This window comes from Cucumis sativus, chromosome 2, assembly GCF_000004075.3.
Source record: "Cucumis sativus cultivar 9930 chromosome 2, Cucumber_9930_V3, whole genome shotgun sequence".
NCBI classification, from domain to species: Eukaryota; Viridiplantae; Streptophyta; class Magnoliopsida; order Cucurbitales; family Cucurbitaceae; genus Cucumis; species Cucumis sativus.
Genome location: NC_026656.2, coordinates 8094971 through 8167059, shown reverse-complemented (window position 1 = coordinate 8167059; position 72089 = coordinate 8094971). Strand labels below are relative to the sequence as shown.

The 72089-nt window shown below is 30.9% G+C and overlaps 3 protein-coding genes and 1 long non-coding RNA gene across 4 annotated transcripts; 2 read left to right on the top strand and 2 right to left on the bottom strand.

Annotated features, from left to right (window-relative positions):
* Positions 1 to 8210: 8210 nt before the first annotated feature.
* LOC101206273 lies at positions 8211 to 9311 on the bottom strand. The gene is made up of 2 exons (XR_968667.2): positions 8944 to 9311; positions 8211 to 8808 (listed from the first exon to the last, which is right to left on the bottom strand). It is a non-coding gene; the product is annotated as a hypothetical protein (long non-coding RNA).
* Positions 9312 to 27211: 17900 nt separating this feature from the next.
* On the top strand, positions 27212 to 31095 carry LOC101206032 (HD domain-containing protein 2). The gene is made up of 8 exons (XM_004138879.3): positions 27212 to 27557; positions 27904 to 28028; positions 28124 to 28161; positions 29596 to 29706; positions 29822 to 29901; positions 30121 to 30157; positions 30247 to 30288; positions 30807 to 31095. Exons 1-8 carry the CDS (start codon positions 27279 to 27281, stop codon positions 30890 to 30892), a joined length of 798 nt encoding a protein of 265 aa, XP_004138927.1. The 5' UTR covers positions 27212 to 27278; the 3' UTR covers positions 30893 to 31095.
* Positions 31096 to 33435: 2340 nt separating this feature from the next.
* Positions 33436 to 34295, top strand: LOC105434576. The gene has a single exon (XM_011650758.2). The coding sequence runs from the start codon at positions 33832 to 33834 to the stop codon at positions 34264 to 34266; it is 435 nt and encodes a 144-aa protein (XP_011649060.1). The 5' UTR covers positions 33436 to 33831; the 3' UTR covers positions 34267 to 34295.
* Positions 34296 to 34493: 198 nt separating this feature from the next.
* Positions 34494 to 43985, bottom strand: LOC101205800 (putative phospholipid-transporting ATPase 9). Its single transcript, XM_031880851.1, has 13 exons — positions 43743 to 43985; positions 43519 to 43620; positions 42550 to 43064; positions 38582 to 39939; positions 38222 to 38332; positions 37858 to 38134; positions 37547 to 37635; positions 37358 to 37466; positions 36572 to 36781; positions 36365 to 36490; positions 36159 to 36257; positions 35844 to 36035; positions 34494 to 35402 (listed from the first exon to the last, which is right to left on the bottom strand). The coding sequence occupies exons 3-13, from the start codon at positions 42946 to 42948 to the stop codon at positions 34782 to 34784; spliced, it is 3591 nt and encodes a 1196-aa protein (XP_031736711.1). The 5' UTR covers positions 42949 to 43064; positions 43519 to 43620; positions 43743 to 43985; the 3' UTR covers positions 34494 to 34781.
* Positions 43986 to 72089: the final 28104 nt, after the last annotated feature.

The following is a 72089-nucleotide window of genomic DNA, read 5'->3' as shown; positions in this document are numbered from 1 at the left end:
ATAGTAACGGATACCAAATTTTTCAAATTGAAAGTTACAAAGGCTTTTATGTTGCTATCAATCGACTAGAAAAATGATAGCTTTCAATTGAAGAAATGTGATATTAGTTGCTATAACTTAATGTCTTATATCAACCATGTTGCTATCAATTGGCATTCCTATTATAAGTAATTTTTCTATATTTCTATCAACATAAAATGATATTCACTAACATTATCTATCAATGATTGCATGTAAAGGATATCACTAATCGCAACTATAAACGATATCATTATAAGGATATTTTTTAGAAGTAATATCTCCTTGGTAAACATATCAATTTTGATTTGATAAGATTTAATCAGGCTATCAATTGATATTTTCGATAGCTACTATCAATAATATTATTTTATTGTTATCACTTATAATATCTATCCGTGATAGCAATATAAAAAATTGACATTTAAAAAAAATACCTAGTAAAAAATGTTTAATCAACATTTTTTACAATATTATTTTCTTGTACTATAGATTATATTTATTTTATAATTTGTGTTACGGTAGAATTTTCCATTTTAATATACATTTAATGTGCTACATATTCTAAAATTGAGGAGTATATATAGGGAGAGAGAAAATATTGTTGAAAGTTATACTCCTAATTTATTGTAATTTAACCACATTTTTTTTTCCTATATAAATTCTCACTTATTTGTTGCTTTATTAATATCACCATCATTATTTTCAATAGACTCGCAGGCGGACAACAATTTTGGCATTTATTGTTTTAAAATTAATTAATTTAAATCTTGGATTGTTGTTGTAGTTTTTTCCCTCCCTCTTTCTTTTCTATTTTATATCGATTAAACTATGCTTTCCAGTTTCATTTAATCTATTTTTGTTAACATTAAACAACCATTTGGGATAAGGATTAGGTTATGAAAAAGTTAGTGTTATGATAAAACTAATGTTATGATAGTATGTGTTTGAGCATGAACGAAATTATTAAGGAGTTAAGAGGCACGTGTCCCCTTCACATTCTCGAATTTTATATTTTGATATTAATTTTAAAATGTTACATTGTAAAATATATTAAATAATACTTTATTTTAATTAAGTTCACAATTCAAATTCATTTATAGCCACCACAAGGTTCTATTATTTTTCTTTTTATAAATTTAATCACAATTCTATGAGAACTCAATGCCTAAACTAATTACAATTAATATTTAATTTTATAAATAAAATAAATTAAAAAACAATATTATTTTTAAGATTATTAAATTAATTAATAATTAATAATTAATAATTTTAAAAGTAAATGAAATAATAAAACTATGAAGGAGTTGAAGAGATAGGGAAAGAAAGAGATAATATGAGTTATGATAAACCTAAAACAAGGATTAGGATAACTCTTTTCAAAATGAGAGTTAGGTTATGATAACCTAACCCAACCCTACAATGATAACTCTCGGGCCAAATAGCTCCTAATATTTATTAACCATCCTAATAAAATAATAAAATAAGTAATGATATATGGAGCAATTTTTCATTTTATGAATTACCTATTGAAATTAGTAACATAATTAGGCGGTAAAAAGCATGTAATACTCTCTAGGAGAAGATAAATTATTAGAAAAGGGGTTGCCATAATTTGATTTGTAGTTTTACATTTTAGAATATATATAAAAGAAAATGGAAAACACTGTCATAGCTTCAATCTTCGTTTATAAATAGTTGTAAATTTGAATGTTTATTGTTACGAATGATAAAAATGTTGATTTTGAAAAATAAAGCAAAGTTGACACACTTATTAAAGTAATAATATTGGTTGATTTGACACGAAAGCCTTACTTTACATATCCTAATTGGGCCACTTTATTATATCTACTTGAGCTTTTGGTAAGTCATGGGCCTGACCAGAAAGCCCAGAAAGGAGAGTGAGAAGAAGAAAACAAATTAATAGCTTGGAACTCTTGGTTATGTTATTTTGTAGAGAAAAGAGGATGAATAATTGAGCTTTTTCTTATTTATTGATGTATTTTAAACACCTACATTATTTGGATACCAATGTCTTCCCAATTATATTACATCTTCAACTATGTTAATAAAATAATTATATAACTAAACACAATGTCGTCTGACAGTTTCATAATGTTTTTGTTGTGTTATGTAAATCACTGTTTTGCAAGCAAATTTTGCACGATCATCATGCAAACCATTCTTGCTGGTTACTTTCCAAGGTTAACACGACACCCACTTTCAAATGTGTACTTGTTGAACAATAGGTTCGAATCAAAACAAGAGAAGGGTAGCTCAAAATCATGGGAAAAAAGCATGTGACGAAGAAAGTGAAGGACCAAATTAGGTTTTGAAATTAAATCTAGATTTGGAAAAATGGCTCCACCATTAAAACTTCAAACATTTTTTTATGAAGCAATTGTGTTTCAACATTCAAGATTTTGCAAAAATAATTTAAAACAATAAGAAATAAAACTATATTTCTTTTTGCACGAGTGCAGTTGCTCGTGTCTGAGTCCACTTACTATATGACGCACATGTGGGAAAATGCCCTCTATCCACTTTTATAGGTCCCTAGAAATGGTCTCATATATTTACTCTTTATCCACTTCTTAATTTTTCAATGTGTGGCATATGAAAAACATAAACTGCATGTATCGAGAAAAAGCTACAAAAAGAAGGAAGAGATTTTGAGCAATGAAATGATAGTAAACTTAAGCACCAATATCCTATAATTAGAATTGACGCATATAGAAGTAGGACAACAACTACATTCACAAAAGTGAGTTATCTCTTGAACTTTTGTAAATTCTAGTTAAGACCCCACAACCATGTTTCAATCATTTTGATTTCTCTCTTGATTTCGTGTTAAATTCATGGGTCAAATGCTATTTGGGCTATTCACATGAAACTTTAGAGCATCAAGAAAGCTTTAGAAAGAGACCCTCAAACTCTCTCATAGAAGGTAACTCACACCTTCACTTTCACACATTGGATGCTTCAGCAAGTCTATCGCAATAAACCACTCAACTGAACTATGAAAACTTTATAAGTTATACATCAAGTCTATCACAATAGATCACCCAAAATAAAGAGTTATGGATCACTCACAAATTATTCATCAAGCCTATCACAGTAGACCACCCAAAATAAAGGGTTATGAATCACACTAAGGGTTTGAGTCTCATTCCAGTTAAAGATTCTAGGATTACTCTCCTAGCTACATAGGCCATTAGTGCGAGGATTTGTTAGAGTCCTCTCAGACCTCACATATTTCAAGGAGATAATTTCTTCTTTTAAGAACTATTTTAAAGCTATATGCCTTGGTCGAATATGCTTCCTTTTTTCCATTATACACACTGTTCTTGGTAATACCTATGGCAGCTTGTGAATCATAATATAAGGACATTGGTACAAAGCCCCACACAGCCCCACACACTGTCTCCCTACTCTTTAGCCACTCTACTTGATGTCCAGCTGCTCCAATGCTATAAACTCTAACTCCATGGTAGATCGTGCTCTATAGGTTTGTTTAATTAATTTTCATAAAATAGCTTTTCCCCTAGTATATATAAATATGTATACACTAGTTGAACTTTAGTTTTTCATTATATGTTCCCTAGTTTGCATCACAATATATAATTCTTCTTATATTTTAGGAAAAATGCTGAAATCCTAACAAAAATCCATTGAACCACATCCTACTAGATAGATTCCTCTTTGATATCATTTGCAAAGCCTCAAGCTTAGAATTCAGAATCTAAATTTGACAGCTAATGGTCCACTCGGTACTCTCCTGCGTCATGACAGCACCATCTTTACTTGTTTTGAATGCATCTAAGAGTGAAATTTGTCTCCACAAACCAACATGAGTCCATTCACCCAACATAAAATTGCTCCCAAGCTAAGCATATATCACCATGAAGTGCTTATGATTGAGTCATCGAAAATGAAGATGCACCTTGTTAATATATGTATTGACTTTCAATTTTCTTACGCCTTTATTAACCATACTTCCATATTTTCATGATCTCTCTCATTTGGATGTGATCTTAGTTTTGCAAAGATGAAAGTCTTTAACACGTTGAAAGAAAACAAGACCAAACTCAAAGTTAACTGAGAATTTTGAAATACTAGTACATTGGTTACAATAAATTATTCACAATTTTGATTCTAAAAGTAAACCTACGGTATAAGATTAGGCTAAGCATGAAAATTGTGAGATTTTGATTCTAAAATTCAACCTACTGTATAAAATTAGCCTAAGAATGCTTTAAAAATTGTGGGATTAAAAAATGACAGAGAATCGAAGACAACTCTTAATCTACAAAAGTTTTTTGGAATGGAATTACGAACCCAACCCATTGGCTACCTTTCTATTCTCTACAAAATAAGGTTGCAGTATGAGGAAACTAATATCAATAGGCAATTTAATTTGTTTTATAGAGAACTTTACAAGAGGAAAATGTACTGACATGGAACCATAATGCCCTTTGTGTTTACCTTGGGACTAATCACTTGTTCCAAAGCTAAGCCAAGAAACTACCCGTTAACATTAAATTCTCACATTTAAGAGGAAGTGCACTCAATTGAGGAGATTCGAGTAGCAACAATTTATCATAAGATTTATAATTGAAGTCAGTTGATGTTACCGAATGTTAGCAATTGAGCTTTGTAATTTATTTTATTTTAAAAAAGATGTCTTATTTTTGGGTCTTTATTATTGAACTATATATGTTTTTTTCTTTTTAATTTTAATTCCCTTGTGTCAGGGGTAGAATAGATTTTTTATCTCATTTCTAGTGCATTAGGATGAGTTTTGAAACAGGGAAACTAAATACAACACATGATGCTTTAGGGTTTTTCTATCGATAGAAACTCTCTAGTAGATGACATCACCACTTTTTGTGATTCTTAATTTAGGGTTGCATGCCAAGAACGTTCAGGTAAGTTTGATCATTTTGCTTGTAGAGTGATCAAACTTGGGCTTGTAGAGTGATCAAACTTGGAGAGAGGAACTAGTTCCTCTGTGTTTGAACTTGAAAAGGGGAACTAGTTATCTCTTGATCTAAATCAAAGGGTAATCCAAATCTAATTCAATCATCTAAATCATGATCCATTACTTTGGGTTGTTCTCAAATTGATTGGAGGTCTTAGAATTTGATATTAGGTGTTCACCAATTGGTCGGGTTCTTAATTTTCAAATCGTTTTCATATATCAGAGCATAAGCTCCACATTGGATATATTTTTAATCGTTTTCTTATCAAGTCTAGTTACTAAAAAGGATTTTTTTTTTTTTTTTTTTTGTTCTCTCTAGCAAGGAGAGGAATAACAATACATATATTTTTGCTAAACCGTTTTCTTTATCAACGGTTTTCCTTTGATTTTTGACTTCTACAATTCTATTATATTAATTGTATAATCGTTTTTAATTAATTGGCATAGTCGTGGTCATTAACATATGTGGCCCTTGGTGTTTCTTGCTTGCCTTTTCCTCTCCACCTCTATCTATATAGATCCATTTTCCACCTAAAAAATACATAAGCAAAGTCTCCCGATTTCATATTCGATCACGACTCAGCCATGGTAATTTGTTTCTGTTCTACAGTTTTCGATTAACCGTCACTTGACGATCTTGGGATTTTGTTCCATTCGTGAGATAACCAGTAAGCAGGATGAAGTGCAACAACAAATGCATGTAAAAGGAAGAAGAAGAAGATGTACTGTAATGGTGAAGACAGTAAGGATGGAGGAGTTCGTTGAGAGGAAATAATGGAATTAGGTGATCGAAGACGGAGGAGCTCATTGAGAGAGAGGGGACTACGACCCAAGTTGTTAGGTCGAGGGCAAAAGCCCGTTGAGAGAGCCCCTCCCACACTGACCAACAAAACCCTCTTTACGTAGAATTGGATCTGATTTGTGTATTGGGCTTTATCCAATTTTCTATCACAACTCCAATTCTTTTTTTATTAATTTAACAATATAACAAATGAAAAATAAATTCATATTTTCTCTAATTAACTATTAATTAAAATAATTATTTAACTAACATTTTAAAAGAGTTTTTTTAAGAATAATTAAAAAAGAAACAAACTAAATATATTTTATTATAAAAAAAAGGTTTTTTAAAAAATAAAAAAAAATGGGCAAATTATTCAAAACCACTAAGATAAAATTAATTTAACCGTAAATATTTTGTTAAAAAAAATTCAAATTCTATTAATAATAAAAATGATAACATTAATTGAACGGTAAATATTTAACCGTATGTTACCATTTTTTGTCTTTTGATAGGGTTGTTTGTTAAATAAATTAATTAAGGCCTAAGACTAAACCTAAACGTAGAAATAAAAATGCCCATTGCTTTTGTTCGTTTGAATCACCAAAAAGTGCATGTTCATCATTCACTTCTTTTTTCCTTTTGGAAACAGAAAAACACAAATACAGGACGGAAAGTTGCAAAATAGATCTTCAAGTCATCCGTACGCAATTTTCAAATAATACAGTTCATATGTATTTGTATGATTTTGTTGAACTAACCTAACTGTGAACAAGTTACATGACTTTTTTTAATACAGCTTAAACTCTAATTCTTGAATCAAATACATTAACGATGAATCAAACTCTACATATGTAAAATTTGAAAACAAAATAGATTTTGGATGTATTTTGGAATGAAAACTTAGATCGTTTAAATTTGGACATCTGTAGAGTTTGCATTTGGGTATTGAACTACTAGATTTTGTTTAATTAGAGTAATGTCGATCTATGATGGTAGTGTTAATATTTTTTTAACTTTAATAGTTGATTAAATATGTCGATGCGACTCGAAGATCTAGTTATTGCTTAACTTGGTAATGGTGAGGATAGTGATGTTGATTTAGAAGTTGATATAAATTATTTGGAAATGACGGAAATATAGAACCTGAAAATGAAAAGGTATTATCTGAGATATTTACACAAATAGATTGGGACATTACTGATTTTGTTTGTGAACAAGGGTCAACATTGAGAGATAAGAATGTATACTTTGTAGGAAATTATTGTTTAATACAAAAGAAAATGTTATTTGACTGTAAAGAAGATCTTTTAGTTGGTAATTAAAAAGTATTTTGTGACGGTCAAACACCATGAGATTATTGTAGTAGAATCGAACCAAAATATTTGACATGTCGAGCACATATGAGTATGACAAGCAAAGAGGAAAGCAATGATTGCTACTTTTGGTGATTGGAAGAAATTGTATAATGAGCTTCCATACTAATTGAGTGTGACTGTACATTACAATCACGAAACCTAAGTGGATTAGTATTTTCTTCCATTTGATATACCTGGTACAACTATTTTTGGAAGAGTTTTCTGATCATTCGATCTTACAATAGAAGAATTTAAATATGGTAGGTCGTTAATTCACATTAAAGGAACCTATTTGTATGAAAAGTATAAGAGCAAAATATTGACTGTCTTATCCATTTATGCGAATGATCATATATTTTCTTTTGTTTTTATTATTGTTAAAAGAGAGAACTATTGTTGAAAGGGAAAACGCCTCTGGTTGGTCATAGTTTGTCCAACCATTGCATGAATATATTATTGTTCGAGATAGACATTCTTTCTACGATTAACAATAATGTTGACTGCCTTACCCATTTATGGAATGATCACATATTTTTATGTGATGATAATGTATTTTCTTTTATTTTTGCTATTGTTGAAAAGAAAAACGCATAGTTAGTCATGATTTGGTTTGTTCGACCACTGCCTGAATATATTATTCATCATAATGGTCAGGCATTCTTTCAGCAATTAAAGAATTCACTAAATGAAAAAAAAGAATTCAGTAAAAAACCTAAATGGTTTTAAAATCACCTTTTTTGTTCCATTTAAATTCAAAACCACCCTACTATTTTACCAAAAAATTTCCAGAAAAATATTAGGTAAAAAAAAGAAGATAAATAAGCTATTTTTTTTTTAATATTGTGTTATTTTAAAGAATGTCCCAAAAGTTTTCATAATCCATAAATTCCAATAGCATATCTAAAAAAGTTACAAACAAAAGAAAAACAAAAACAAAAACCAACCCTTAAAAATAAGAATGACTTTCTTGAATTAATTTTTTCATTTTAAATTGAAAAAAAAAAACCCTAAATCAGAGGTCTTCGTGCAGCGAAGCGGCTATCTGATAGTAAATAAATATAACGAAATAAAATGATTATAATTTGGAAAGATGTATTCGGTCAAAAATTATCCCAAATCCTATAATTCGTAATAATTTCAACAGAATTTCCATGGCAGATCATCATTTTCTTTTCCACAGAATTTAGTAAACACAGTAATATGAATATCTCCACAAACCAAAAAGAAAAAAAGAAAAAGTAGGAAGATTGAATTGAAGCAGAACGGAACAGGAACAGTTCTGTATGTATAGTGTGTCTGCCAATCCAATCTTCTTCTTCACATGAAGAGATTTCAAATATTTTCTCAATTCTTCATTCCACTCAATCTCAATCTCAATCTCCATCTCTTTTCCTCTCTCATTTGATTTTATCTTTTCTTACTCTCCCCGAAAATTTCTAGGGTTCCGTTATCACCCTATTTTTTTTTTTTTCCTTTTTCCTCAAAATTCCTTCATCCAACTTTAGGCCACTGCAACTGTATCCGTTCGTACATTCTTCTTATTAGTCGTCGTCGTTTTATCTGCCGAAGACGAGGACGAAGACGATGAGATTCTCCAGCTCTTCTCCTGCGCTTCATCGATCTCAATCTGTTCCTGCCGGCATTCTTTGCTACAGAACGGCGTGTTTCCTCTGAAATTCAATTCAATCCAATCCAATCCGTCAATATCGAAGCCACACAAAAGAAAGAAAGAAAGAAAGAAAGAAAAAAGACCTAGAAACTGAAATCGAAATGAGACTAATCGGATTTGAATCAAAGTCACTCACTTGTACATGAAAATGTCTCGGTTGAATCCGAGCGGCCTCCGGCAGAGAAAACAAGCTTCAAGAAAATGAGACTCCCGCCGGTGATCCTCACCGCCGGCGTGGTACCGCATTCCGGTCCTCATAGAGAAATGAAATTCCAATTCAAAAGTCTATCGATTTGGGGGAAAAATGAGAGCGAGGGCGCGGAGTGTGAGAGAAAGATCGGAAATCTCGGAGAGTTTTATAGTCGCCTGAATCGGTGAGGAAGGATCCAGTGCACCGCAGTCACACGGGAGCTCCGTGAGCAAGATATAAAGACTGAAATATTCTCTGACGTGGTGGTAATTTATTGGTTAGTGAAACCGAAAGCATCGTAAGGTGGGATGTAGTGGAATATATTAATATTGTAATTAAAAAGGTTATTTGTACTTGATTAAAATCCAAGTGGCGTTTATATAGATTCCCTTGAAGTTTAATCTAGTGCCATAGTGCATGTATCTATTTTCTTAAAATGTTCAAGGTCACAACATATTTAATATTTGGTCCTTCCTTTGTCTTCTAATTTCTAATCTACCACACTCTTTTTCTCTTCTTTTTTGGTTATTTTTACCCATTAACAGACCTTTTGAACCAATCTTTGCAACCACCACCACCATCTTAGAATATAAGAATACAAAACCGAATTAGTGTAATAGAGTTATGGTGGTTTATTCAAAAGAAACCAAAAGAAAAAAGAGGGAGGACAGATAAAGATGGAAGTTTAGATAACACAAAGAAGAAGGAAAGTGTAAGTAGTCTTGTTGATGAAGATATGGATAGAGAATAGATAAGAAGTTGCAATCAGATAGTGTATAAATGTGACACTTAATATAATGAATGGAGTTTGAAAAGTATGTTATTAAATTTGTGGATCCTACCAAAAATGGAAAAATGGTTTAAAGAGAGTTAGAAGTGGGAGGTGATATAGAGTAAGTAAAGTATTAAGATTATGAGTTATCGTTGGGAGTGAGATGTGGAAATAGGTGAAAGAAAAAAGGAAATGGGTAAAATGGGAGGGGATGCTGTGGAAAGTAAAAAAAGAAAGAAAAGAAAAGAAGCAGAGGTTGGTGTGTGAGAGTGAGTTGAAAGGGAGGGATGAAGTGGAAGAGAAAGAGGAGGGGTAGATGGGTGATAAATGAAAATGTAGGAGGGCAAAGAGGGGAATTAGGTAAAGGCATCATAATTTCTCTGGAAGATGAAGAAGAAGGGTGGGGCCCAGGGAGGGGGAAGAATTTAATATTCGGAATATTTTTTGATATTTGTTTATAGAAAAAGGAAAGAAATGATTATTCTGGGTGAGTAGACAATGGGCCTCATGGTCCAATCAGAAGGCGACACTAACAACGAAGCATGGAACTCTTTGGCACAATATACGAGGTCCTTGTCTGCTGGGCCCCCACTCATCTGCCCGTCTCTCTCGGGCAGCTTTCTCATGGTTGCCCCTCACACGTGCGCCACTACCATTTTATGAACTTCATTTTAAATATTCCTTTTTGGTTTCTATGCCTACTTCACCTTTTGCTCTATTCTTTTCCCATTTTAACTTTTTATATCTATTCAATTTCTTTTTTCTTCTCTTTCTATACTTTCCTATACATTTTCGCATTTCCAAATTCATCTATTACAATCTCAATTCTTCTCCACCTCAACTATATTTTCATTTTTTGTTTTTTTTTTCTTTTACAAAATTTATATTTTAATCCTTCTAATTTTCAAAATATTTACCTCCATAATTCCAAATACAGTCAACAAAAAGTAAACCCATGATACTCATTCAAAAAAATATTTAAATGAAAATACATTTTTAATTAGAAACCTTTTTAAATTTTATCTTTCAAACTTTAATTTGATATTTAAAATTACTGAAAAAAATTAGAATTGGAAGTGATATTTTTATGGGCTAAATTTTCAAAAACTAAAAATGATATCTATATATTGTGAAAGATAGCTCAATCTGAGAAACACTCATTAGGATTTTAAAATGTTAGATTTAAATTCAATTTTAGATTTTATTTTTAAATATCCAGTTAAATTTTTAATATTTTGCTCATCGTCACATTAACACTTCAAAAGATTTGATTGAAAATAAAATCAAACTCTTGAAAACATTTAGATTTTTCTTACTGCCCACTTTTATTTGCTGATTATATGACTATATAGATTAATTTTGATTATATTTATTATTTATAGGTTTTAATTAAAAAAAATTAATTGAATATCAAAGTATATCTTAAATTGAAAACATAAAAAGTGTGGTTAATTATTGTTAAACTAAACTAATTAATTTATAACTTATAATAATAGACCATTTTTTAATAGTTTTTGTATATACATATATATTTTCTATCTAATTTGTTGTAAAATACGCAGCCATTATGAAGGAACAAAATTGATTCACAACAAATAAAATTATAAAGTTTTTTCGTTATTGAGATAAACAATATTGTTTGAATATGTTTTGGACGTTTTGTCTACCTAGAAAAAATAATATTTTTTAAAATTAAAATTAATTAAGAGGATATATAATCAAATCATCTCCATAAAATAAAATAAATATTTGGTTTAATTTCATGTTTTAAATTAAATATAATCACACCAATCAAATCAATATTATTTAAAATATTTTAAACTACAGTTATATTATCATATCATATCCAAAATGAAAAAGAATTGAAGTTATTAATGATCTTACCTAATTAGTTGAGATCTATGACTCCAATAGATGAATACAATATAAATTAAATTTGTAATGTATAAGAGTATCAGTATCAAAAACATAAAATTTAATTTCTATAAAAAACAACTCACAATTTCAACTATGCAAATTCAATGATTTTATAAACTCTAAAGTCAGTAATCAACGTATAATTAACATAAATATTGTATTTTCTTTCAAATGAATGAACCAATATTAGATTTTTTATATTTTTTTATTTTATTTAGTATTGAATAATATAGGAATAATTGCAAATATATTCATTCGATTCAAAATAACTAAGTATATAACATATTTACAAAATTACAAATATAGCAAAATATATCAACAATGAGAGTTTATGAATAATAGACTTTGCTATATTTACGATTTTTTAAAATATTGTTATATACTTAATTATTATTTTTAAAATCGTTATTCATTATAATTATCTAACAATAATTATAAACGTTATATATAGGTATGTATTTTTATTTTCTTCAAATTCAATTTAAGTACGTGTTTTGTACGTTGTAAAATAAATGCAACATACTTTATTTATTTTCTAAAATAAATAAAGTGATTTGCTATCATTAATGACGTGTTTGGATTATATTTTCAATTTTAATTTAAAAAATAAGTTATTTTGAAAAAAATTAAAGTGTTTGGAAGCCACTTAAAATAGATTTTTAAATGTATTTTAAACAATTTTTAAGAAAATTAGTTAAAACAAAAATAAGTTTCTGGAAAAATAGATTTTTATCAATTCAATCCAAACGAACCTTCTTAATTATTATCAAAATTTCATCCCAATGTAGAGGAAGACAGATAGAAGTTGGATGTAGTTTTCCGGTTGCTCCACCGTTATATCATTGCATTGCTAGTTATCACTTTGAGTATTTATGCTCTATATGCTCATGCATCAGTAAGTTTTCTATATAATGTGGATCAACTAATTCATTTGGATTGATAGGAAAAGTTTGAAGGAGCTTAGTTTGATACAATATTACATAACAGAGTCGATGTGTTTTTAGCATATTCGGATGTAATGTAGATATTTAGCATTCAACTTTTTGAAGGCCAAATGTTGATTCAGTCCAGTATTTGTTTTTGAAAGACTTCGTTTCCATGTCGAAGAAAACTCTCCAAAGACCTCCCAGAGAACACTAATGGAACATCATCACACTCCCACGAACATGCTAGCGCATAAAGAAGACTAACTACACTACATGATCCGAAACTGAGATAACCACAACTTCATACCCAAAGGTAGATCTTTATACGTCAAATTTGTTATAGGCTAGTATCACGTCACATTGCATTAATAAAATATTTTAAAAGTTCAGAAATTAAAATTAAACCAATATAATTTGGAAGCTTAAAAATGAAGTAATCTTTTGACAATCATAAAGTAAAATAAAATAAAAAAACAAAATGACCCAAAATATTTACAAAATATCATAAAATTATATATATATGATAGACATTAATAAACTATCATAACATCATCATTCTTTCCTAACTCAACTCTTTCCCTTACCTTAAAGGTTGGAGTTTTGGAAGTAATAAAATAGAAATAATAATAATAATAGTAAAAAGAAAAAGAAAAGAGATTAAAATAAAAAGTTAAAAAGATGATCGGGTGGATCGGAGTGACGTGAGTGTGGCACGTAAGCAAGATAGGTGGGGTTTAGGACCCTTTTTTGGTGTTTAGTTTAACATTGGGATGACGTGGAATGGACGCAGTGGTGGAGGAATCTAACTCGTGAGTCGACACATCGAAAAATAATGGCAATTTGTCGTTTTTGTTAGATTTAAAGATGCTCTTCCATATTATTTCCTTTTATTCTAAGTCAATGAATTTTGTTTTTTATTTTTCTTTTTCTTCAAATAAATTTAGCCATATCTTTATTTTATTATTCCTAATTATTGGTGCCAAATAAAAGAAAAAGAAAAATAGTTGTGGTGTTACTAAACCGGACTCCACGCCTCATCCACATATATAATTTAATTCAATGCAAACAAATATTCAACATTACATTTTCATCACTAAATAAAATAAAAATTAAGTATATGTTTTATACATTGGAAGCATGGAAGTTTACATAATAAAATATGCACTCTTATTTAAGTTTGAAATGCTTTGTGTATTGACCTTCTAAAAAAAATGTAATTTGTATAATACAAACCATTTGTATTATGGCACATGACCCACTTCAGTTATTGCTTTTATTACTTACTTCTTAAGTTCATTTTAATTATGAATCATATGATTGAATATGGGCACAATTATAAAGTGATGTTTCTCTATATTATTATTTATTATATTCATTATATCATATTGAGTTTTATAAAATATCTTATTACAATTTTTTATTCCTTGGAAAATCGTTTTCCCCCCTCTTTACTATTGCTTTATTTAAATTTTAGTGGAAGAATTTAGCAAAATATTTGAGGGTTCGATTGTAAATTCTCAATTTGCTTATGTTGTTTTCAGTGAGGCTTTAATTTGTATACTTCTTTCTCACTTTAATAAAGTTAGAGAAAGTATTCAAGACAACAATATGAAAAATTCAAAGAATATTGAACACAATATCTGGAACTAGTGTTTCACATTTTACTGAATTAGTTTTTTTCTTCTATTTTCTCTCGCCTCAAAATTCATATCCTTACAAGACTCCAATATCGTTGGAGCATCGTAGTTTTCTTACGTTTCTCTTTAATTTTTATTGATGTTTTCACATTCGTTTCAACAATACTTTTTGTCCTTCTATTTCAATATATATTTTACACAATCTATACTTATGTTACTTTTCATAGAAGTCCAATCAAATTGGATGAAAATATATAATTATATTTCGAGTAAAGAGAAATAATTTTGTTACAGAGTATTGTTTGTAGTAGATAGAGAAGTTTAAACCTCATCCAATCATGTCAAGTGAACTTGAACTACACAACTCAAAACATATGGTGAGGCTTCATAATTTGATGTATACAAATTTAGACAAGTTTGTCCTTTGTAGATTTTGTTTGCTAGCTACCTTAGTTTCTCGAGCTTGTAGCTATGTAGCCTTGTTGGCTAGTCATATGCCTTGTTTCCATGATAGAGGTCTAATTTGTTCTTATCTTTATGTAACCATAAAACACAAAAGTAGAGATGAACTATGTGCAATTGGATAATTGGAGGCTTTCAATTAGTAGGCCAAACCCTTTTTTTTTTTCTTTTTTAACTTTTTCTTATTTGATGATTGACAGACAATATATGAATTTTCCTTTTTTTTCTTTTGTGGCACTTCATTGACATAAAGAGATGCTGATCCAAATTCATTGGTGGGATTTCTTTTCTATACCACTATTATTGTTTTTTTTTCTTTTTTTCTAGTTTTAAAATTTTATACGTTGGAATAAATGGTTATGATTCTTCAATAGCCAAACAGCTATTGGAAGGGCACGGAATATTATGTGTAATGGTAAGTCTCGACATATACGACGGAGACATAATACAATCAAGCAACTACTCTCTAGTGGAATTATCACAATTGACTTTGTGAGGTCAAAAGATAATATAGCAGATCCACTTACTAAAGCCCTAACTAGGGAGTTGGTTGAAAATTGATAAAAAAGAATGAGATTAAAGCCTATAATATGAAATTATCCAGAAATGCAACCCAACCTAGTTGACTGGAGATCCTAAGATCTAGGTTCAACGGGAAAACCGATCTTTAAATAACACAACAAGCACTGCATTAAAAGATTTTTCCATTTTATGAATGATGAGTTGGTGCCAGTATAGTTTTAGGTAAGCTTTATGCTTTTAATGATTTTTGTTAGTGATATTTATTAACAAAATAACATATACGATGTTCTGTACAGGAATCACCTATGTGAGTGTGAAGGGGCTGCTTCTGTGAGAATTTTTAAGGCAACATTCTCTAAAACACTCATGAGACCAGGCGGTGTTCAAGGCCAAAACGAACACAACCATGAGAACAAACTTTGTTATAATGAGAAGCTGTGTGATATCTATTGTTTTAGTTTACCCTAGAATGATTGACAGTTTAAGACATCATGTTCACTGATTAACCAAGTAAACTTGATTGATTTTCACTAGGGAAAGTTCAAAGTTTAAACTACTTATCCTCATGCAGGTTCTCCATTGAAAAATACCGAACGCTTATTTTCTCCCATTTGTCAAATTACCATTTATGGGGGGATTGTTGGAATAAATTATTATGATTTTTCATGAACGAATACATCATGATTGGATGCACCATTTCATGAAAAGTTGAAATAAATGGTTATGATTCTTCATGAATGGATGCATCAGAAGTGAATGCATTATTTCATGAAAAGTGTTATTAACTAAAGGACATAACTTTTTTGAATGGTTACGAAAAGTTTATAAATAAGTCATTTTGTTGAGAGAAAAGAACACATAAAAAATCATTTGTTTTCTATAAACAGATTTCTCTCCATATCCACAATCTTGACGTTCGGTAGATTCACAAGGTTTCGTTTGTAGATCTTCTATACGTGGTGCTATACTTAGAAGAAAGTTGATATGTTCTATCCTGGGAGACAATTACTCTAAATTCTCAGGCACTAGGGTGAGTAAATTTGTCTTAAAGAGACAACGTGAATTCGTTGAGCTCAAATCTATATTTGTGTATGATTTTTCTGTCCACTGTGATAATAATATATATAACAATTGATAATCTGAATAACAATCTTAAGATAAAATTTTCAATTATGGTTGCTTTTCCATGCTTATGTATTTCTTCAATTAACAAGATTAATTTATGCATTTGAAGTCTTATTATTTTTTTTTTAAAGATTATCAAGCACCTTTAAAATCATATCTATATAAGTTTAAAACAAAATTAAAAAAAATTAAATAAATATTACTTTGTTTGGATTTTTTTTCTTCACTGCCTTAGTTTATTTCACACATATACAAATTAGTTTGTTTTATATATACATATTGTTTAGATTTTTTTTTTTATCACAATAAGCATATTAACGGTGAGATTTCATCTTTAATTATTTGTTTAAATTTATTTGTTTTGAAGATATGACTTCAACAAACTTTAATTCTCCTGTAACTGGTGTTGCCTATGGGGAGAACCTGAAAAATTTGGTGGTGTTGATTTCAAACGTTGGCAACAAAAAATGTTGTTCTATCTCACCATTTGAAATTTGGAAAAGTTTCTCACAGATGATGCTCCCATTTTACCTGAGAGAGAATATGACAAAGAAAAGCAACTTGCAGTTAATACATGGAAACATGCCAAATATCTTTGCAAAAATTACATTTTGAATGTGTTAGATAACACACTATAGAATGTGTATAGTAGTGTTGATTCGGCCAAAAATCTATGGACTTCATTAAAGAAGAAGTACAAAACTAAAGTTGCTGGTGCAAATAAATTTATCGTTGGAAAATTTCTGGATTACAAAATGGTGGACTCCAAAACTGTAATCAGTCAGGTTCAGAAAATCCAGGTAATCCTACATGATATACATGTTGAGAATATGATTTTGAGTGAGTCTTTTCAGGTAGCATCAATAATTGAAAAATTGTCACCCTCATGGAAGGACTTCAAAAATTATCTCAAGCATAAACGCAAAGAGATAAAACTTGAGGAACTTGTGGTCCGACTTGGGATTGAAGAAAATAATAGAAAGACAGAAAAGTGTACTATGGATAGTACAATGGATCCCAAGACCAACATTGTGGAAAATGGACCACAAAGTAACAAGAAAAAGAAGTTTTCTGGTGAAGGTTCAAATAAAAAACCACGATTCACAACAAAGTTCAATGGCAAGTGTTACAACTGCAACAAAATGGGACATCGATCAAAAGATTGTCGTAAACCAAAGAACCTTCAGAAAAAACATGCCCAAGCTCATATCACAGAAGTTGATGAAGTATCAGATGATGTTGCTGATATTGACCTTTGTACAGTCATTTCAGAATACAACGTGGTGGGCATTTCTTGTGAGACTTTGCTTGATGGCCATAGACTGTCAACTAAAATATATTTCTTTGTGGGCTATACCGAGCAAGAAAACTAATGCCAAACCCAAATGTAAAGAGATAACGGTTGAAATAGCAAACTTTTAAATAGCAACTTGAAAAATGGTAAAAATCGGAAAAGATAAGAAAAATGGCAAAACCGCCACAAGTGATGTATCCATAAATTTTAGGAAAATTGCATAGGATAACATTTTGAGAATATGATATAGCAATTATAGCACGTTGTTTTAGAATTTTGCAAATATGACAAAATTTTCACTTATTCATCTTAAATTTGATATTATTCCGAAACTACACTTCAATAACGTATTTCTCTTCCTTTTTCTCATTATTTATTTATGATTCCACTTTTTAAGACCCTAATTATTTGTTTATTCTTATATTAGAAAAATTATTTATTCTTTCTATCTTAATCTTAATTTTAAAATATCAATAGTATAATAGTACAATAATTGTAATATGAATAATATAATATAATGGTTGTTGATTGAAGTAATTTAACTTCATTTGTGATTTATTTTTTTACTTTCGTCGATGTGTATTTTGAGTTGAATTTGATTCCAAATGATTTTGTTTTATTTTTTTACATTAATTTTTTTGTTTTACTTTGTCTCAGTTTCGTATGTCAGTGTTGTGATATACTTATATTATATGTATCCGTTGGTTAATATACTTACTACGTGATTTTCATTTTTTCAAATTTTATGCAGTTTATTAGAGTATTATTAAGTATATGAATGATGTGACTCAGTGTATCATTATCAAGTATATCAACAATATATTATTAAAGCATATCAGTAAAGTGAATCATTATCAAGTATATGAGTTGTTTACAAGTGTATATCAATAGTATATCAAGTGTATAAGTAGGACTTCAAGCATATCAAATGCATTTAATCAATCAATTGTATAAGTGAAGAATATTAAATGTATATGCAGTGTATGAGGTGTATCAAACACATACTAGTATGTTTTGGTATCGAGTGTATTAAAGAGTATCATGTGCATCAAGTTTATCAATCAAATGTATCGGGTGTATCAAGAAGTATCAAGTGTATCAAGAAGTATCAAGTGTATCAAGAAGTATTAGGTGTATCAAAGAGTGTATTAGGTGTATCAGACGTATATTAGGTGTATCAGACGTGTATAAGGTGTATCAAACGTATATTAGTAACGAGGACATTTGTGACATTTTACCTCTTAATGTGTGGGCTGGGTTCCGATTTTGCCATTTTCGCAAATAATAAAATGTGTGTGCTATGGACCTAATTATTATAACTTGTTTTGTCATTTTTGTAAGTGTTCCTAAATTTTCTATAGGAGGACACCAGACACTATATAATAAATACACTAAAAATGTTTAAAATATATATTCAATGTTTCATTAGTGCTCTAATAACATTCACTACATTTGTAGCAATAAAGAAAGACTGATAATTTTCACACGATTTTTTTTATAATGTAAATATGTGAATTTAAAATTTGCATAAAAAAATTCATAAAATATTCTTAGATTTATTTTTCTCCTTTTAAAAATTTAATTTTCATTTAGAAAATCACTAGAATTTTGGTTTTATCTTAGTTGGTTTTTTTGGTTTTTTTCTCTTTTTAAAAAATTGTCTTTCTTTTAAGAAGAAAATAGTTGGAAAAGGTAAAAATTGAATTCTTGACTTGGGGTTATAAGGTAAAGGTACAACCAATACACCAGAATTAGAATTAAAGTAAAGTTAAGTATTGTTTAATATATATTGTAAGCTGAAACTTCAAACTTTTGAAAACTAGAAAACAACTTTCAAACTTTTGCTTTTTTGTTTTGGAATTTTTGTAAGAATTCAACCACTATACTAAAAATGGGGAGAAAATATACTTAAATTTTAAAAATAAAAAATAAATGATTGAGCTTACTTTCTCATATTCATTTGGTTAAATGTAAATGTGTTCTTAAAATTAAGAAGAAAGATAAAAATAAAGTGTTGCTACAATTAATAGTAATACTATTTCGTACTCTCCAAATACATTGCTTTTTTTAATCGCCGCATGCTGGAATACGTTTTGGTACCTTAGGTTATAGGATGATTCATATATTCAAAGTAGATTGTATTTGAATGGTTCTAAGATGAGGCAAGATATCACATATTTCACACATACATTGTATTTTGCAAACAACTTTCAAATTTGGTAATTTGGTAAATCCTAACTAGTTCTGCTATTTGGTTGTTGGACAAGATTGCACCAACCTCCCCTATAATAATGTCAAATATATTTACAAGATTTTTGGATTTGTTATATTTTAAACAATTTTTTAAAAATATTGGTCTTTATTGTAAATAATACATAATATATAATTTTAATAATAATTTAAAATTATATTTTAGATTAGATTTCTTAATTTCAGTGTAAGTTACGTCTATTTATATTTTTATTTAAAAAAATTCTATTTTGATGACGAAGCTACTCGACAAGAAGAAAACCCTTTTTTTTGTGCCGAATGTATGAAGGTTTTGAAATGAGATTAAGTTGAAAACTTAAGTCATTTTTGTATCTGCAGGAAGGAGGATTTTGAAGGTTTAAAAGACTTTGAAGGTTTGAAGGGGACGAGACTTTGATGGTGATGATTTTCGACTTTTGAGGGAAAATTAGGATTTTCATAGGTGTTAATTGATTTCAGCGCAAATTAAGTTTATTCATATTTTTTTATTGCTTTTTATTTTAAAAGAGTTATATTTTGGTGACAATGCAAATTACGTTTTGATGAAGAAGCTGCTTGACAAGGAAAAAAAAACCCTTTGCCTTGCGCCAAATGTATGAAGACTAAATTTGAAGGGTTTGAAAAGGACGAAGCTGAAAGTTCCAATCATTTCTGCTACTGCTAGAAGACTTTGAAGGTTTGAAGAGGATGAAGAGGACAAAACTTTGATGGTGATGATTTTCAGCTTTTGGGTGGAAGTTAGAATTTTCATAGGTGTTATTTGATTGTGTTCATACGAAAAAATTAGGGGATATATGTAATAATTGTGTTTTGAGGAGTTTGAGTTAATTATGGTATATCTGTGGTTTGTTGAATAATTGTATTTGAAATGCAAGTTTTTCACTTAGGTAAGAACATTTAAGACATTGTTGCAACAATTCTTTTTCTCCATATCTCCGATTTTGCTATTTTATCAATTTAAATTTAAATTTTTTATTTATCCAAAGTAAATCTTCTATTTTGCGCTTTAGGTTAGCCCAAATTTAAAATTGACAAGTACTTGATGGACAATGCCTATCAAGTAATATAGTATTATTGATATGTATTGTCCGTGGAGAAAGGATTTTCTTGATGTTTTTGAACTATCAAGAAATGTGGTATTGTCTAGTATCATCGAGAAAGGTTTTTCTTGATAGTTTTTGCCTGTCAACGAATCACAATCCGAGAACTTATAATTTTTAACATTTTTGCTTATTTTGTTTGAGATTTTTTCTTGACGCACATGAACATCAAGATGAATATTACATAAAGAAAAACATTTTTTTTTAATAATCTTTTATCATGGTAATAAAAAAATCAAAATTTACTTGTATCAACAAAAAAAACAAATTTGTAGTAGTGATTTGTACATGTGTATGTATATATATATACATATATGTACATATGCATGAAGATACATAGTATATATATAATGAAGAAAGAAGAGTCAGCAAAATGCGGACCCATCTTTGGCGTGAAGATGGTTGACCCGTTGAACCTCACGAGTAAGGTGTGGTGGACATTTTGGTGATCCCCTAAGTTAGAGATGGTAATGGGCTTTAGCCCATATATGAAGCGTGAGTTGCATGGCTAATATTATGGGCCATGCTTTCATGTTTTATATATTGGCCATATAAGCCATATGTACATCTATATTACTTCGGCTTTGCATTACCAAGTATGTGAGCAAGTGAGATAAATCTTGGCATGGTTTAATCACGTACCCTTAGTAAACCCATGCTGATATAATTACTTTGAGTTTGTTGGGGTGCTAATTGCATTTTCTGGTAACTAAATGATCAACTAAGTATTAGATATTTGTTAAAGAAGCATATTCGTATGGTAGGGCAAAACGGCGTGAGCAGTAATAACTTGAATGGATAATAGTGGAATTAATAACTAGTAGTAGTCCGACACTTGGGAGATCATGTTAATTTTCGTTTCAAGATATCAACATATATAATGTTTGAGTTATGGATGAAGAAATGATACGTCAAAAACTTGAACTATTTTCCATTTCCATCGATTTAACTTTATTCAAACTTGATTTTAACTTGAGTGTCAGAGTGAATTTGGCTGAACACAACACCGATGTTTAGTCTTGTTTATTTTGTAGGACTTTTGGACTACTCTCCTTCAAAGAATATAAATTTACCATTTGTTTGATTTTTGGTGTTAACAACCTTGAAGAATAATATTAACGTAACCTCTTCTCGAGTCTCATGTTAGAGTCCCCCTATGGAAGTTTGGTTGATGTTGATGCCTCTAGGATAATTTTACTGCTAGAACTTGTTAATGAAAAATTTACCGTTACAAACATTTCAACCGTTACCAGACTGTTTCGACCATTACACCATTTATCACGTTCAACTGTTACGTTTTGTTCTCCATTATATATATAATACACCTCCTTCTCATTTCGACATATGAAAACAAAAAACAAATTTCCTTTCCTCTCGCTTTCTACCTCATATTCTCTCCCTTTTTGTTTTGTTCTAATTTTATTTGTCTCTCCAGTACAACTCCAAACGAAGAATTGAGACAATTTTATCCCGAGGACAACAAAGTAATTCTTAAACTGTTTGCATGGGAGAGACGCAAAACATCTTAAAGAAAGCGAGATTTGCGACTCATCCATACTACTAACGAGTTTTTATTTTGTAGATTTATTCTTCTGATGTATAGCTCCACCAAAGTACAAACAACAACTTTAAGATGTTTCTTATGCTACAATGATCGGTAAAATTTAAGGCAACATGATGACGTCAGATCTCAATCGACCATTTTGCTTCGAAGGAGCTCATTTCAATCACTGGAAACAAAAGTTGTTGTTCTTCCTAACCTTGAAGAAAGTTGTCGCCGCTTGCACTACCATACAATGGACAATTCCTACAAAAAAAAATCCAATTGAGGAGTAGATCCAGAGTCATGATGCATAGTCAGAGTCAAATTTAATTTGTAAGAATTCAATTCATAATGAACTTATTAATGAGCTTTATGACCACTAGAGTACCATGTCCACCACGAAAGAAGTTTGGGATGCATTGAAAAAAAAGTACTACACCGAAGAGGTCAGATTTAAGAGGTATGCAATACATCAATATTTGCAGTACCAAATGATGGACGACAAATCTATGGAGGTACAATCACATGAGTTGCAGAAAATTGTTCATGAAATAATTAGTGAAGGTATGGCACTTAATGATCAGTTTCAAGTTATTATTAACAAGTTGCCTTCACTATGGAAGGATTTTAAGAATACTACAAGGGACAAGACAAAGGAGTTCTCACTGGAGAGTCTGATCACCCAATTGGGAATTGAGAGGAGGCCTGTAAGCATGACAAAAAGGAGGAGGTGAATGTTGTCCTCAGGAAAAAGCCCAATAACTAGAAGAATTCTAAAAAACCTCAATCCATAAGTATGATACAAATTGTATGCTTTAATTGTAATAAACATAGACACTTAGCTAGAAATTATAGAAACAGAAATCGTCTTTCTGTGCAGGCAAACTTGATAGAAGAGGATTTAGCACCTATGATAACAAAGATACAACCTTTTAGGATTTGGTGGCTAAGACTAGTGCGTCATGCTATGTCTGGCATGATCTTAGCCTATTTAAAAAATATAATGAAACTAAGGACAAGAACATTCTTTTGGAGATCACCGCACAACCAAAGTAGGTGGCATTGGAGAATTCGAGTTGAAGTTCACATCTGGCGAGACACTCATACTGAAGAAAATCCTGCACACTTCTGAAATTTAAAAAAAAAAAACTGGTCTGAGGCTATATCCTCAACAAGGTTGGCTTCATTCAAACAATTGGATCATATTTCTTTGCCTGAACTAAAAACAATGTATTTGTGGAGAATGGACATGTAAGTTAGGGCATGTTTAAATTAAACTTAGAAATGAATAAGAACTTGTCTTCTACTTACATGTTATCTTCTTTTAATATTTCGCATGCTAGGCTTTGTCACGTAAATAAAAGATTAATTAAAAACATGAGTAAGTTAAACATGATTCCTAAGTTATCTTTGAATGAATTTGAAAAATGTGCATGTTGTAGTCAAGCTAAGATAACAAAAACTTTGCATAAATCTGTAACTAGAGTAGCTGAGCCTTTATTATTGATTCATTCCGACTTATGTGAATATAATGTCATGTTGACTAGAAATAGTAAAAGGTATTTTCCAACCTTTATCGATGATTGTTTTAATTTTACTTTTATTTACTTGCTTAAAAATAAAGTGATGTTTTTGACATGTTTAAGGTGTTTGTAATTGAAGTAGAAAATTAATTTAATAAAAGGATTAAGAGTTGTATCTATAAAAGGTGTATAGTATAGGGATAAGGTTATCTCGAACATTGATTCCTGTATGTCTCTACATACTGTTCAAGTCTCATTAAACAACTTAGGATGTTAGTTTATTAGATTTGATTTATTTTGAAAAAACTAATAATATAATCAATAACAATTATTGAAATAATAACAATAACATTTTATTAATAAATAACGGTTAATGAATTGTATTTAGTATCTACAAGTTTTAGGACATAAAACCCAACAGTTCTCTAGGGGATACTAATCATGAAAAGACCATCACAGTAATCTATGTGTGAGGATGTTCATGTTCTTGACGAAAGGAATAACAAAAAAGGCTAATGTGTGTTTTGTGACTTACTAAATGAGGCGGATAAGCCCTTTTATGAAAACAATTTCATATGTCATTGTATTTTCCAAAAATGTTTTCAAAACTATCACTCACAAAGTTATCGACTTACGTTTTAAGTTTTTCCTTCCTAGATGATAAGACGTTAAGGCCAAGTAAGAAAATGTAAGACGAGTTGTTGTGCGAGGATGCTAAGCAAGGCATTTAAGTTTATTTGTTTTAAGAATGTATGTAAAATGAAAATTGTAGAACTCTTGAATTAAAGTTAATAAGAGAAGTTTATTTCTATTTTTGCTACGTGGTGATTCCTAAAGATAAGTTTAAGCTTTGTCAAGTGATTTTAGAGCAAAACGTGACAATAGTCTTCCCAGAATAAGATACCAAGCTTTATTCATATACTATAGATCGTTTAGGTACTCAAACATTATTCATATTCCTAAACATGCATGTTTCTACGAGATCACTAGATTGTGTGTTCCATGGGGCACATGATAGTTTTTGGTACCTCCTAATGGAAAGTTAATAGATCACTTAGCAGGACCAGATATTGCGTTCATTAACGGATATATTTTTATACTCACCATTTTTCTATGTTAATATTTCAAGCAAAGGTAGAAGTAATGGAAAGCGAACGACAAGAAGAGCCCAAGACATGCCATATGAGGACTCAGTTCTACTTTCACTTTTCATTTATTCGTTCTTAGTCTTTTAAATTTTAAACATTTTATTTAGTTAATTTTTTTTAATCAACTCGAGCTTTTCTTTTTCAAGAAAGTGTCAAAATTGTTATTTATCTCTTAGGTAATAACTTCACATTAGTATATATACTTGGGTCGTTACAATATTCCCGTGACACCTAAATTTTCATATACCCAATTTTATTCATACAATGAGTATGAGTTTTGGGTGATTTGGTAAAACTAGATCTTGAAGACACATGGCGAGCCACATCTTGCCCATGCCCTTTCAACTTTGCTTTGTTTACGTAGTACATATTTCAATTTGTAGGCTTTGAGGAGAGTCGACACCACCCATTTGTTCCATTCATTTAGTTTTAGTTGGTCTCTTCCTTTGATGGAAACAGTGGTTTTATTTCTTGGAGACGAGGTGGTGTTGGTGGCAGACATAACCTATTGTTGGTGATTAAATAAAAGAAAAGAGGAGGTTTAATTTGTGTTTGTGAGGGTGTGGGTGGTGATGAGGGAGTGGATTTTATCTCCATGGCCATCGAGTCACTCAGGGCTTAGCATGGTACTCGATCCCAAGTTCAAGTTTGAACATCGATCAAACAGATGTGAGATGGCTGATCGTAAGTTTGAACATGGAGGTGTGGCTATGGGAAGGTGAGAGGCATGATGCATGAGAAAAGGGAGCGACAAGAGGTTTTTTTTTTTGGTTTCAAATTTGAATTTGAACCAAACCATATTAATTCAGTTTGAAAATATATCAAACTGAATAGAATCATATTAATTCTGTTTTGGTTTGGTTTGGTTTCGGTTCGATTTAGCATTCGATTCAATTTTTGCAATTTCAATTATCACTTCTAGCCCGATTGATGGAATTAAGCTCCATTTTAGCTCCACTTTGTCACTAACGCTTTGTTTTACCATTTAGGTGCTCAAATCTATATATAAAAAAATCAAACACAAGAAATGTAGAAACAATAATCTCGAATTAAATGGAATATGATAACACATTTCAAATGCTATCATCATGTTAAACTTCTTTCTCTGTTCTGTGTTTTCTTAGTGTGACAAAATCAAGGCAGGAAACAATCACACGCTTTTCCAAGAGATTCAATCTCTTCACATATTGATAAATGTATTTTTATTTATGTCAAGAAAATTAAAGAAAGCAATCACACGTTTCCATCGAGATTCAATTTTCCTTTTAACTTTGTATGTTGAAACTTTGCCTATTTTTAAAGGCCTAAGGTTTGTTGAAATGATGAGAAGTCATTGTGTTATGGTGCTTTCTAACATTATGACAATCATTTAAAAAATTGAAGGGCTTAGGAACATTTATAGTGATCAGGTGGCTAAGATTGTGACTGATATTTCTGGTAGTGTAGTCTCATTTCAACATTCTCCTCTTAGTTACAATCCAACACCTCATGCTGTTTTGAACAATTTGTTTCTTTTGTTTAAAGGAAATCCTTTTGTTTAAAGGAAAGAAAATAAAAAAAAAATAATTTTAGATATATATATATTTGAACTTTATGATTGAAGGGATGGTAGATGAAGGGTAATTAGTACACCTAAAAAACCAAAGATTTGGAAGTGTATAGAGAAAAATGCAAAATAGGGAAAGAAAGAAAGAAAGAAAGAAAGAAAGAAAGAAAGAAAGAAAGTGGTGTATGAAAAATGTAATTGTTTTATAATGATTAGGGAGATGCCAAATATAGGATTGAAAAAAAAAGCCAAGAAAGGGGAGAAGAAAGAGAAATTTCCGAGAAGAGAACAAACATCGTGGTTAGCGGCACGTGCTTTGTTGTGGTGCACAGCCCCTTTCTTACGGTGGTTCTCTTTCTCCCTGCGGCCAAGACACACACCAACACCAACACCAACACCTCCGGACCCTATTTCATCGCTCTCTAAATCCATTTCCCAAACCCATTTCTGCCGCTTTCTTGCTCCTCCTTCACATTCTTCCCCATAATTTTCCATCCCTCTCCCTCTTCTTCACCAATGGCTGTTAATTCCCCCACCCATCTCGCCCCTCCGCCGCTTCCATCACTGCCTCGTTCCTCATTCGCTTTCGTTTCTCGCATCTTCTTGCGCCCTGCATCGCCCTCTACTTTTCCTTGGCGAACCCTTGTCTCACTTCGTGCCCAGCCCCCCAATACTGATGGCTATGGATCCAAGCAGCCCCTCGGTCTGGAGAATTCCGAACCTTCCTTCCGCTCCACTGGTTCGCCCTCGTCTTCTTCGGTTATTGATTTCCTCACATTGTGCCATCGGCTTAAGGTATCCGTACTATTTGGTCAAGTCCCGCTGGTTGTCTATGAAAATTTGGGGGGGGAGGGGGATTTTCTTGATCCATATTATAAAACAATTCGTTAAATCAAACTTTTGTTTTTGCCTGATTCTTGGAGAATATTAAACTACAAGGTTGGTGAGTGGTTATTGTTGCTTTTCTGAGTTGATAAAGATTTTGGATTGTTTGGCCAATGAGAATTTGTTTTTAGATATTTTTTTTCATTGTTGGCAGAAGAACTGATATTTGTTTATGCGTTATGGGAGAAACTAAGGTGGTCTGAAAATTATATCCATTAGAGGTTATAATCATTTAGCTATTCTCTTTTCCTTGTAGACTACAAAGAGAAAGGGCTGGATCAATCATGGAATAAATGGTCCCGAATCAATTGCTGATCATATGTACCGCATGGCTTTAATGAGTTTGATAGCGGGCGATCTTCCAGGAGTGAACAGAGAAAGGTTGCACTTCTTCACCAGGGGCCTGGACCTTTAATATTCTGTTATGAACTTCTATTGAACTTCGTTTCTCTTTGTCCTTGTTTTCCTTTGATCAGGTGTATCAAGATAGCTCTTGTTCATGATATCGCTGAAGGTACTTTCTGACACAATTTCCTATGATTGCCTGAACTTATATGCATAATTTAGTTAAGTAGTGGTATTGTTATTGTTATTCAACTTAAAGGAGGGAGGCTTATTCTTATCAAAACACTCTCCTTGTCAAGGTTCTGGATCATCAATGTGGCTTTGGAGAAGTTTACAAGAGGATTTTCTTATGGAAAAGGGTTGATGAGCGGGAGGGGTCTCATTTAGTGAGGTGGCAATCTAAACCATTGAATTTTAGGGTTTAGGAATAGACAATCTTATGCCCTGAAATGAGCCCTTGTTAGCTAAATGGTTGTAGCGCTTCCAGAGTTTGACACTTTATGACATAAGGTCGTTGTGAGCAAATATTGCACCATTCTCTTGAGTTTAATTTGGGTGGGCTTTTGAAAGGCACTTTCAGAATTTTGAGGAAAGCTATCTTCTCGGGATTCCACTTCTTTTTCAGTTTGTTCAGTGTTTTGTGGCTGTGGATTGCCTAATTACTTTTGGTAGGATACGTGGTTGGGGGATAGACCCCCTCTTGTTGTTTCCGTGATTACACCATCTTTCTTCTACGAGGTATCATTCAGTGTCTGTCTTTCATACTTTTGGGAGAACTTCCTCTACCTCTCTTGGGTTTCGTTTTCCTTTGGAATAGAGGATGATGAACACTGTTGCCCTTTTATCGCTGCTTGGGAGATTTCTGTTCATTCTGGGGGAGGAGATATTCATATTTGGGGCCTGTCCTTTATCTGACAGGGAAGTGATGTACATTGATGCTTATCATTGTTTGAGAATTTTTCTGTTTGTCTAGTGGAAGGGGGATGTTTGTTTTTGGGGTCAAGCCACTCAATCGTAGGGATTAAGTACAGGCAATCTCGTGCCTTGATATGAGGTCTTATTGGGTAAATTGAAGCAGCTGAATGATTCCTAAAGGACGATAAATAATCCTAATATTTCCAATACCCAAACCCCCCAAATCCAAAGACCTAGAGACTGCCTACCAAGAGTACTGTGCAGGAGTTATCTCGGGTTTGCTGCTGTGTGTTTTTTACTTGTATGGTGCCATTTTTGCTCATAATATTTCAATGAAATTTTATATTTCGTAAACACTACTTGGGACTGAATATAGGAGGCATGTACGTATCCATATCTTTATCATGCTGAGACTATCTATTCAACATCAAAAGTCCACTTTGCATGTTTCTTTTAATTCGAATGTAATTGACATATTTTTCAGATTTTAACTTTTTACCCCAGATCTTGTTTTAGCAAATAACGGTTTCCCGTTGAACCATGTGAGCTTATCTCCATATAGTTGATGTTGTTTTTATCACATTGAAATATATTGTTTGTCTGTTATCTTACATTGATTTTTAAGTTGGCTAACATTTGTGTTTTCTACTGAATGATAATGGTTGATATTGCATTTGGACTATGACAGCTATTGTTGGAGATATAACGCCCTCTGATGGTGTGCCAAAAGAAGAAAAGAGCAGAAGAGAGTCAGCAGCTTTGCATGAAATGTGCCAACTTCTTGGTGGAGGCATGAGAGGTACGAAAATATTCTTAGATGTGAGTTTGGCGAATGTCTGGAAAGTATTGATGTTAATCTCCTTTCTGTTTTTGGTTCTTTTTCGTTATTCTTTTTTTCTTTTTAAACATTTCAGCCAAAGAGATCAAAGAACTTTGGGCCGAGTATGAAAACAATTCTTCATTGGAGGCTAATCTTGTGAAGGACTTTGATAAAGTATGTTGTCATAGTTTCATCTTCATGAACTAGCTGCTTATTGCATTTCGTGTTGGTTGTATTGGATTCATTTTTCTTTTTTAGTACAATAAATGTAAAGTTGTGTATTTGAACTTGCAACTTTGAAGGAAGGAGTAAATATCTTAAATGTTTATGCTTAAATTGGTGATGATATGTGATTAAGAATGTGCCTTTTGCTAAGTGTGGTGTATTTTGTAGGTTGAGTTGATTCTTCAAGCATTTGAATATGAAATAGGTAGCTCTGAAACTTCGTATTGCTTGCATTATAAATAAATGTTAGTAGTTCGAAATTTGATATTTGACATGAATTAATTACATTGGCAGAACATGGGAAGGTGCTGGATGAGTTTTTCCATTCAACAGCTGGTACATTTCTACTTTTTATGCCCTTTTAAGTTAAAACTATTTAATTTAGTCCCTAAATATTGATGGCTGCCCTTTTTTTCCCAGTTTCAATTACTTTCTCGATCTTTTGGTTTTTATCTTATCAAGTCCAACCTGTTAACATCATTACTTAAATATTCATATTGCACCCTGTGGGAATGGGTAATTAAGAATGAGGCTACTTGAATAAAATAATGGCGATTAGGTCAAAGAACTCGGTTTTGGAAATATTCACCTACTCACTCTTCAAATTTTACAATCTGTCGTTCTTATTTTATCTTGCTAGATTTCTCCCTTGTGCTACTTCATGGAAAATGATTAGTCTTATTTTCATGTCATCTCAATATCAATAGTTAAGTGGCATGTAGTTATTAGAATCAAAATAAAAAGCTTAGAAACCTGATTGAAATTTGTTATTGGTTAGATTGATTGGCCTAACTCGGAAAATAGAAAGGAGTATTTTGTAGGTTATAAACTATCTATCCTGCTGCATTTTTCAGGAAAATTTCAGACTGAGGTAGGAAAGAGTTGGGCAGCTGAGGTATTGACCAGAAGAAATTCTAGATTGACAAACAGCCATAATTGATCTTCTAGGTACTTCCTTTTCTGTTCATCCAACTTTACATATGCAAGTTAAGTTGGAATTTGTGTATCTTTAGAACAACACACTCCTGGTGATGGCATCTTAAATGCCTCCAGCCCAACTCACCATTTGCTGCAACTGAATTTGAAAAGAAAGGGAGAGAAAGAAGAAATAAATAAAGAATAATAATGTGAATTACTGCTCTTCTTTTTTTTTTTTTTCCTCACTAGGTTCTGACCAAACAAAATTCAAAACCAAGTTCATTTGTCTATGAGTTTTGGCATTTGAGAAGTAAGCAGGAATTTGTTTGCTCAAATTTAAAACCCAATTTGTCAAAAAGCCATATTGAATTTTGAATCAAAGTGCAGCAAAATTTAAAGGCCTAGTGATTGAATGAGTTTTTTGAAATGAAGGGGAGGTTTCTCTTCATTTCAGATTTGTTATACAGCTAAATTGATAATTAACATTTATTAAATATTATCGTTTATTTAACATTTTTATTTTAGAATAAAAATTTAAAACTTGCTGATTCATTTAAATAGAGATTATGTTTTAGTACGAAGAAGATTAAGAAAATTTGAACCTCGAGCTATAGCTTGAGGGAGGTAAGTATAATCTTAATCTAATTTAATAATAACATTTATTTTTATTAATTTAACGATTAAAAGCTATAACTTTTAGAAATAAATATTAAGTTTACGGAGGAGAAAAGGTTAATTTTTGTAAAGTTGACAAAACACTAAAATATTTGTTGCTCGTGTAAAAAAACGAAAGGGTAAAATATTTTCATAAATTTCATATTTGCTCTTTATGTTTCGAACGATTTGTTTCTTTTTTTTTTTTCTTTGTAATTTATTCATTTTCTATTTCATATTTAACAACAAACTCATCTCCTAGATTTTCTTTATTCTATTTTTATTTATCTTCTTTTTCTTCTTTAGTATTTCTTTCGGTTATTCTTTCATAATATCAAGATTGTTTAAATATCACCGTGATATGATCTAAATGATCTTTTATCTAGTCAACACGATCAACACGATCGTTTAGATTTGATGCCCTTTTCGCTTCATTTAAAAAGAACTACATGATCATTTGAATATGATCTAAGATCGTATTGATTAAACAATCGTGACAATCGCTTAGATTTGAAGTCCTTTTTTCATCGTGTAAAAAGAATTATACGATCGTGTGGATATGATCTAAACAATCAGTTAACATAGTCAACACGATCGTTTAGAGTGGTAAAGATGATCATTTAAGTTTGAATCATTTTTTCATCGTTAGAAAAAACTACACGATCGTGTTGATAATATCTATACAATCATGTATCATCTCCCATACGATCGTGCATCATTTTCTACCTGATCGTATATCTTGATATTTAGAAGAACAATTACACACGTGTGGCCGATCAATTGCTTGTTAACTGAGACTTGTTTGATATTTTTTATTGTGGGTCGGTGAGCTTTTTTTCATTTTTAAAATTGTTTTATATCTGGTTTTTTATATTTTCTAAAAAACAAAAACAAAGAAAATCTCTTTATTTAATTAGTTCATAGCAATAGATAAGAATGATTAAATAATTGGTGTATTTAATTATTTAGTTTAGGTGTAAATATAGATTAGTCAAATTGTAAAAAGTATAAAAATGGTAAAAATATTTATATTTCATAAATAACCATTTTGGGTTATATAAAATTTATCGTAAGAAAGAGCTAAATTATAAAAAATGTTTTTGAAAGTGTTGTATAGGATTGGTTATTAATGGGAAAAGTAGTGAGTTACTCAATTAAGGGATGTCCACGCCAGATATATAAAAAACAAACTTACCCTTTTACTATTTTTCTAAAATTAGTGAAGTGATCCTTATACTTTCAATCTTGAAGATTGCATAATTTTTTTATAAATAAATGCTTCAAATAGTTTACACGTATAATAATTTGATTCAAAGACCTAAACTACAAATCAATCAAGTCTAAACTCAAACAAAGTAGGTTAGAAGAGAAGAGTCATCCAAGCCTCAAAAGAATGGGAAGAAAGATCCAGAGAACTTGTACGTTTTTTTTAGTATAATTATTATAAAATTTGAAGATTAAACTTTAGAATTTAAAATCATGTCAGCCACTGTTAAACTAGACATAGAATTTGTGTTTTTAAAATTTAAAAGTCTTAAAAATTATAAATTAAAGTTTCGTTAAAGATTTGAAGGCCTTGAAAACAATTATTATGAGCAAAACAAGTTTCGAAGTTTTGTTAGCTTTTCATGAATTATTTGATGATAATTGATCATTTTCGATGGTTTAAAACACAACCATTTAATAAAATCAAAATTAATAATAAGCCCATAACAAAATTTAGATTTCCAAGCTCCCAACTACTCAATAGTCATCACCAAGTAAGATTATAGCAAAACTAGTTAAAATATATACTTTAAATCTTCATTATCTGACATCAAATCTCCAATCTTCTATGTAATAAAAGAATAAAATAAAGAAACGGGAACATTTTTCGAGCCAAAATAAAGTTGAAATACATGAATATTTTAAAGACAATTCGTAAGGTGAACTTATAAAGCTGAAGAAGAAAAGTATCATTGTGTGTGATTCTAGAATCCAGACTTTGCTTAGATTTGGCATTTTTGGTCCATGAAACCCCAAAAGGAAAGGCATATAGTTTGCCTTAACATTGCCATCTAATCTGCCAAACCCATATGGATGCTACATAGAACCTTTGATTTGAAGTTAAGCATTGATGTAAAGGGAAATTTCCATTTTGCTATTTTCAATCATCTTTGCATTCCCAACCACATATCAATCATCTTTACTTTACCCTTTCTAATACCTCTCCTCAACCCAAATCTACTTCCAACAAGCAATGTCTTCCTTTTTTGATCATCTTCTTCTCCCACATCACTTCCTTCCTGTCAACCATTTTCCACGACCATGGAAGACGCGAACACACTAGCAGCCGACTGCATTGTCATATGCTGCTGCTGTCAATGCCTGGCGTTGCAGATCATTCTCCTTTTGTTCCTCAAGCTTCCATGGAAACTCGTTCGAAAGACAAGAGAGTTTGCAAAGAAAAGGCTGAGACTGAGAGAAAAAGAGGAGAAGATGGTAGGGAAAGAAAAGGGTTGTGGGAATGAGGTTAGAGGAATTAGTAATGGAAGTTGTATGAGAAATGAAGAAAAGGGATTGGGTTTGAGTTGTTGTATGGAAGAGATTGAGAAGGTTATGCAGGATTTGCATGAGAAAGGAGAGTTTGGTTTTGGAAGCTTTTGGGGAAATGGTAATACAAGTTCAGGTTCCTGCAGAGATGATCTGTTTAGTCCTACAAATGTACAGTATCAATTAATTCAAGTAATTCCTTCCACATGAGATGGATGATATTTCTATCTCTTTTTATACCCGTTCTTCATTTCCTGCTGTTTCTGTGACAAAATTGACCAATAACAAATAAATAACATTAGAAATAATATAAGCACAGAGAGGAAGAAAAAGCATAACCTACATGGAAACCTTTTTCTTTTTTCTTTTTTTCTTTTTTGTACTTTTCTTCTGTGTTTGAGAAAGAGGGGAGGCAGAGACTCTAAATAGTCCGAAGGTACCAGAAAAAACTACATTGAAATAAAATTAAAGCATAGAGAGAGCTGGTGATTATTCTGGCATAAACACATGATCTATAGTGATCTCTGATCTATCTATTATACAAAGTACTTGATACTATAATTTTGAACAAAAATTATATTTCTTCCTTGAAGAGGAAGCCAAGGAAAATAACTTCTCTATCATTGCATCACAAAGCAGATTGATGCATCTGTACAAATCAGTCAATGTAGGAATTTCAAATGTAAACACGTAGCAATCAATCTGCATCTCTGAGAATCAACAAACTATGATTTTTCTTTTCTTATTTTGGCTGCCAAACGAGCCGTGAAGCCCACAGTTGTTGGTCTCAATGAGCTTTGCCTGACCATATGGACAAACTCGGGATCGTCTATCTGCCCCTTACCATCGTGCCTTATCCATTGTATTTTTTCATGGTACATGGGAAAGAAATTCAACTGTAATGCTGAGTATACAAAGAATGGAGTCAGAGTAGAGATCACCACAAATATCAGCAGAAGCCAATAAGACCCAGCAGGAGCAAGGGCTTCAAGGAACACACGATATGCATTTGTCGAAATGCTGGCAGGAAAGGCTCCATATATCATCAGAAAAAGGTACCAGATAAAGATTGAAGCCCAAATGAAAATATGTTGTATCAAAGTGAAGTAGCTAACAGAGAGTGCCATCTGCAAGTTGACAACCCAAACAACACATGATAGCATTGTTGCTCCTAGAACATCCCTACCCACAGTTTTCCCCTCGGAATTAAATGCTTGATGCTCCATTCCACTTGTGCAGAAAAAGAAAATGATCAGTGCACTACACAGACCATTAAACATCCAGCCGAGGATCCTAACCCAGCTGAAGAGAACGTTCTGCACACCTTGTTGGTACAACATAGGATACTGCCACAACAAATGTAAGGGTTTAGGATATGATCACACCGGAAACTATCTTTGAGATGTAAGCTTAGTTTTAGTTTATTTCAGACTTAAGTTTCCACAAGGATGCTGAAAATTAGTTATTTATTAGGGAAATTGCATTAGATGACAATTTTTTTTTAAAAAAACAACTCATAACACCTCTTTTTTGCATATTGCAAATTTGACAAATATGATAGTAATCTGATAGCAATCTGCTTTTAAATTTGCTGTTTTTGCAATTTTGAAAATGTGAGTCACATAGACTCTATTATTATAAATATTTTTGCTATTTTTGGAAACTCCCCTATTTATTATTCTTATTATCATTTTGCAATGCTCGTTGTATATATAATACATACATGCATACAATATAACTATGAATTAATCCCCACAAAACCAAGAATAAAAATGCCACATTTTTACCTTGAGGCAGTATCTTGCAGAAACGTCTTGGTCAAACACCCCGAGGGCCACAACTGGCAGAGATGAGAAGAGGACATTGTAGAGTGACATAAACCAGTCGTTATATGCAGGTTGTCCAGAGAACGAAGTGTATGCCTCATATAAGAAAAGTGTAAAACCGAACGTGAAATTCTTGTAGAAAAAGTAGCATATCTGCCAAAAAGAAAAGCCAGCTAAGAGATGTTAGAAGAAGATAAATTACTTCCTGAAAATAAAATTGACTAAATATTTTTAAATATGAAAGTTGCAATATCCATCTTTGGTGAATGGAATTACCATTGATGATAATCTCCTGTAACACCAATGTCCATGCACAAGTAAAAGACGCTCCAAATATCTGAACTGAGCAATTGCAATATCACTTGACATGACCGCCTGAAGTAATCAATTGTGACAAAATGCAAAAGGAAATATCAGATACAGAACAAAAGGACAAAGTAAATAACTTGGCTACAAATAACATGATAAGCGTTTTCCCATGCCTGCATCCCTTCGGCGCCACTGATTCCAACTCCAATATCTGCTTCTTGAAGCATTCCAACATCATTTGCACCATCACCAATTGCTAATGTTGTTTTCCCCGTGGCAAGTTTAACCAACTTAGTGACCTGAATTTTAATTCCACATTGTTGAGACAATGAAATTTGAAATGACGCTTTTAAACACTGAGAAGAGATCTGAACACTTACCATTGCCTTTTGCTTTGGAGATGAGCGACAACAAATAACGGACGCACATCCAATTGCAAGGTCAAGGAATACATTCTTCACATCATCCTCTAGAGCATAAGTAAGTGATTTCCCATCAATTATCAATGCATAAGCCTCAGAGCTTCCACTTGATGCAGTGAGCTGAGATCTTGCCCGAGTTATCTTGTGGACGATACTATCTTTTGATGCCTAAAAGATAATCAGAAATCCTATGAGCTAGCAATTTAACCATTTAAACTACGTGGAGCCACTTTGTGAAACTTCGTCCAGTTCCAACGCTATAGATACTTCCTCAGTTAAGCAAAAATATATTCAACATGTATAATCTAACAAAGTTACCAAAAATTGGAAATATTTTTATATTCATATTTCTGCTGCTATAATTCAGGACATCAAAGTTAATTCGTGACATTCTTGGGCCTATATTCCGTATATTTGGGTTTTTTTCTTCAATTTTGAATTATTTATTTAATTATTATTATTTCTTTCACAAATGCTAATTACTTTGTTAAAACTTAAAATAGAGTAGCCAGTCCACCAATTCAGTGACTACCATTAGACTCTTCAGTGTAATAAAATAATAAAGTATTAGAATAAATGCCAACATGAACTCAACTAACATAAAACATATACCCTCGACCAAGAGATCAGAAATTCAAATCTCTAATCCAATATGTTGTTGAACTAAGGAAAGATCATAATAGAATAATAACCAAATATTCATCCTGCAGGTTATAAGAGGTCGTGACCTGTATCTAGATTTACCTTAGTGATCATATCCTTCTCCCCCGTCCTTTCTAAGGCTTGAATTTCTGGTGTATCCAGAGTTATAATAATCTGTTTCATTCCTTGTCTGAGCAAACTACAGGCAAAACTGCAAATTTCCAATCGTGAGTTAGTAAAATATTTGTCACTAACATAAATAAGGAAAATTTATTATCTAAAAAGTCTTACCCAATATTGATCGCAGTCTCCATCTTGTCCCCGGTCAAAACCCAGATCTTAATCCCAGCTTGAGCAAGTTTGTCTATGCATTCAGGGACCTAGTATGGGAAAAGGTTCAATTTCAAGTTCAATGATATTAGATATCAAGAAAGAGGCTTACGAATAAGGACGACAGGGGGGAACAAGGCCTTAAATATAGAAGAACAAAACAGATTTTGACCCTATCAAACCTCCAATGGAGGGAAACCCTCACTAGGTCACCCTCAAATCGGTGTCAAGAAAAATGGTTTAACCATAATAAACCTAAGCATTCCACTCACCCCATTTTGAAGCTTGTCCTCTACTGCTGTAGAACCAAGAAGAATTAAATTCCTTTCAATGCGATCTGTTACTTTATCAATAATTGACTCCCTCTCTGCACTAACTGAATTCTTTGCTTCATAGAATTTCCTGTCAAATTCCTTGTATTCCACCTCATCAAGTTCACGATAAGCAAGTACCAAGGTCCGTAGGCCTGCATCAGCATATTCATTGATATGCTCCTTTGTTTTCTCTTCAAATTTGCTAGCATTCTTCGCAAGCCTCTCAAACATTACACTGCATGGAGATCACATCATGATGATACATTCGCATCAAGTAGATGTAAGGACTTGCATGAAGATGGTTTGATCGTAATTCACATACCTGTCAGCACCTTTGCATAGTAATAGTATTTTCCCTTCTTCGTCTCTAATTATGACAGACATCCTCTTTCGTGCGCTATTAAACTCCAAAACATTTAAAAGCTTATATGACCTGTGAAATTTAAAAGTTATAAGTAGAGCAAGAGTATTGCTAACACCACTATTCTCATAGAAAGAGTGAAGAAACATTCTGACCATCCATAATTAAGAATGCAAGCACATACAAGATGCAGTAAACAATCAGAATCAGGCACGCACGCTAATCCACATTTCATGCATGCACGTAAAATGAATTATGGAGTTGACTGTTCAACAGGAAAGAGAGGTTCTTATTGAAATTTAATGCCAAAACTAGCCTAACCTTTCGACCTTCCTTCCAGACCTAGGATCCAATTCACGAATTGAAATACTTGTCTGTGTCCTCTGAAAGAATTCAAAACCAATTTCTCTGGCAGCAATTACAAATGCTGCTTCATCTGGCGATTCAGCTTCATATGAAACCTTTCCCGTGTTTACATCCACATCAGGAATAGCTGTATGACAAGTTGCAAGGAGGCGGAAGAACTTCTGGATGACATCTGCATGAGGTTCATTAACCCATTTTCCATTCATAATCCTTTTGTCCTTAAAATTGAACCCTTTGACAGAGGGATTTGTATCTGTAGCATCCTCATTGTGCTTATAGATATTTCCATTGCCATTACCATTAAGCATTGGCATACCATTTCTGGCTTCCATGGCTCTCTCAGTTTCAGTGATACCACTGCCATAAGCTGTTCCAGCCACAGAACACTTGATAAACTCCATTGAGTTGCAGGTCAAAGTGCCAGTCTTGTCAGAGAGTATAGTGTCAACTTGACCAAGTTCCTCATTCAAATTGGAGGTGCGGGCATGTGCTGGTTTGTCAGCTTCTTCATAGTACATGTGTATGTCTTGATTGATGAAGATACTCTGAAGAACTTTGACAATCTCAATAGACACATACAATGATATAGGGATAAAGTAGTTATACAACATCAGTGCAGTAAGAAAGTGAAAAATTGCAGCAGCTGGTGCATTCTCAGGATCAAAGAAAATAGTAGAATCTTCGGGTTTAAGATACCATCTCTTACTCCTTCCATTTTTCAGATCATCTTTAGTCACGACACCAAAGACTATAGATCCAATAAATGCCAGAACGAATAGAATGCCAAACAGTAGATATATGATTTTATCCATCTTCTTCTCAACTTTGCTTCTCTTGGAAGGCGGATCAGTAGAATTTTGAATAACCTTTGAATCTTGACCAGTAAAGACAACAACCCCATATATATATTCTGTGTTTCGAAGTTTGGAGTCTCTCAAGAGAAGATTTTGTGGGGAAAGTGGATATTGTTGCTCTTTAAAGTCCATGCTTCCAACAAAGGTATAAAGATTTGCATTTGGGTCTTCACATTTGATTGTAGCCTTAAAATCACGGAAGTTAGAATCCTCATTTGCAAATGCAGTTGCATCCAATGCTTGCTTTACTTTCAGATTTGTTTCCCCATCAAGGTTCATTGTTTCTACGTAACAGATTCCATCCTCATAGCATGATGAAATCAAAAGAAGATCGGCAGGAAAGTATTGATCCTTTTCAACCTTCACTATATCTCCGACCCTCAAAGTTTTCCATTCAGTAGAATCAAAGACTCCATTGCCTTGATGAACCTTAACCTTTCTGTTATTCACCTCAATATCCTGAATAAACACCCACTCAAATAATCAAGGAAGTGCATAGATTGACAAAGAACAGTATATTATATTACCATAGATTCATTAAAACTGTGAACAACAAATTAAATCGTTCTGCAGCAAGGAAGGGCATGCTGCTTTATTATTATTACGATTAGTTGAGAAGGCTAACTAACTAAAAATGAATTGTATATCTTCCATGGAAAATAGAGATTTCTTTTGAAATGGGTAAAATACAGATGTGATCCAGAAAGAGAGATCATAGTTTGATTTATTATAATGATAGACCCAACACAAACAAATTTCTCATCATAGATGCCTACAATCTTCATAAATGTAAAGGGTAAAGCATGTACTTTACACGTAGGTTGACCGTAACAGGAACACTTACCCCCGGGGACCAGAGAACTAGGCCACTTTCTTTTTGCATCACAAATTTATTCTAACCCCTTAAAGATTTGTCTTTAAAAATCAGCTAAATTATAAAAAAAATGTCCTTGACCTTTGTAGTTTGTGTCAAAAATACCCAAGCTTTTAAGTTTCAAAAATACCCTTACTGTTAGTTTTGAATGGAAACCGTTAAAGTTTTGTTTAAAAAATACCCTTTAAACTTTAAAAAGTTTATTTATTTACTTGTCTAAAGAAGAGAGGGGAGAAAAGGTTAACGGCTTCTGCTATATAACAAAATAAGGGCATTTTTCTTTCTTTTTTTTCTTGGAAAGGTATTGTATTTAAATACAAAGGTGGGAAGATTTGAACTCAAAAACCTCTTGTTCACAAGTACATACAGGTACCAGTTGAGCTAAGCTCATGTTAAGGGCATTTTCAAAAGTTTAGGATTTGTTAATAGTCAAATACATTTTTTTTATTTGATTAGTTATTGTTTTAGTATGTTTTAGGTAGAAATTTTTATTTTAGAATTTTGTGAGATTATGTGGAATTTTATGCTTTGACTTAAAATTTTGGTTTTTATTTTAACCGATGAGAAAATTGCTGGAAAGTTTGGAACAATGAGGGTATTTTTTAACTTTTTTTTTTAAGTTAAAGGGTATTTATGAAACTTTTCAATAATTTAGGGGTATTTCGAAACAAAATTTTAATAGTTTCCATCCAAAACTAAAGATATGGGTATTTTTAAACAAGTTTTTTAACATTTAAGTGGGCATCTTTGAAATTTTTGAAAGCTTAGGGTATTTTTTATATAAATTATAAAGTTTAAAAGGCATCTTATTTATAATTTAACCTTAAGAATTTTCATCAACTTCTTTAAATTTTGTTCCCAACTTTTGATTAAACTTGACAAATATTATTTCAAACAATGTAAAATTTTAAGAGCATAAAATGTTTATGTCAATATGTTTTAAAATAAATGACATCATCTACATTGGATGTCACAACATTCATTCTTTTAGTTAAAAAAACATTCTGACGCTTTATCCATTCAAAAGTTCAAAACAGTTAGAAAGTAATTTCTATTATAAACAAAGTTATAGAACTGACTTCAACGACACTTAAGGAAGAAAATAGCTCATTTGACTACAGCAAGAGAAGAATTTGGAATTTCCTGTCATACATTCACTAATCCTTAATATTGCCTCAAATTGAACTAAAACTACCAGAAGTGGTTAAGACTGGTCATTGTCATAAAGAGAATTTTGCTTTAGAAGGATCGTTAGGATTTTGAGAGGCCTCCTATCATTAAGATGTATTCTAGTAGAGGTAAAATTGGGAATGGCAGGGAAAACGATTAAGTGGACTCAGTCTGGGATCGTGAGAGAGTATGGGGTGTTTGGGGGTGATAGACCACCGATTATACATCGGTATAGTAGAAGGAAGAAGGAGGAGCAGCAGGAGACCACAAATGAAGAAGACGGAATTTGAAAGTAATTAGCTGTCATTTTGTAAGACTGTTAGTATGAGTAGAGAAATGTTAGGAAGAGGGAAAGTTAGTTAGAAAGTAGTTTGAGATATTCTTGGAATTCTTTGAGAGAGAGGAAGGCAGAATAGAGAGGGTGTTCCCGAATTGAGAGACTCTCAATTCGAATCCTTGTATTCATTTCTAAATACGGAGTAATAAGAAGATTTCTTACTTGATTCCAATTGGAGTTCCACATCAGGGGGACAATGGGAGGTAGGTATTTCAAGAGTACTCTGGTGTCTATGAGCAGGAAGAACCAGCTCTCGCTCTAGAGTGTAGAGGGATTTTCCCGTAGTTCCATTTTGGGGAGATCCTTTTTTCAATTGCGGATTCATAACATCACTGTATATTGAAAACTCTGAATACAACAGCGTTCCTGACATACTTGGGTGTCTCTTTCGGTGTTATTTGGCTAATTCTTGTGTTGTTTATTGATTTCTGCCGGTAAAGGAGTTTGGATGTGTAACAGATAAGATTTAAAAAGGCTTTTGGATCTTAATGTTAAAGAAAATAAGATTAGAGGACTAGGTTACTTTTAGCATTATCTTTTCATTCTTGGAGATGTTTCCTTATATTTCAGCACATCATGCAAAATAAACTGGATGATATTTTGAAGTTAATCATTATCTAGTTATCAATCTATATACAAGCATACATATACATTATGAAAACCAAATAAAATAGAGAGCAGCCGTTACCTGTGACTGTCGTCGCCAATCTTCAATACCTTCTTTAATCATTGTTGCGATAATGACTGCAATAAGAGGGATAATTGCACTAACGGCGGTAAAAGGAGCAAGAGGAGTGAAGGCTAGTATTCCAGCAACCAAGAAGTAAAAGTTAGCCACCCTCCTGAACTGCTCAAACAAGGACTTGGGCAAAAAATTGATGGGTGTATACTTTGTAGACCTGATGGAATTGTCAACATAATTACGCATTCCAGACTCCAAACAATCAGGATCATTACAGAAAACCACTCTTGAAAACCCGGGCGTCCCAATTTGTGAATGGTCTTCATCTTTCAATGATGTTCTTCCACAAGCAAATGAATAGATCTTACTTAGCCTCAGCTTCCTCTTTTGGTTTCCAGTCCTCATTGTCTCCAGAACCAGCACAAAATTTAGTCAAACACCAATACAGGCAGCCACCGCCAGCCCTAGCTGAAATTCCCCTAGTCTTCAAACTAAACCAACTTGAAACATGTAAGCTCCTCCTGCAGACGACAAGTTTTCAGTGATGATAAATGGACGCTTCTTTATGTCCAGCAGTAAACCCCAATAGGGGAAAAAACCAAGAAGACAAATTTCAAATCCCCAGAAACAGTAAAACCAAAGTGGCAATGCACAAAGTCAAACTCCAGAAACAGTTACCACACAAAATCTGAATCCAACCAATCAACAAAAGAGCTAAACGGAAAAACAAACGAAAACCCAGAAAACTTCCCAAAAAAATCTGACATAAAAGGCAGCGGAATGCGGGAAAAAAGAGCAGAAGGTGAAAAACAGTTGAAAGGAAGAAACAGGGAAAAGCGGCAAAGTATAAACACTGGTCTGGCCACCAAGGGAGAAAAATCAAATCTAGAAGCAATCAAGTGGGGTTTAAATAAATGCTCCAATCAACCAACCAACCAATGGTAGTTATTAAAATGAAGGGGGTGAGAGAAATACCTTGAATCGAAGAACGAAGACTTTGATTCCATTTGCAGGATATTTTTTTTGACTTCCTACAAGAGGGGTTTAATTAAATCCCTACGCGTGAGGTGTACTCACCTGTACGACAATGTCAATTTCCGTCGTTTACCGGAAAGTATCAACGGAGGGAGAAAACTAGAATTTAGTAATATTAAATTGCAGGAGAAATTTGCAGAAACTTATTCAAAGAATCTACATACAAAGAAAACAATCAAAGAATGGAGTGACTTGAAGCTAAGAGTCTAGAACTGCAAGACTCATCACAATTTTCATCTAAACTTCTCTCGATCAGTGCTAAATTTCATTTCGCGGGAAACCTCACATGGCCTGCAAACGTTCATACTTTTCCTTTCCTTTTTCCCGAGTTTTCCATTTTTCACGTTTCATTTCTAACCCAAATTTCGAAAACAAAACAAGTTTTCCTAAGGGGTGTTTGTTAGGAAGATTGAAATCTATTCTTAAGCACGTAAATGTTAAGTTTGGGTTTAGGCCGGGAGGATAGCTGTGAACGTAAAAAATTGTGTTTTGAACGTAGTGGGTAATTGACAAATCTACCTCCTTGTTCTTTTATATTTACAAATTAACAGTCTTACTAAACTTGTTTTTACGAGGGTCAATCGACATTGACTACGAGATTCTTTTTAAATTTTAAGAAACTCTCACAACGATTTATCTCGATCGAGTGTGCATCACCGAGAAAATGTGTTTTTCATTCAAAATTTAAAATTGAGGTTAACTTTTATCGGACCAAATTTTCCACAAGAGTCTATGTTGGGATTTACGTGTTCTAAAGTCTTATTTGATTCCGAGATCTTATAATAACCTTGATTTTTCAATTAATACACAACTTAATATTGCATAATTAATAATTAAACTAATCAACTAATAAATTATGAGACTTTAAAACACATAAATCCAAACATGGTACTACTTTAAATCATACTCTTCTCAAAGCATTTCAATGACCCCGAGCCAAATTTGCCTCGAGATGGTCCCAATATCATAGAACGTAAGCATTATGTCAATGATATTGTCAATTTTAAGCATTATGTAGTATGAATCCATGCCAAAGTTGCCTCAAGATGGCCTCGAGCTGGCCACAAGATCATAACTACATACTGCAAAATTTCCAATGAGAAGGATATCGTCCACATAAAGTACTAAGAAAGCTACTTTATCTTTATTGATTTTCTTGTATACACAATGTTCATCAACGTTTTGGTCAAAATCATAAAGTTGATTGCAGTATCAAATCTAATGTTCTAAGATGTAGATGCTTGTTTCAACTCATAAATGGAGCGATTCAACTTGCAAACGTTTTGCTCCTAACCTTGGATTATGAACCCCTCAGACTGAGACATAAAGATACTCTCTTCAAGATTGTTAATCAAAAAAGCAGTCTTGATATCCATTTCTCATATTTTATAATCATAAAAAGTGGCTATGGACAAGAGAATTCTTATAGACTTTAACATAGCAATAGGGGAAAAAGTTTCTTTATAGAGTTAACCCCTTCCCTTTGAGTATACCATTTTGCTACAAGTCTAGCTTTTAAAATTTGTACCTTTCCAGATGAATCTCTATTTTCTCTTTTAGATCCATTTGTACCCTATAGGTTTCACCCCTTTAGGTAGATGTACGAGCTCCCACACTAAATTAAAGTACATAGACTTTAGTTCAAGGTCCATGGCTTTGATCCATTGGTCCTTGTCTACATCATTCATTGCCTGTTTATAAGACAATGAATCCTCAACACCATCATCTAGTATGACAACTTGAGTTTTGGTTAAATCTAAGTAACGGCTAGGTTGTGATACAATCCTCCCACTGCATCGAGACATTCTCAACGATTAAGAAGGATGAGACTAACCTGATGTGTTGGTTTCATCAACTCTTGATAAGAGACCAACTTCATCAACAACCCTTGTTGATTCATCAGTAGCTTCACTTAATACTAATTTGGTTCATGGTTTATGATCTCTCATGTGGTCTTCTTCCAAGAAAGTAGCGTTTGTTGATAAAAACACTTTGCTTTCTTGTGGATCAAAGAATATGTCACCTCTCATATCTTTAGGGTAAACAACAAATTGGCATAACCTTGAACGTTTTTCCAACTTTTTGGGATTTGTCACTAGTACGTGAGCTGGACAACCTCAAATTCTGAAGTGACTTAAACTAGGTTTACGTCCTCTCTATGACTTGAAAGGTGTTTCAAAAACACTCTTCGGGTCATCTTTCTTGTATACACTAGGCAATTAAGCATAGCTCATCATTGAACGAACCATGTTTAACATGGTTATGTTTCTTCTTTTTGATACACCATTTTGTTGAGGTGTACTAGGTGCGAGAGTTGGGATTGGATTTCATGTTCTATCATATAGTCCTTAAAGCCCAAGTTTATGTACTCTCCACCTCGATCATATTGAAGTATTTTAATCTTTTTACTTAATAGATTTTCAACTTCAGCCTTATACTCCTTGAACTTTTCAAGAGTTTCAGATTTATGCCCCATTAAGTATAAATAACCATACCTTAAATAACCATCTATAAAAGAGATGAAGCATTCAAAACCTCCTCTAGCTTTTACATTCATCGGACCACAACATTTAAGAAGCAGTAACTTAAATCCTTGTTTTTTCTGCTCGAATCCCAAGTATCTACTCCTGAGAGGAGGTAAAGGTTACTCAATACTTGCTCCAAATTTCATAGATGGGCATCTCCAATCCTTGTTCTTGGGAGGTAGGCGTCTCTAGCTCTGATCTTGGAGGTAAGTATGTCCTTAATTACCTCAAATTCCTTGGCGCCCCTTATCATACCCCTCTAAGAGTTGTTTGAGACATCTTGGATATGAGAAAACATTTATAAAATCATATACTTCAAACCCCTTAAGAATCCTTTTGCATAAAGCAAACCTTTAAACACAATAATACGTGGATAACTCATTTTTCTTTAGATTTAAACATTTGACAGTGAACATGCTTGAATAAATACATTTATGAAATCTCAATCATGTAACTCCAGTCATACATAAAAGAATAACTTAAAATCATTCTCAAACTTTAAACACTTTGTAAACATAGCATAGACATGCTTCTTGTAAATCTCATTAGTAAATTCATTAACAAATACATGTATGTCAAAAAATTTGTAAATTCATGCTTTAGAAACACTTTGTAAATCAGTATTCTCAAACATTCAAACATTAAATCATGCTTTAAACATTTGATAACAAATCATGTTAAAAAATAAACTTAAAATAATTTTTGTTACTCACTAATACAAGCCTTATATCCTTGGTTTATAAAAGTGTCTGAACTCCTCTTGATTGAAGCTTTGCACCGAACTACCTTTTTGCTTTGGCTTCAACTTTTGCATGCAACTCAACTTCTCTCTCTATCTTGCCCTTGGAGTGAACATGGTGAGAAATGAGAGAAATAAGAGTCTGCTGACCTTAAAATGAGAGTCTAGTCGAGAAGTGTAAGGAGACTTTTGGTTGAGGAAGCTAGGCTAAGAGCTAGTCGACGTGACTGTGAGTGATTCTTCTTATTAATAATAATTTCTCAAACGTATTTATATCCTTAAACTCATTTATATGAAAACCAATGATAATATGAAGTTTCTTTTGCTTTCAAATTCCCAAAATGTGTGACATGTGAATGAAGGAAACAAACAACTTATGTGGTATAGGATGTAGTGTACTCTTGCTATTTGTTTATTAATGAAGTTTTCTTGTTTCATCCAAGTTCAAATTCCATGTTTAAATTTTGTGGTTTAATAAGTTGTTCCGCTTACTAGAATGTTCAATGTGACATTTCGCAAAGAGATGCACGTTAAGTGACTAGGCGACATGCCTCCATTTAGTCGCATGAAGTGACATTTGGAGTGGGCATGACATGCATGATTTTCTTTTATTTGAATCTCCCTCGGCATCTTATTAATCAATGAAAGGCTATCACATTTCTTCATTAATTCCACATTCGATTTCTCCACATTTGACTAATCATCAAATAATATATCTTTCATTTTCACTAATTCTTGCTAGAAATTGTTTTAGAAAAACAAATCTCCATTTTATGAGGAATTTTTTTATCATTTTCTTTTTTGTTCCACCATCCAGCAACTTACATACTTTTCAAAATTCTTAAAACTCATTTGTATGTGAATTATATGACTTGATCATCCTTAGAAACCTTCTTAATATCAAATTATTATAAAAGACGACTATTAAGCATTACAAACTAATAATTCAATTTTGTACTTAAAAGCACTTTTGCCAACCAATTGTAGTGATTAATAACAGTGGTTTTTTGTTGAAGTTTATTGTAGAGAGGTAGTGGTTGGAATCAGAAGTTGAAGGTGGTTGTCGAAGACAAAAGTTGATTGCATAAAATTGATCTTGGAAATGGTCGCTAGAGTTTGTTATGGAGTTTGAAATTCATAGCGCAAAGGTGGTCAACAAAGTTGATTTTCATTGGAGTTTGTTATTGGAGCTCAAAATTGGTCGTCAAAGTTGGTTAGGCAAAGGTGGTCATCAAAGTTTGTCATCAGAGGTGTAGTTGTCGAACCGAAAATCAATCATTGGAGTTGGATGTGTGAAAACTGTAATTCCCAATAGTGGTTGATGGGTGAACCAATTGGAAACATTAGAGAGAAGAGAGAGTTGGGGTGAATTGGTATAATATACCAACTCAACTCCACCAACATGTAAAGTTGGTATATTGTACCAATCCAACTCATCTCATATTTGTATGCCAAACACCCCTAGTAGTAGTTTCAAAGATGATTTTTCTTTCATAATATATATGTTGTTGAATGAAATTGTATTAATTAAGTTCATAAGAATGTTTTAAGAGCTTGAACGCGTTGATGACTTAAATTTTGAAGAAACATTTTATTAATTTTAAAACTTCATTATTAAATTAAAACTCCATGAAATTTTGACGATTTGCCGTAAGATCTCAATGTGTTTTTGAATTGTTAATTCCTATTAATAAAAAAAGTAAAGGTATTTTAATCCTTAAAAGAAATTTGGTTATTAACTTAAACTTTATTTGTAATTGTTAAAAGAAATTTGATTTTTCTTTAAAGTGAGTATGATATGAAAGTAAATGAGTTATTTATATTTCTTGTATGTTGATTCCCTATTGATTCCTCATTATATTGATTATAACTTCGATGTATATATATATATATGTATGTATTTTTGCCCCTGTTATGTTTTAAAGTACTCTATAGAATATATTGTATGTCTAACACATAATTATTGTGGATTGTTTTAGAAATTGAAGAAGAGATTCAATTGAAATTTTAGGATGAGCAAATGCATGCCTCTTAAAAATAATAAGATGTTTGTGTTGTGCTAATTATCATATGATTTCCATGTTTAGGGGTAACTTTGTGTTTTCTTGGAAATTATCATATTTGGATTCATATGCATGGATGAGTTCAGTATAATTGACCATTGTCGTAAAGAGGAGTTTTATCATAATAAATTATGGTATGATTATTATGTTGAGGGGATCTTATTTTTTAAATACTTATTTTTTTATCTCATTATCAAGAAAGACCAGATTTTTAGCTTTATGTGCTTCGATCTTATATTGATGTTTCTAGTGGTTAAAGTGTCCAAAATGTAGAGCTCAAGAAGACGTTTCTAACACATTTTGAATCGCTCAAATTGAAATATCAAATGAAGTTATAGCCAAAAGAAGGTTTAAAACAAAAATCATAGATTGATGACATGGCATACGTGGACCAATCACGTGACAATATGAGTTGAATAGGATGATACACACCTGGTAAACCAAATCAATTGGATGGTTCAAATCATGAAACTTGGTGGTATTCAAATTCTCCAATTAAATTTACAATCGATTAAAAGTAAAAAAAAACGTTAAAGTGCACGCTACATTTTTTTTCTCTTTCTTATAGTCATTATTGGTGTTGTTATTAGACATTTTTTCATAAATATAACAAAACACCAAAATCTATAAAATCGATCATTTTTTAAAAAATATTTCTAGTTTGTCATTCCTTTCTTTTTTTCCCCTTTTCTACAATTTTTTATTTATTATACAGGCGCCAGAGTTGAGCTAAGCTCATGTCAAAATCTCTTATTATTATTACCTCTTATTTACAATTTCTATTTCTATTTAAATTTAATATTTTTCTGTATTTAATAATTAATTTTATCCGCTATCTAACTTCAAAATTTCATATTCTTACACCTATTTTTTTTTTTAAAAGAAATATATTTTTGAGAGAGTACTTTTACTAAATTACTACTATGGCTTTAGGTTGTTTATTTATAACTATATGAGTTGTGGTTGGACTCTTGAATAGTAAGAAAGAGTGGTAAATCGGTGAGAACTCGTGTAGTAGGTAACTATAAAATTACGGTGTTATTTCTTTTTTTATATTCTTCTAATTTTGACAAGTAAGTTTTGTTTTAATAAATTCTAAAAAAATTGTACTCCGTGAAAATTTAGTTTAGGTATTTTGTAAAAATATCTTTTAACGTTTGTGATTTTACAAATATAACAAAAATAATCAAATTCACGATTTTATATATGTGAGTTGGAATTTGTTTTTGCCATTTCACAAATAATAAAGTATGTATGCTATAGACTTAATTATTATAACTTGTTTTGCTATTTTTACGAGTGTCCGTTAATTCTATTTATAGGTTTCACTTGCTTACCTTTATTTTTATATTTATCCAACAAAATTTTAAAGCAGGAAATGTTGTAGAATTCTAATATTGTAGGGTTGAATCTTCTAAAACTAAAAACAAAAAAATATCTTAGTTAGCTATTTCCTTTTGTAATTACCACCCTTAGTCTAATAGATTTTTTTTCCTAAAATGAGAACAAGTTTTACACGAAAGAAAATCACTTTCAGAAAGATAAACAAAGTAATTTGGAAGTAACCAAACGTTAGTGTATTAAAAATAACAACTTTTTCAAAAACAAATAAACAAATAGCTTAAGATGTAACCAAAATCCAAAATATAAATGTTGATAAAATATCGAGGTCCTGATTTCATTGGAATTTTAGCGAAAATATTGATATCGATAGAAATTTTAGATTTTTTTTAAAAATGAAATTTGATTTAGTTTTTGCAACGATTCTTCAGGAGTTTAGAGCAACGGTCACTAAATGAATTCTAAACCGAAACAATCTCAAATAACTACTAGTAACAGAATAACTCTTATTCCTATAGTTCTTAGCTACGGTTGTTCAATCAATGATTCATCCTTGAATTGAGATAAATTTGTTTTGCCTACTAGATGTTTAGCGCGTTACCTCTTACGAGAAGTATTCAATAAGGGTCTAGGTAACACGCTTCCACTTGGTTGAGAGAAGCGACCGTAAAACAAAATACAAAATTTAGAAACAAAAAAGAAAGGATTAGAAAAGAAAAAAAGAAAAAAAGAGAAGAAAAGAAAAGTAGGATGGTACATAATCTATGGTTTTGCTAAAAGAATTGGACGTAACAACGCGTGAGGACTGCAAAAAGGTGCAACGCGGACGGGCTGCCATTTTGTTTGGAATAACTTTGATTTGTGGACCAACTCAAAGTTGGCTGCAAGCATGGAATTTATCACAACTCGCATCTTCCTCCTCCTTTTCATTCCAATCAATGTTTCGTCTTTTTCGTTTAATTAATTAACAAAGTTTATAATAAGATTAAATAGAAGTCCAAACCTACGTCTATTATCCAATCATATATGGACAAAAATATTGTTTTCTATTACTTGAAAGACACGTTTTTTCTTCTTCTTCTTCTTTTTTTTCTCCAACTGATTGGATGCAAAATATCACAAGAATATTCCACTTTTAAAAAATGACAACTACATAGGTTGCTTAAAATTCAACCATTTTATTTCCATTTTAAGAATTGATAGTTGGATGTTTACTTTGTAATCTTCTTATTTTATTTGTTTAATATTGGTATTGTTTACAAATCTGGTGGATGCGTATAATCATATTTCAATGGTCCGTTTGTGGTTGAATTAGGAACAAAATGTTTTTTAAGAATACATTTTCTTTTAAATACTTTTTAAAAAATGAGTTTAAATTTAAGCACTTACATACTACTAAATACTATCACCTAATTTCATAAAAAATACATATATTTTAATTTTTTTTAAAAAAATACTTTGAAATTATTGGCACGATATCTTGGAACTAATTGTTTTAAAATTTTGAAATTAGTAAAATTAGAACCAAAAGTATTATTTTTTCCTATTAAATTATTTTTGGATAGTTTCGTTTTAGAAGTAGAAGTATATTGATATTTAAATTCATAATCAAGGTATTTATTTATTTTTTTTCTTTTAAAAAATAAATAAATAAGAGAAAAGAAAAGTAATAATGTCACCGTAAATAAACACAGAGCTTGATTTATTGTATTGTTTTAGTAATTATTCAAAATAAAAAAGAGAAAAAAATGTGAGATATTTTTTCCCCAATACTTTATTTCTTTCAACAACCTAATATTAATAAGATTGGAGAGGTGGTATGAAGGACAATTTTGTAATTTTCATAAAGATAAAAAATTGAAAATTTCCCGATCAATCACTTAAACTTCATTTTCTAAAAATTTGGTTTTTAATGATTTCTCTAAAATGAATTTCTAAAAAAACCATTATTCTAATTTGTCAAACACTATAATTTTTTCAAAATAGTTTTTTGACAAAATTAAACACTTCAAAATGTCAACCAAACACACCCTAAGTTAGGTTTAAATTTGTTGTAATAATTATACAATATTAAAAAACGAAAAAACTATTGCAAGACTATCCTTTTTTTTCCTTACAACAAAAAAGGTAGCGAGAGATCGAAAAACTTAGTGACTCTCGAACAAAACCATGAAAACTATTAAAACAAAGTTGTATTATATGTATGGTCTGAGTTTCAAAAATTGAATTCTAATTTAAAAAATGTTTATTTATTAATCGTAAAACTAGTCTTACTTACTAAAATTAAGATTTAGTTGACAATTAGCTATTATCAACTTATGTATGAATATAATTTATATTTAAAAAATTGGTGAGATTTGTAAATATAGTACATATGGTTTACATAAAGTAAGAGTTTAGGTTCTATACTTTCACAAAGATATATAGTCTTATGGTTTGAAAAACCTTCATGAATAGTTTCTCAGAACGAGACTACTTTTTATAATTTTATCCAAAAACGACTAAATTCTATCGTTTTAAGTCCATATAAACCAAATTTGTAATTTATAATACATTACATGATGCATATTATATTAAAAGAAATGAATTAAGTTTATAACATTACCTATTGTGTTTCTAATTGTTTTGTCATGAATCTAATACAATTTCGCATTGTCAAAAGTAAAATTCAAGTTCTAGAAACAATAAAAAGAAACAACGTTCTTTGTCAAAATTAGTAAATCTAAAAACATAAAATAGAATCTAAATTCTTTGCCAAATAGATCATTATTAATTTGTTGTAAATATACAATCTATCCTATGAATAGATTTCAAACCTATAAGCAACAGTTTTCTCAAGCAATAAAGTGAGGTTGATGTTATAACTAATTACACATGACTCATTAAGTTATCATCCAAAGATGTATGCCCAAATCAAAGTTTTGCTAAATAATTCTAAATAAAAATGTTCACAATAAATCAAGTTTTTAAAACAATTTAACTGAAAAAAATATTTAAAGAATTGAAAGACTGAAATGAAACATTAAAAAAAAAGAAAAGTTATTTTCCTTCTAGAAGCTACAAGACTTGTGGAGTCATTCAACGTAAAGTTATTTAATTTGCAATTATGAGATGAGAATACTTAAATTACAATTGTTCGAGTATGTATTTGATAAATAAAAAAAAGATATCCTAATAAAATAAAAACAAGTATAATTGTTCAGTTATTCAACGTATAGAATAAATAAATATATGATATAATAGCTTAAAACATCAAGTTATATTATTTTAAGTTGGTTCAATATACCATATTTTGTTTTGTTTTACTATTTATTATTTATTTTTGGTCAAACAATGTATTCAAGAACATGATGGAGATTAATTTAAAAGAGTTGATGAAATAGGTTTATATTATAATAGTTAGATTTATTTTAAATATAATATTATTGTTAATGTAGCCCATGCAATCTTCTTATGGCCCGTTAAGTATAAGGATAATGTCATAATTAAATATGATGGATGAGAGATTAGTCCTCTCACTACTGCCTCATTAAAATTAATTATGTTAAGGGAGGTCAAGGGAGAGAAATACAATCCTATAGATCAAGTATATTCATGAATCAAGGTATGTGATTGTTTTATCTAAGTTTAATTTGTAAAATCATCTAATTCAAAAATCTTGACACTTATTGCTTTATATAATATTAGAGTTTTATTATATAATCATAAAACTAAAGTTTACTTGTCGTATTAGAGGTTTGATTGAGAACTTGTGATTTTAGATGGATGATTAATAATCTTTTTTTGTTAATGTTTCCCTCATATGTTTTCATCAATTTGAATTAAGATTATTTAATTATAGATTATTATTTGAATTAAAGATTATTTAATCATTCATTGTTAATTTGAATTAATGTTCCTTTAATGATTAGTTATTAGTCTGTATGTCCCGTCGGCCATAGTGTATGTTTGTTTCTTATTGTTTTGGTTAAAAGATCCATTATCAATTTTTTTTTGTTTCTTTAATAATTAATTATCTATATAATTATTTTGTTTAAAAAGATGTAAGTGAATTCAATTAATATTTTAATTCATAATTAAAGGAATTAAAATCTAATGAAGATTAGGATGTTGCTGAAAGTCTAATTCATCCTAAAATCTAACTAAAATTTAGATTTTGATGATCTTTTTTAAAAATTATCATATTTAGTTTATGTTTAAATTGATAATTATGTATTAATTATATTTAGTGTTATGCATATGTTAGGTTTAAAGTATCCACTTATCTTTAAATTTTAAATTATGCAATTAAATTTTGAAGAATAATGTATGATTGTATGATGTTTTATGAAATTATTGCAATATCTAACTGCAAATTGTGATGTAAATTATGTGAAATTGTTTTTATGATAATCACATAAATTATATATCAACTGTATTTTTATGTGTTATGGATATATAATGATAGTGATATAAAATATGATTTGAAGTATCCATTTATCTTAGTGATTTAAATTATGTCGTCTAGATTGAATGAGGATTTTGATAAAATTATTTGCAATATTAATATTTTTACAAATTTTGCGATTAAAATAACTTGAAAATTATGTTATTTGATATCTATATGTTAGGAATAATTTGTTAATCACCAAAGTGACCAAATTAGTATGCTATATAGATATCAAATTAAACTTAATTGAAAAAACAAATTAGTTTTAGAAATTGAAGAAAAATCTTCATCTTCTTGTTTTGGTGAAGAAAAATATTTATTTTATTATTACGAAGAAGATAAAATTTTTATTTTCTTATTATAATATATATATATATATTCTTATTAGGGAAAAGAAAGATATTTTATCTTCTTATCATGAAAAATCTTTTATCTTCCTATTATGAAAAATAAAAATAAAAATAAAGAAAAAAATAAAGAAAAAGAAGACAAATATGTCATAAAAAATCATAAGATAATGAAAGTGTTAGAGTTTTTCAAAATTTATATTTTTTTATTTTTGGATTAAAGTTGTTGAAGATTAATTACAATTTTATTTACTCCATTAATGTTATAATTTTTTCTCATAATTGAGTTGCTTAAATTTAAAATATAATAAATTATGTAGGTTTAAATTTCATAAAGTTTGGAAATTAAATCACAAATAATTTAAAGCATGCATTTGTTTGTGATTATTTGATATTTATAGTATAGATAATTTGTTAGTCACCAAAGTGACCAAATTAGTAAGCGCTCTATAAATATCAAATTAAAGTTAAGTTAGTCCAATTATCAATGTTTGCAATTGTTTTATTGCAATATATCTATGTTAAGAGTAATTTGTTAGTCAGACAAAGTGGTCAAATTAGTAAGTCTCGTAGATACATATTTCATTGATATTGTTTTGTAAATTAAAAAACAAAATTATTTATGATTATTTTAATATGATATCTATATTATGAATAATTTGTTAGTCATTAAAATGCCTAAGTTAATAGACATCAAATTAAAGTTAACTCAATTACTCATATTTATGTTATGCTAATGAATTATATGATATTGTGAAATTATTATCACGAGTATATTGATTTTCATTATTATAAAACATTTAAATTATCCAAAGGTAATTAGTAGTTTTATAATTTTGAATCTTATTGTGGTTAATTGAAATTGTTTTATCATGATGTCTATGTTATGAACCGTTTGTTAGTCACCAAAGTGGTTAAATTGGTAAACTTTTAGACATCAAATAAAAGTTGATTCAATTACTCATGTTCATTCGATTCTAATGAATGAGATTATATTATGAAACATAAATGATTTGTCATGAGTGTATTGATTTTCGTTATTATAAAATATTTAATCTATCCAAAGGTAATTAGTATTTGTAATTTTGAATTTTATTGTGGTTAATTGAAGTGTTTCGTTAGATATTGTTATTATATCTAAAGATGACTAATGTATCTAATTTAAGCATTTAAATTACCAATTATGTTAAATTAAATCTAACATCAGTTAAGTAAAAATATTGCACAGCGCCTTCCAAAGAAGAACTTCAATGTATAAGTTAATGATTATTTAATGTTATCTGAATATGTGTTTGTTTATTTCTCAAAGCAATAATGTATAAGTTAATGATTATTTAATGTTATCTGAATATGTGTTTGTTTCTCTTTATTTGCATGCTACGTCTATTATCAAGTTTAATGGACTCAATTTCTCTGATTGACGCGAACAAATCTGATTTCATCTTAGAGTTTTGGATCATGATTTGACACTCTTAAGTGAGAAACCTATTGCCCTTACTTCTAATAGCAGTGATGAGAATAAATCTTTCTATAAAGCTTGGAAAATATCAAATAGATTAAGCCTGATGTTTATACGAATGACTGTAGCAAACAATATCAAGTCTTCAATTACAAAATTGAAAATGCCAAGGATTTTATAAAAATTATAGAAAATATGATGAGAAAGTACATTATTTTGACCCATTTGCTAAATTTCTAGAAAGTCATGGTATATGTGTTCAATACACAATACCAAAACACCATAACAAAATGGTGTTGTAGAAAGGCATAATCGTACATTAATGAATATGGTTAGAAGTATGTTAATTAATTCGTCTTTACCTGTGTTCTTGTGGATATATGCATTAAGAACCGCTTAATAATATTTATTAATAAGGTTCCTAGTAAGTCAGTTCCAAAGATATCTTTTGAACTGTGGACAGGAAGGAAACCTAGTTTAAGGCACCTGCATGTTTGGTGTTGTCAAGCGAAAGTAAGAATTTATAATCCATAAGAAAGGAAACTGAAATAAAAAACAACTAGTGGTTTCTTCATTGGTTATCCAAAAAAATCAAAGGGTATAGACAATTTTATTGTCCTAATCACAGTATGAGAATAGTTAAAATTGGAAATGTAAGGTTCATTGAGAGTGACATAATTAGTAACCACGAAAAGTGAAAATTCAAGAAGTTACGGTGAAAATTCCTTCATATATAATTTCTTCTCAAGTTGTTGTTGACTCTGTTAACAATCCACAAGAACAAATTAATGATCAAACACCACATAAGGATGTTAAAACAAATGAATATGTAACTGAGGGACCATAACAAATAGAATTAAGAAGATCTGTAAGACAAAGAAGATCAACTATTTTTTATGACTATTTGGTTTCATTTGCATAAGTTAGAAATTAACTTATGTATTAATAATGATCCAATTTTGTTTTCACAAGCCATTAAAGAAGATAATCTTGTCAAATGGTTATATGTCATGAAAGAAGAGTTAAAATCAATGAATGATAATGTAGTCTAGCACCTTGTAGAATTGCCTAAAGGAAGTAAAAGAGTTGAGTGTAACTGGGTCTTTAAGACCAAGCTTAACTCAAATGGCAATATAGAACGACACAAGGGTAGACTTGTTGCCAAAGGTTATACTCAATAGGATGACATTGACTACAAAGAGATCTTTTCTCCTATCTCGAAAAAGTGACTCATTATGAGTTATTATAGATTTAGTAGCTCATTATAATTTAGATGAAGAAGTGTTCATGGATCAACCAGAAAGTTTTATGGCTGAAGGAAAGGAACATATAGTGTGTAAATTAAAGAGGTCAATATATGGACTTAAACAAGCTTTCAGACAATGATATCTTAAGTGCAATTGATACCATCACATATTTTGGTTTTGATGAAAACATCGTTGATCGATGTATATACCTACGGATCAGAGGAGTAAGTTTAATTATAATCCTTGTTCTATATGCTTACTTACAAGAGATTTGACCATCTTGAGATGATTAGATATTCAGATTCAGATTTTGTCGGATGTGTGGATACATGAAAAATCCACTTTTGGCTATTTGTTCCTATTAGCTGAAGGAGCAATTTCATGAAAATGTGTGAGCAGTGTATTGTTGCTGTATCCACTATCGAGGTTGAATTTGTAGCATGCTTTGAGGCTATAATTCACGTTTTATGGCTACAGAACTTCATCTCAAGGTTTGGAATTGTCGATAGTATTGCCAAGCCGTTGATAATTTATTGTGATAATTCTGTAGTAGTTTTCTTTTTAACAAACAAGTATTCTAAATGTGCTAAACTTATGGAATTAAAATACTTTGTTGTTAAAGAATAAGTTCATAAACAAAAAGTATCAATTAAACACATTAGCACTAAACTTATGATTTTAGATCTACTAACTAAAGGATTGCCACTAAAGACAGTCAATGGTCATGTTAAACATATGAGCTTTAATAGATATCATTGTTGAAATCAGCTAGATTATGTTATTTGACACTTTGAGCTCATTTATTTATTGTTTAATTCTATCTTATTGTTCTTTTCTTATGATTAGTATATATTGTTGGATCGGTATGACAACCCTAGAGGGGTGAATAGGGTTTAATTAAACTTTTTAACAAAAAAAAATCAACTAATTAGATATCTTTTATGTTAAATAAAGAACTTTGTAAAATTTGTTAAATAACAAGTTGATAAAAAGATATTAATGGAAGTATGCAATCAAACTCAACCAATAAGAATATGTAACTAAAATTAAATGCAAAAATAATTAGAAAAGAGTTAGAGGAGAAGTCACAGTAATTTTATAGTGGTTCGGTTAAACTCAACCTACATCGACTTTTCCAAGAACCTTTTGGGATTTTGATTGAAAATCTTCTTTTGACTCTTTCCATGGATTAGAGTCGAACCGCTACTTGCTCCTTTTCCGGGTTCAAGAGCAAACTCGATCCTTTCCACGGGTTAGGATCCAACCGTTACAATATGTTGAACTTTAAATCACACAAAAAGAACTCTCTAAAAGAGTGAGTATACAATTTGAAGCTCACAAATTTAATCCTCACGGCAATAAGAATTCTCTCAAAAGCAAAATAAAAAGAAGAAAAATTGGAAGCTTTAGAGAATAACAATGTTGGCTTTTGCACTTTTTTGTAGGATTGTAAAGTTTAATATCTTATATTTAATATTTGGGAAAAATGAAGTATTTAAAAAGAGAAGAAAGATAAATTCAAAATCATTTTGGATCATTAGATGTAAGTAAAAGAAAAATGAATGGTTGAGATTTAAACTCAATTAGGCGTTAGACACAATACAAATAATAATATAATAATATATCTTTTCAAAATACTTTGTTTAAAAAAAAACCAATAAAACAACCTCACAATTTTTTGAAAAAACTAGCCGTTAGACACAAGGAAAAATAATAATATTAAAGTCATTTTCTTTTTAAATTCATTTTCTTTATAAAAGCCAATAAAACATAACCAAAAACCACATTTGTTACTACTCCATTGTTCCGCTTTCTCTAATTGGTTCAAATTGAATGCTTGGCCGCCATGTCACCATCTCAGGTATTTTTACTTTAAGCTTCTTTTAGCAATATTTTCTTCGTTTGAACTACGATATGGACTATTCAAATTAATAAAATTGTCAATAAAAAAATTAGATTTGTTATTATCAAAACATAAATAATTAAATAATTAAAATAAATTAATTTGAGATTAAGGGACAAAAAGTCAACATATATATAAATGAATTATGTTAAACAAGACATCTATTTCAGTGATACATGGAAGGGGATATGTTAATGCAATGATGTATGACCATCATGATCCTTTAGTAGTTTGTTTGACTTGACATGATATGTTATGAAGTTTAATTTTGCGCATTATGTCTATGAACGTATATGGTAAATAATGTCAAGGGTCAAGTGGGAGAGTGTTAGATTTATTTTAAATATAATATTAATATTACTGTTAAAATGATAATGCCCTAATTAAACACCATGATAGATGATGTCTATAAAGAGAACCTTAGGGATTGATCATTCACCACCTCATTCAAGTAATTCACTCTTCCAATCAAGAAAATTAATTATGTTACGGGAGGCCAAGTGAGAGAAACACAATCTTTTAAAAGATTATTCATAGATCAAGATATGTGATTCCTTATCTAAGTTTAGTTTAATTTGTGAAATCATCTAGTTCAAAAATCTTGACACTTATTGTTATATACGATGTAAGAGTTTTATTGTATAACCATAAAACTAAAGTTTACAATAATCACTTAACTTTTCATACAATGACAAGATAGTCTCTAAACTCTAGATCAATCTTTTTTTTTTCTTTTTGTATGATTTAGTTTTCAAAATTTTATTACGTAACCATTTAATCCTCGCACTTTTTTTTTTGTATGATTTAGTTTTTAAATTTTATTACGTAACCATTTAATCCTCGAACTTTAAAATTTATAACGAGATTAATTTTATTATAGAAATTAGAGTGTTAAAATTGAATGGGAATTCTTGTATTAATAAATTGATAAACTATATTTAGAGATTCAATATTTTTTTAAAACTATAAAGCCTATATAATAAAATAACAAAAGTTGATCTATTTTTTATGGATTTTTTTTTTTTTTTTTACAATTAGGAACTAATTTGTTTAGAATTTGAAAGTACAAAGATTAAGTTAAGTTGTTAATTACATATTAAAGCAAATGGACTAAATTATAAAAGAAATTAAAAGTACTTGAACTAAATGGTTTCAAATAAAGGTACAAGGATTAAATTGCTACTTTCACGAAAAGCTTAGAAACTAAAAGTGATTTTTAACCTTAATATTTTCATACTAATTTAACCGATAATGATACCCTAAGCTAGAGAAAGTCGAGTCACTAGCAAATCCTTTGAGCATTGTCACTAGTGTCTCCCTTCTTCCAATGCTATTTTTAAGCTTACAAATTTGAAACATATATAATTTGATGGGATAAGAGATCACTAATGGCTATTTGGCCCTCAAATTAAGGAGTGGAGTGGGCTCCATGTTTGCATCAAAGATTATCATAATTATAGAATTATGACTATTTTACTTTTTTCCTTATTTCTCCTATTTATCATTCTCTACTTTCACTATTCTTCACTCTTCCAAACATAGATTATAAAAAATCAAACTATAATAATCTGTACCCTAAACACAAGCTATAATAACCCACAGACTATAATAACCACATATTATAATAACTCATTCCATACCTCCAAATGTCAACTGGGTTTGTTTGGATTGATCAAAGAGAAAAAATGTTTTTAAAATAAGTTTTTTATTTAAATTATTTTAACAAAAACAATTTAAAAATCTATTTTGAGTTGATGTCAAACGTTCAATTTTTTTCAAAAACGAGTCATTTTCATAATTAAACACTTTGTTAAATCAAACACATTCTCAAAATTATCCATGAAAATGTGAGGTTATAAAGTACAACAAAAGAGAAAAAAGTGATAAATATTGTGTATTTCTATTACATCTAATAATTTTGTAGTTTTTTTATTTATTCAAAGCATCCTAGCATGTGAAGGGAGTGGTAGGATTCTTCTTTTAGACTAGATTTGTGTTGAAGTATGTGAATTATCATCACTTGTTGTAGCTGAGAGAAAAATGCAATGATCCTTTCTCTTGAATCTTGATTGTTGTATTGTGTAGGAAGAGAAGGCTATTGACCGTGGAATTCTTTCCTTGCTCCAACCTGCAACTTTGGTTCAAACTTTTGGACAAAGGAACCATGTTTGCTTGAACGAGGGTCCATCATTGTTCCTCCATACCGTCCTCCCTAGAAAATGAAAACCCACCTAATCCCCCTTGAAACTCCTTGCTCTATCATCGTCTATTTTCGTGGATTGTTTTATGATGTTAACAATGACCCAGAAGGTGGTTATTACATAAGGTGCGTGTTGGTTATGTCATTATTAGTTTTTTACATTCCTAGAATAGAACAGGGTTGAATACAACACTAATAGGGTATAGAAGTTCGACTTTGTTGTGTTTTGACAATTTAATTGAACCTACAAAGGTGCAAGAGCAGTTGTGTGGGAGAACTTGAAAAACAATCCTCTTTAATATCTTTACCGACCATCCAACGACGTATTATGAAGATATGCAGAGGGAAATATTTTGTTTATGTCCTCTTGGACATCTCTATCGACCATCCAACGACATATTATGAAGATAGCTATTATTATTGATTTAGAACATGCCACATATAGTAAATTTTAGCTAACTATATTGGATTGAAATTGTGTAATTGTTGATGACATTGTTGAGATTAATGAAATTATTGTTGGTTTATTAATTATACTAAATTATTCATCATTTTTTTTGTTGCAAATCTACTAGTTGAATAATTTATTTTGTTGATGGATCTGTTTTATTGAAATGAATGTACGTAATGCAAGAAATGAAAAATTGTGTATTAAATATATTAATAAATGATATACTTAACATTAAATACATGTCAAATATACTATTTCACTTGAATTAAATATAAAAATTTACTTGATGGATAAATAGTGTCAAGTATATTATCTTACTTGATAGGTAAATAGTGTCAAGTATATTATCTTATTTGACATGTAAATAGTGTCAAGTATATAATCTTACTTGACGTGCAAAAACTGTCAATTATAGGACTTTATTTGACATGTAAAATGCGTCATTTATATGACCTTACTTGACACGTAATAAGCGTCAAATGCGATAGATTACTTGACGTTAATACAATGTCAAGTAAATGTATACTTAACATTTTTTTAGTGTCAAGTAATGCGACTATACTTGACAGTCGATTACTTGACGCTTTTAAAAACGTCAAGTATACGTTTACTTGACAATGTATTCACGTCAAGTAAACCAATTTTTGTAGTAGTGTAGATTGTGTAAACTTTGCCCTAAATGATGTAAATCATCTAAATGATGATGAACAAAAAACATTTAATGAGGTAGTGAGTTGCCCTAATGCTAGACACTTGATAAATGGCATGAATGATGAAATGGAATCACTCACTATCAATAATACATGGACCTTGGTAACAATACTTAGAAATTGTAAGACCATATCTTGCAAATGGATCTACAAACTTAAAGAAGGAATTCTCGATCTTCAACCACCTCGATATAAAGCTAGGCTTGTAGCCAAAGGCTTTACACAAAGGGAAGGAATTGACTACAATGAAATATTTTCATCGGTTGTAAAACAAACCTCCATAAGAATGCTTTTTTCATTAGTTGTTCAAGAAGATTTAGAACATGAACAACTTGATGTTAAAACAACATTCTTACATGGTGACTTGACAGAATAAACATACATGAATAAACCACAAGGATACATTGAAAAAAAGTAAAGAATATCAGATATGTTATCTTAAAAAATGAATCTATGGTCTAAAACAATCACCAAGATGTTGGGGTTTGATGATTTCATCTCTAAACTTGGTTTTAATAAAGGTTCCTATGACAGTTGTGAATTTATAAATTCAAATTTCTATTCCTCTAAGGTTTACTTGCTCTTGTATGTGATGATATGCTGCTTACAGAAAAACCAAAGTTTGATATTAAAAGAGTAAAGACAGCCTTGAAGGAAGAATTTGTTATGAAGGAACTTGGAGAATCTAAGAGAATTTTAGACATTGGCATCATAAGAGAAAGAACAAAGAGGCTTCTAACAATTGACCAAAGTAACTATTGTTATAAGGTACTTAAAAGATTTAATATTTTAGATGCTAAGAAAGTGGCAATTCCTCTTGCACAACACTTCAAACTGTCAGCTGCTAACTGTCCAAACCCAAAAGATCCCAACCATGGTAAATACATGGCAAACATCTCTTACTCACAAGTAATAGGGAGCATAATGTACCTAATGATTTCTACTAGGCTGATTTATCTTACTCTTCTAGTTCAATTAGCAGGTACATGGCTAACTCAGACAAAAGGCATTGGAAAGCAGCCAAATGGGTCCTTAAGTACTTAAAAGGATCTATGAATGCTCAACTAGTCCATAAAATATGTCTTAAAGAACTGTTTGAACTTTATGGTTTTGTAGATACTGACTATGCAGGGGATTTACACAAGAGAAGGTCACTAACAAGATATTGTTTCCTAATTGGAGGGAACCTACTGAGCTGGAAAGCTTCACTACAACATGTGGTGTGGCCCTCATCAAACAAGGTAGCTGTAAACCCCTTTTTCTTACGTTTTAAATAGGTTTCACATTCAGCTTGGTAATGTCCAAAACCTTCACATTCATGACATATATTGATACTTCTATCAATCTTGACAGATTGATCATCCCTTGATTACCATCTCTTCGTCTCGATATATTAAAAGAACTAAAGGATCCTAAACTGGAGTTGCTGGAGTTGTTAAAATCTTTATTTTGTTGAGATCTAAAACCTCCTAACTTCTTATAAAACTTGCTTTTAAATTTAGAAAACCGTCTTGACAACAAGGCAATAGTCTCTACAAGATTCTCATTATGAGATGTTTTCTGGATAGATTTGCAACATCATCACTTACACCTTGGAACACAATACTACTTTCCTTCTTCGATGTATTATCATCAAAAGATAGTTCAAAAGTTCTTAAAGATCCAAATAACTTATCAAGTCTTATGGTGGTAATATCATTAGCTTAGCTTCCTCTATTGTAGTAACTTTCATATTAAATTGAGAAGAAAGAGATCTTAAGACTTTCCTTACCAATTTTGTATTAGAAAGCTTTTCCCCAAGAGTAAAAGATGCATTTGATCAGTCCAGAACACGAACATTAAATTCAACTATTTTTTCATCCTCAACCATTTTAAGAGCTTTAAATTTTGAAGATAGAATATGAAGTCTAGATATTTTAACGTTAGAAGTTCCTTCAAAAGCAACCTCCAAAATATCCCCCTCTTCTTTAGCTGATGTGCAAATATTGATTACCTTAAAAACATTTTGATGAACTCCATTATATAGTGCATTTAGTGCTTGCGAGTTTCCAAGAGATTATTCATCTTCTTCTTTAGACCAGGTAATTTAAGGCTTCAGAGTAACTTTTTCTGCAACATCGTCCTTAGTAGAATGATGTTCCCATCCAGTGATCACGACTTTCCAACACTTACTGTCTATAAATTTTAGAAATGATATCATTCTCACTTTCTAGTATGCATAGTTAGCCCCATCCAGAATTGGGGGTCTTGATGTTGAAGTTCCTTCACTCACAGAATCCATTAGAAGTAGTAAACCTTACTTTGATACCAAATGATAAAACAATGAAAGAATCAACAGTAGTGATTGAGACGATCCCACAGTTAACAACAGAGGATACAACACAGAAAAATAAGTAGAAATAGTAAGAACACAAGACATTGTTAACCTAATTCGATGAAACAACATCTACTTCTGAGGGTCCTTAACCTGAGATTAGAGATTTTATTTCTTTGACATATAAATCATAATCACACTCTAATAACATCGTTTATGTGAGAGACCTATTCTTCACTCAGTACTATAAGTGGTACAATATAACAGAAAGTAATTCTATCATTAAACTATTTCAAAGATGAATTGGCTAACCTAAATCTCTCCCTTAATCAAGTTTCTATCCAATCAACAAATTAAGTTAGTATACTAGAGGAACTCCCCCTGAATCACGTCCATCATCGAGATGTACAATAAAATTTATGTTATCATGCAACAAAAGCTTGAACTTCAAATATTATAACATCAACATTAATTTTTACGAAAAAAAAAAAAGCAAGAGTGATAACGCGTACAAACACCCATTATTATACCATCTTTTATTATAATAATGAGATCAAAACCCATAAGAAAAGGATCAATGCATGTAACTCGCATTATAAATGCATAAATATTTAGAAACACAACTTACATAAGTATCGTGCCAATTTTACGCGATTACCATGTCTAAACACAGGACATGGTAATATTGCCCCCAATTTTTATGAAATACAAGATGCTCATTAAATAATACGAAACTAATCTTCACTTCGACAACTCAAGATATTCAAATACATTTTTACGTTCTCTTATAGATATAGCATAGTAATTGAAGTCTCATTCATCTTATTATTATTGATTTGAAATAAAAAAAAAATACAATTAGAGATTTGGTTAGATTATCCAATTTGTAAGATACTTATTTTGGATGAGCCACAAGCTAATAGGATGAACTAAACGAGTTCTGCATTATGAACTATGTATCACGCATATGACTTATAGATGTGCTTTAAAAACATAGTTTGAAATGAAGAAATATAATATGAAAAGAGAATCAGATTCTATTTGTCCTATATTTATTTATTATAAAAGAAAAAAGAAAAGAAAAAGAAATTAAATTTGAATTTGAATTTGAATTTGAATTTGAATCTTAAATTTATATTTTAAAAAAACAATAATAATAATAATAAATACATTTAAAAATAAATAATAAAAATAAAAATAAAAGGTTTGATTTCCTTCCTATTTTTTCTCAACCATCCCTTTTTGTTCGTCATCACTCTCCCACTTTCTCCCACTCTATCACTTTCTCCCACTCTCCCACTTTCTTCAGACTCCCACTTTCTTCCTATTTCTCTGTAGTCTGCACTCCATCTCGTGATCTAAAAAAAACAATGGAGCTTGTCTTATAAAAAGGAAAGAGGAAAAAAGAAACTGGGAGGATTTTTTTTTATTATTGGAGGATTTAGAAAGAGGTGAAGAGTGAAAGAAGATCAAAAGGAATAACCTTTGGCATTTAAAGTAGACCTGCTGGTAAGTTTTTTTTTTTTTCCTCTTTTTATTCTTGTTTGATGATATTTTTTTTCTTCTTGTTTGATGATACTGCTTTTAATTATGAACTATCGTGTTCATCATTTTACCGTCATTTGACATGTTAATTTTATTATTTGTATTTTTTTTAATACTGAGCATTCTACCTTCCATTCTATATTAAATTTTTTATTTTTTATTTTTAAATATTGAGCATTCTGTTATGTGTTAATTTCTTTTTAATTGTTGGGTATCCATTGTGTTAATTTTCTTTTATTATTGGACATCCATTATGTGTTAATTTTCTTTTATTATTGGGCATCCATTCTGTGGCGATTTCCTTTTATGATTGGGCATCCATTTTGTGTTAATTTCTTTTTAATTAATTAGCATCATATATTTGTATTTGGATACTCATTCTTCATTGACACCCATTTTACAGTTAATTACTTATATCCATATGGCATGCCTTAATAATTATGCATAATTAATCAATTAGCCTTCTGTATTTGGTAATACTCATTCTTTATTGGCACCCATTTTACGGTTAATTTCTTATATCCATATAACATGCCTTAATAATTATGCATAATTAATCAATTAACATCCTGTATTTGATAGTACTCATTCTTCATTGGCATCCATTTTACAGTCTTTGTTAATTACTTTATCCATGTATCCATATGGCATATTCCGTTAATAATTACTGCTATCCATATATTATCCATGTTAATAATTATGCATGATATAATTAATATTTGGCAACAACCATTTTTCATTTGGCCTATTAATTAATTAGCAACTTGAATGTAACATTTTCACTCACTCATTCTAATTATTTGCATGATGTTTTAATTAATCAGTATGCATATGTGGCTATAATTATTTGATATTCATTTTGGTGTGATTATTTATTTGCAATATTATTTATTTGCATATTGGGCCAAACCTACTTTGGCATTCAATTGTTAATTATTATTTGATATCCATTTGACCCTCGTTTAATTATGCATTAATCAATTATTTTGCATCCTGCATTAATCAATTATTTTGCATCATTTTGAATTAATTAATTATGTTGCATATGTTGTATTAATTAATTATCTTGCATCCTACATTAATATCTTTTACATTTTTGCATATATTATCAATGTATTTATTTTTCTCAGCATATTACACCTAAGTATTTTTCAAATTTCATAATGTTTTGCCATTGTTATTATTCTTTTTTTTATTTAAATATAATAATGTAAATTGGAGAAAAAGTATTGTTTTTTTATGGATTTTATAATTTAAAATCTATAAATACATGAAATTTTTCCGTTTGAAATTTAATTAATAGATTATTTTTTTAAATTAACACATTTCATATTTTAAATGAGACTGAGTAGTATTTTCTATGAATTTATTAATTCTAGATATATGAAATTTTTCATTAAACACCTATGATAGAGATTAAAATATCAAGTTTTGGTATCTTAATATTCTTAAGGTGAATAAAAATATTTTAAAACAAAGTAAACTTCATTCTTCTAATGGCTCTTGTGCCACCCATAATTATCAATTCATGCTTAGGTTTTACTTTCTTCGATATGAATTGATAAACATGAGACATTTAAACAAAACCTAAATAAAAACTTTGTTATGTGAACCCCTATACTTAATTTAAAAGATAAAATTGGGTAACCATTTTGTGGGTGTTGTAGGGTGCTAACACCTTCCCTACACACAACTGACTCCCGAACTTAAATCTCTGAATTTACGTAGACCATTCTTTTTTTTGGGTGACCAATCACACCTTAATATGATTGGTGGCGACTCCAAAATTATTTATTAAAATAAAATAAACGGGGAGGTCGGCCGCTCTGCGAAGCGATCACGTCGCGACAAGCGAGATATTTAGCTTCCAACATTTGTAACCCGAAAGGTGAACAAGTGCAGACATTGGGTGCTGAGAGGTTGTTATCCTTAAATCAGAAGTTCTATAAGAATCATAAGCAATGTCTTCTAGGTATAGCTCGCCTAATCAAGAACAATCATTTGTATTGCGAGAGGTGAGCAAGTATGGCGTCTAACACTTCAAGAGAAGGTCACCTTAATCATGACCTAATTACGTAAGTTATATCGCACCAAGACTCTTGCATTACTTAATCATCTAATAATATGCACAGAGCTTCCTTCACATTTTTCTCGCATACAAGTTAGTTCATTTGATCTTCCACCTTACCAATAATCTATTCTATGTGCATGAGTCTCTAGATGTAAGAAAGCATTTTTAGTTTATTTATATTCTTTCTACTTGATCATCATAACAACTAAACGATGAGAAGACCCTAGAACTAATGTCTAGAAACAATTTCCTATCTTCGACTCTGAATCATCTATGTAAAATCTGCTGTTTTGCTTGGGCAAGTAGTAGGAATACTTGTACTCAACGAGGGCGTATGTATCACGTGATAAAGAGGTACATAGTGAGTATCTTACATGCTATGATTATGACCTATGACTCATCGCCTAGAATTAAAGCATGCTATATTGTAAACTCGATATTTTCTTGGTCTATTTTATTTTATTTAATATACGTGACAGGAATAAAAGAAAAATGGAAATTAAGTATATATAGATGTTTATAAATATATAATATATTTATTGGTTTTTATTAAGTAAAATAAAGACAAAAGAAAAGAAAGAAGGCAGGAGGAAATTCACCGACTGCAATTTTTTTTTTATGTTATAAACCCATCCACCGCCAAACTTGTTTCAATTAATTTCTTCACCATTTTCTTTGTGCACCAAATTTCAGAGAGACTTCAAAGGGAAGAAGGCTGAGAGAGAAATAAGAAGAAGCTCAAGAAGTATTGGTTGAAGAACACAAGGAGTTTGCAAGATCAACTTGTCTATAGTTCACTAAGCACATCTCTATTTTTTTTTTTTTTTATTGTTTCCGAGGTACACAAACAGAATTAAGAGGTGAGGTTTAAATTTACTGAATGCTAATTCATTTTCAAACAAATTTTATGATGAAAGCTTGAGCAAATTCTGATGCTCATTGGGTGAATTTTGACAAAGAAAACAGGGCAGGTGGTTTTCACGCGAAATCAGAAGGTCTCTGGTTTTTTTTTGTATTTCAGGGTGTACCGATGGATTTAGGATCTCTATTTGGTATGTTTGGACATATTATTCAATTTGCTACAAATTTTATGAAGAAATTGTGAACCAAAAATGACTAAAATAAGTTCAATTGCAGGGACATGTTAAAGGGGTTGTTGTACGCGTGATTGTTGGAGTTGTTCAGTTTCGAGGGATACCTGAGATTATACAGAGAGAATCAAATTTACATGTCTTGAGGTAAGTTTTAGAGGACCTCAAAATGAAGATTTGGACGTAAGGAAATCTCATTTTGGTTAAGTAGTGGAAGTGTTATGATCATTTGAATTTTGTGCTGCGAATGTGGAAAAATCTGAGAAATGTGTAGAGTATGGATTATTTTTTTTTAGGATAGACTTCTTTAGCATTATCCTTAGTGAGCCATGACAAGCATAATATTTGAAGATCATAATATTTAGGTTTCTAATACTCGGTTATTGTTGTTTGACAGGCTAAGAGAAAATAGGTCAGATTTACACATCGGAAAACTAGTCTTAGACTGTGAGTGACCAAACCAGTTTTGAAAATATTTTTTTCTCCTAATTATGAATTATGATTAACTGATCTACACGTTTATTTGCAAGCTTTGAAAATCATTTGAATTCCATTATTATTTTCAAGTATGAGTTTAGAGACTAGATTTCTTAATGAAAATTTATGCTAGCACGTGATTATCGAATGTCTGTAAAGTATTTGAACCACTGTGCTTCAAACAAAGCATGAGTTACCAAGTTTTGTTTTAAGAACTACAACTTTTCATGAACAATCTAAGTAAGCTTGAGCTTTACGAAAGATAAAGATAGCAGGCATGTTTTAATGTTTTCGTATGATTTTTTTGATATTTCTATTAACTACATGATTGAGGTGTTGAGCCTGAGACTATATGCTACCGTGTGCACACAGGTTAGATTCTGTTGTTGACGTTGAGTGTACTCCATAACAACGATGTTGTCATGAGTGTTGGGCGGGCCCCACTACGACAAAGACGATAGGAGTGTTGGACATGTCCCACTACATCGTAGAGCTTGTAAATGTTGTTGTACTGGGTGTGCCCTACATAACGTAGATTTGTCATGTTAGTTAAAATATTTGATATACTTGATATGCCTTGCTAGATTTTCAATGGCGTATATATTGAGTATTCGAGGAAGCTATTTTTACTATTATATGTCTATGTTTACAACTCATATAAACAGATTTATATGTGTAAGCTTTCACATGCTCTTACCTTTAAATTTCTAGTTTTAAAATGAGTCACTCATTAAGCTTTATAGCTTACCCTTCCAAAATGTTTTACCCACTTTCTAGGTAGAGATCGAGTTCCCGGTGCTTGATAAACTGCCTTAGTCTGCTGAAGCAAAGATATATCGATTGCCAGTACGTGGTTAGAGTTGTGTATAGAGTCTGTTGTGTTATGATGTATATATCTTAGTTTGATTTAGATACTCTACAGTTTATGTGAACGTTAGGAGTTGCGGTTGTATAAACCTTTGTTGGTTATGTTTTGGTTAAAGTGTCTTCAGGTTTTCTTATGGAATCATTTATTTCCTAGCTACACTTCATGTATGTATATGATTAGTATAGGATTCGTTGTGTTATGTTGCATGTACAATAGTTTATATACTAGATTAGCAAGTTTATCGCGTTAAAGATCTCAGCAAAGTTGATAGATATACAGGTAGAGAAAAGCAGTGTCTGTCGGTTTTATACCGTCTTTCTGCCTAAGCTAGCAGGTAGTCCGAGAGGGAGTGTGACATATAGAGAGAGTTACAATGAGCACATCATGTGCAATGCAATTGCGCTATATACACACGAAATTATTATGTCCAAACCTAACAATCTTCAGGTTCTTTTTGAATTGAGGATACAATCAAAACGTTGTTCTGCACTTTCTCTAACAACACCCCACCAACGATGTCTCTCTCAACCAAGATATTCGCCCAAACCAATAAAAAATTTGGACACAAGAATATCTACTTCGAAAACAAATCATCTACTTTTAAGGAAAGAATCATTTTCATAATAAACCCAAATAATATCTTTTCCAAATTCACAAACTTTCATAAAAGAAAGCTTTTTGCATAATATTCTTCACAAACTTTCATAAAAGAAAGTTTTTTGTCACGTCAA

Coding starts and splice junctions, on each gene's coding strand:
- LOC101206032 (XM_004138879.3), top strand. CDS start 27,279: ATGGCTGTTAATTCCCCCACCCATCTCGCCCCTCCGCCGCTTCCATCA. Junction 28,029..28,123: donor CCAGGAGTGAACAGAGAAAG/GTTGCACTTCTT, acceptor TCCTTTGATCAG/GTGTATCAAGATAGCTCTTG. Junction 30,158..30,246: donor AGCATTTGAATATGAAATAG/GTAGCTCTGAAA, acceptor TTACATTGGCAG/AACATGGGAAGGTGCTGGAT.
- LOC101205800 (XM_031880851.1), bottom strand. CDS start 42,948: ATGAGGACTGGAAACCAAAAGAGGAAGCTGAGGCTAAGTAAGATCTAT. Junction 37,636..37,857: donor AGGACAAGCTTCAAAATGGG/GTGAGTGGAATG, acceptor TTCCCATACTAG/GTCCCTGAATGCATAGACAA. Junction 35,403..35,843: donor CTGCAAGATACTGCCTCAAG/GTAAAAATGTGG, acceptor TTGTTGTGGCAG/TATCCTATGTTGTACCAACA.
- LOC105434576 (XM_011650758.2), top strand. CDS start 33,832: ATGGAAGACGCGAACACACTAGCAGCCGACTGCATTGTCATATGCTGC.